The 72,089-nt window shown below is 44.2% G+C and overlaps 1 protein-coding gene across 1 annotated transcript; it reads right to left on the reverse strand.

The window, feature by feature from the left end:
* Window positions 1–23,819: 23,819 nt before the first annotated feature.
* On the reverse strand, window positions 23,820–24,059 carry LOC133042354 (cytochrome b-c1 complex subunit 7-like). The gene has a single exon (XM_061122861.1). It carries the CDS (start codon window positions 24,057–24,059, stop codon window positions 23,820–23,822), a length of 240 nt encoding a protein of 79 aa, XP_060978844.1.
* Between the last annotated feature and the right edge of the window lie 48,030 nt (window positions 24,060–72,089).

Genomic DNA, 72,089 nt, shown 5'->3' on the forward strand with positions numbered 1-72,089 from the left:
CACCAATGGACCACAGAGACTTTATCTGCCCTGTGTAGCTTCCAGGAAAAATAGATATCACCATGTATCACATGTACTTCCTGCCAGATCTCCGCATGTCCTCCTTGAATCACAGAGTTGAAGAACTTGGAAATACCTAGTTCAGTGCATGTCCGTTCCAGGTGAGAGAAGAAAGTGCCAGAGAGCTAAGTGATTTGCTCAAAGCCACTCTGATGGTATGTGGGGGCTGGGCTGGTACACGGATTCTTTGAGAGCTAGTTTTGTGCTCTGGTGGCGACCCTAGAGACTGAGAAAATCCAGGGTTTTCTTTCTTTTTTTTTTTTTTCTCTTAACTTCTGAGATAACAAGAGCTTTGTAGCAAATACACTTTCTTGATGTTGATTATCCCCCTAATTGATGCTCTGTGCGATTCAGCAGTTTAGCTGGGCTGGTGCCTGTACACGCTAGAGGATCAGAAGTGATCTGGGCTGTGTAGAAGCTGATGAGACTAGCAACGGTGACCCAGGGCGCTATATTGTTCAAAAACCCTAGCTTTCAGGGTTGGGGTGCCAACCTGAGAGTACTCTGGAGCCAGCTGGGATAGGCATGGAGCTCTGGGAATGAGCTGGGATGCCCCCGGGGTGGGCCAAGGAAGCAAACAGAATACAGAGTCTGCTATCTGAAGAGGGACCTGAGTGCAGAGATTTGGTGTAAAGCGCTCTGTTACAGGTTGAATTGTGTCCCTCAAGAATGTGTTGAAGTTACAAGCCCCCACCCCTGTGAATGGAGCCTTGTTTGGTAATAGAGTCTTTTTTTTTGGCTGCTTCCCCCCGCCCAGTTTTATTGAGAAATAATTGACATATAACATTGTGTAAATTTAAGGTGTACAACAAACACAGACACTTTGCCGACAAAGGTCCATCTAGTCAAAGCTATGGTTTTTCCAGTAGTCATGTACAGATGTGAGAGTTGGACCACAAAGAAGACTGAGCGCCAAAGAACTGATGCTTTTGAACTGTGGTGCTAGAGAAGACTCTTGAGAGGCCCTTGGACAGCAAGGAGATCCACCCAGTCCATCCTAAAGGAAATCAGTCCTGAATATTCATTGGAAGGACTGATGCTGAAGTGGAAGCTCCAATACTTTGGCCACCTGCTGTGAAGAGCTGATTCATTGGAAATGATGCTGGGAAAGATTGAAGGCAGGAAGGATGAGGTGGTTGGATGGCATCACTGATACAGTGGACATGAGTTTGAGCAAGCCCTGAGAGATGGTGTTAGACAGGGAAGCCTGGTGTGCCGCAGTCCACGGGGTCACAGAGAGTTGGACACGATTGAGCGACTGAACAACACCAAGGTGTACAATGTGTTGATTTGATAGATTTCTATATTGCAAACTGAGGTAATAAGACATTTTTGACCCTTATTTGTACAATTATTTGGAAATAGAATCATCAAATGGATAATCAAGATGCATTCATTGGAGGACACCCAATATGACTGGTTTCCTTATAAAAAGGGGAAATCTGGGTATGGAGAAAGACCCACTTCCACAGAGAACACCAGGTGAAATAAAGGTAGATATAGGATGGCATGGGAAATGCCCAAGAGATGCCAAAGAGTGCCAGCAAACCACCCCCAACAAGGAGAGCATCCTGGAACAGAGCCTCCCTCAGAATCCTCAGACAGAGCCACCTCCCTGACACCTCGATCATGGACTACTAGCCTCCAGAACTGAGGCAATAGACCTCTGTCATTTAAGTCACCCAGATTGTGGTACAGCTGACCCTTGAACAACACAGGTTTGAACTAGGTGGGATCCCTTTTACGTGGATTTGTTTGAAGAGCAAATATGGTATGAAACGATCCCCGTTGGTTGATCCTTGGATACAAAATGGCATGTACAGGAAGTTGACTATAAGATTTTGGATCCTGGAACCAATCTCCTCTGGGAACTGAGGCTCGACTATATTTGTTACATCAACCCTGCAAACTGGTGCAGGCTCCAGCGGGAAGTGGCCAAGGGGGAGCAGATTAGAGTGAGGGCTGCACGCTGCTTGAGAAATACCCAGCGTCCTAGAGGCGTCCCTGGGTGTTCACACATAAATAAAGAACATTGCGAGGGAAGGGGTGGAGGGATAAATTGGGAGATTGGGACTGACACGTACACACAACTATATATAAAATAAATAACTAATAAGGACCTACTGTATAGCACAGGGAACTCTTCTCAATATTCTACATTGACCAGTATGCGAAAACAACCTAAAAAAGAGGGGATATATGTATATGCATAACTGATTCACTTCACTGTACTGCAGAAACTAACACAATATTGTAAATCAAATATTCTCCAATTTAAAAAAAAAAATCAGTGGGCAAGCTCATGATTCTAGCCAAGTTCTCCTGCTGCTTCCAGATCTGGTCAGGGAGAGTCCCAGACCCTTTGAAAACCTGGATCTCCTCACCATCTCTGCCCACAGGGGCCCTGAACATCTCTGAAAATCAGAGATGTCTCCACTTTATTGGATTCGGAATCAATTCAAATTGCTGTCAGCTTGTCTTCCAGCTGTTAACTCCAGCCAGAGCATCATATATTTCCCATCAATAATTCAATTATATCAGCGATGGAGGCTCCAGGGTGTCCCTGGAGCCAGCGAGCACCATTCATTATTAAGTTCCAGCCTGGATGCCTTCTCCCTGACTCCTTCTCCCTTCCTCTCTCAGCCCTTCCTTTTTTTTTTTTAATATAAATTTTTTATTTTAATTGGAGGCTAATTACTTTACAATATTGTAGTGGTTTTGCCATACATTGACATGAATCCACCACGGGTGTACATGTGTCCCCCATCCCATCCCTCTGGGTCATCCCAGTGCACCAGTCCTGAGCACCCTGTCTCATGCATCAAACCTGTCAGCCCTTCCTTTTCATCTTCTTTTTCTGCTCCTTTCTCTGAGGCTGGTCCCCATCATCTGGTGTGGATACCTTTCAGATTTTTAACAGTTTCCCACATCTACATGCGGTCATGCAACACAAGCAGGGATGCAAAAGTCTAAGAGGAAAGATGTAGTTAAGAATTCTTTCAATTCTTCATCCCACTTAAAAAGGGTTTTGATTGTGTGTAGGAAAATTTATAAGCGTTTGCTCATTTGTTGCTCTTCCCCCCACCCAAGATCCTGGTGAATTGTTCAAACAGGGCATCTTGGCAGGGAAGCTGGGAAAAAGGACCACGGGGTTCCTTACGATGGCTCCTTCGCACCCACTTATTGCCTGGGAGCCACTGGTTTGGGGAGTGGTGGAGGAGAAGAGCGAGTCAGGTGAGTGGGCTGTGTAGCAGCCAGGGGAGAGGAGCAGAGTCAGGAGAAAGGGACCAGTTGAGGACTAGCTGCTTCCCGCCTGGCTCCTTGAGCAGGACAGAGCCTTTGTTAGGGGGTGAGGAGAAGCAGTGAAGCAACTGGCTTCAGCAGAGACGGTGAGGTTCTGGGCTCACCTCACACCAGATTAGTGGCTGAGACAAGCCCTGGGACAGCGTCTGTGACAAGGCCAGTCAGCAGTGGCAATGGTGAGACAGCTCTCAGTGGCAATGAACAAAAGTGAGAGGGATTTGGAACCTAAGGGGAGTAACACTGCACAGTTCATGGTGACTGCCACCAGCAGACAGTCTGGTCTGCGGGCACATATGGGCCCCTAGTAGAGAAGGGAATGGCAACCCACTCCAGTATCCTTGCCTGGAGAATCCCCACGGATAGAGGAGCCTGGTGGGCTACAGTCCATGGGTTTGAAAGAGTTGGACACAGCTATGTGACTAACACACCCCCCACACACACACACCCCCCCACACACACCCCACCCCCCACACACACCACACACACACAAACACACCTGAGCTCCTAGAAGTAACCGGGAGAGTGAAGCAGAGTGAGGGTCAGGGCAAGGCCTGTGGGTTTTCAGTCAGGCAGCTGGTGGTTCAGGGCCACTGCATTTTGGAGATGGATGTTAATCTGATCTCTTTGGAATTCACAGTCTGTGAAAGCCTGCAACGTGCAACTTAGAGCCTAAATATAGAGTGATAAAAAAAAATTGTTGGTCACTTTCAAATATTTATTATTCAGTGTTTGAATGATGAGACTAGGAAACAAAATGACCCAGGCTTTAATGGCTTAAAGCAACCGTGTTTATTTTGCTCATGATCTTGCAGGTCAGGAGTTTGAGGGAGGGTTCACGATCTCTGTTCTGCACAATGTTGTCTGGGGCAGCTGGAGGACCCAGTCCCGAGAGAGCTTTTCACTCTTGTGTCTGGCCCATTCGGTGCCCCTTGGTCTCTCTCTCCCCATGTAATGTCTCATCTTCCGGGTCCTGTGCACACAGCTTGACCTTACACCTTGGGCATCTCAGGGTAGCAGCATTTCTTACAGGGAGACTGGTTTCCATTCCATCTTCCAATGTAGAAGATGCCAAGCCAGTTAAGGGCTACAACAAGGACTGGCACCAGGTCATTTCCACTGTGTGGCCTTGATCAAAACAGGCACAGAGTCTTTCCAGGCAAAAGGAGTGGAGAAATAGACTCCACCATGTGATCAAGGACAGCAGGTTCTCATTGAAGAATAGCATGTGGAATAATCTGGCCGTTTTTGGAAAATTCAACATCCCACAATAACTATGTTATGTGTGAACATATAGTTAAAATTAATTTGAGAAAAATCATAGCTATCTCTATAATCAATATGCACATCTCGTGTCACATAGTATGCATCAATTCAACAGTCTTATTCACCCCAGACACCTTGGAGCAAGTCACCATCAGTGGTGAAAAGTGGTGGAAAGGACAGCTGGGATGCATTCTTTCATTTTCTAGAGGCCATGAGGAAGAGGGTCACAGCTATGACGTTCCTGATTGGCACCGCTAGGGGCAAGTGAGCTCTCTGGGTTCTCTTTACTAAGCCACTAATCTCATTTGTGAGGGCTCCACCCTTACTACCTAATGACCTCCCAAGGCTCTACCTCCTAATACCATCACCTTGGGGGTTAGGACTTCAACATATGAATTTTTGAGAGGACACAAACATTCAGACTCTTAAAGAGTCAAGACCCATAAGTCAAAAGTTTGGGGAGTGCAAAAATTTTGTCTGTGTGAAATGAGTAAACATAATGACTTTGGAAAACTCATGAAATCTATCAAAGACTCTCCCCCCTTCCAACTGCAACCCCCAAAGCAAAACAATAACCCCCCAAAAAACACTGTTCTCTAGTGGGTAACACTAATAGTCACTCATACAAGGCTCTTTCCTAGTGTTTAGGGTCTTTGCACTGGCTGTCACCTGACTTTGATTTTCCCTAGGAAGGATGTCAGTTGGGACGAAGGCAGAGTCCCATCACATTAAGTTCTTAGGGTCCTAGAAAGCTTGTTTTGGAAACATGGAGAGGTTGTTTTCTACTCATGCTCCCCTTGGAGAGATTTTAAACTACTCATTATTTTCCAGGCCTGCATGACCTAATGGGGAGATAGCTGTGTACAATTTTAAAATGTCTTCAGTGTTCTTAGGAAAGGCTACTTAATAATTATCCAACTACTTATTTTCCCTTTAATCTCTGTAATTACCTTTTTATACCAGAGGCAGCAGGAGGGCTGGTAGCCAAACAAGCCCAACAGGTGGAATAAATATAAGGATAAGAAGAAAAAATTAGCCAGTCAAAATGAGGCGGAGAGACAGGGTCAACACAGGGAGCTAAAAGCTGCCCCAGTCCGCAGAGGGAGGGGCCAGAAGGAAACATCAGGGAGCAGAGAGGTTAAGAAGGAATCTGACCCTTTTAGCAAAAAGTTCTCCAGAAAATGTGTACTTTCCTGTCTTAGTATGTGAACAGCACCGAAAATAATGGAATCACTGATGGTTGACTCATTCTTAGAAAACCTACACCAACCTGCAATTATACTCTCATTTGTGAACTCATTGGAAAAATGGCTTCCACCTCCACTGGTCTGAATATTGCATGAGACAAAATCTGGGTTAGGTTTGCTCACCATGGTAACCCCCGAGGCTAGCAAGATGCTCGGCACATGAAGCTCTTAGAATAGCTCCTGGTAAGTACCAATGAGTATAAAAATGTTGGCTATCGTAATTATTATTGCTCATAGAAGCTAGAAAATGGTTTTGGATAAATCTTTGATCTGAGTTTGCGATGCTTTGCTCTTTTTAAAAGAATTTAGCCTAAACTAACCAATAGTTTCTGAAAGTCATGCCGTTTTTAAAAAAAAAAAAAAAAAAAAAAACTTTTTACTTTGTGTTGAGGTATAGCTGATTAATGATGTTGTGATAGTTTCAGGTGAACAACAAAGGGACTCAGCCATACATATGCGTGCATCTCTTCTCCCCCAAACTCCCCTTCTATCCAAGTTGCCACTAACATTGATCAGAGTTCCCTGTGCTATACACTACATATTTATCCATTTTAAATATAGCAATGTCCATCCCAGACTCCCTAATTATCCCTTCCCCTATCCTTCCCCCTCTCCCTGGCAATCATAAATTCGTTCTCTAAGTCTGTGAGTCTCTTTCTGTTTCATAAGTTCATTTGTGCCCTTTCTTTTTAGATTCCACATATAAGGGATGTCATACAATATTTCTCCTTCTTTGTGAAAGTCTTGAGGCTTTAAATGCAATGAAATTATGACGCATAATTGCTGGCAGGGTCCAGCTTATCCTCACCCTTCCTACATCTGACATTGACACTGCCTGCTGACGAATAGCATCTGCAGGCTCAACCCCAGACACAGAGGTAACAGCCTCCCATGGACTTCTCGACCAGCCACGTGTGGATCCTCCAACCACATACCTGGCTCCCCAGGTTCCCTGAAAGCACTGACTTGTCCATTCATGCCAGATCAGCTTTGGCTGATTTTCCAGCCCTTCCTTTTAAACCTGCCTTTCTCAGTTTCTTCCACAATTGTGTAAGGTCTTATTCATATAACAAACCTGATTTTGTACCCACAGGGGTTCTGATTCCCTGATCAAATTCTGTTATGGTTATGGTAGGTAGCTGGTCTCCAGACCTGACCCCCAGTTAGCCACCGAGAACTCTGTGAAGTCTGGCTGGCCCTGTGGCTCTCTTAAATCAACAGAGACCACAGTGGAAGCAGCAAATAATCTCTTCTGGCCCTAGGATTCAAGAAGGCCTGGAGACTTTCACTTTGGCACTCACAGGACTGCCCCCCCCAGTCACATGTAAGAAGTCCTGCAGGACAGACCACGTGGGACAGCCTGGGGTGGGAGAAGCCCTGAGGCGATACGAGAGGGCGGCCCCCTATCTCAACATCCCTCTAGTCCAGACTCCCGGTCACCCTCACCAAAACCGGGGATGAGAGAGGGAGATGTGAGTGGCACCATCTTGGATATTCCTGCCCCAGCCAACATCTGACTCTAGAGGCAAGAGAACCTGAGTAAGACCAGCAGAAGAACTGACCATCTGAGCCCAACAAGCCACAGAAACAGGAAGAACAAGCAAATCATTGTTATAAAACTCTTTCTATTTTGACATAATTACAGACCTACAGATAAGATATGAAAACAGTATCAAAAAATCCCATATACCGTTCACCCAAATTGCCCAAATGTTAACATTCCATCTCCCTACCCTCCACCACTCTCAGCTGTTTGAAAGTAAAACGTGGTAACTCCCTGGGCTTGTGTTTAGTCGCTGTTGCGTCTGACTGTTTGTGACTGCATGGACTGTAGCCCACCAGGCCCCTTCATCCGTGGGGATTACCCAGGCAAGAATACTGGAGTGAGTTGCCATTTCCATCTCCATGGTAACTCTTTATCCCTGTGTAATTCAATGTGCATGTCTCTGAAAACGAGAAAATTCCTCTTTCATAAACAAGTTTAATTATTAAAACTGGAACATTGTATTTTATAACGCTATCTTGTAATCTACAGACCTGGCTCAAATTTTTCCAATTGTCCAAAACATGTCATTTATGGTAAAAGAAAATCTTGGATCACATATGGTATTCATTTGTCACATCTCTATAATCCCCTTTAACTTGTACCAGTTCCTGTGGCTTTCTTTGCCTTCCATGGTATTGACACTTTTGAAGAGTACTAGCCAGTTAGCTTGTAGGCTATCCTTCCATATGGGTTTCTGCTGTTTCCTCATGATTAGATTTAGCTTATACATTTTTGACAGGAAATACTCCGGAAGAGATGTTGTCTCTTTTTCATTGCTTCAGATCAGGAGATATTCCTTGTTGACTTGCCTCATTACCAGTGATGTTGAATTTGAACTTGGTTATGATGGTGTCTGACAGTTTTCTCAAAGTTACAGTTTTTTTTTCTTTGTTATTAATAGGTGTCTTATGTAGAGATTCTTTGAGACCATGTGAATATCCTGTTTCTCATGACACTTTAATCCACTAGCTTTAGTATCCATTGATGAGTCAATTGATGAATCAGTTATTACCATTATGATTGTCAAATGATAATTTTCTATCTTCATCATTCCTTCTGCGTTTGATGTATTCCATCGTAAGAGAGCTCTTCTCTCCCATTTATTTATTTTTATCAGTTTTTACTAATTTATTTGTATTTGGTTTAGTGGGTTATCATTTGCTCCTATCACGATTTATTCCAATGCTTGAGTTGTCCAAGATTTGGCCTTTAGGGGGCTCTTCGACTGGTTCTATATCCTTTCATATTTTCCATCATTCTTTGAATACTTCTATACTTTTTTGGCATAAGATGTTCCAGACTCACTTTGTCCTATCCCTGCCCCAGCCTTGAAATCAACCGTTTTCCTAAGAAGCCCTCTTGCTTTTTAGTGGGAAAGATTTAGAAACCAAGATCTGGATGCTAGACATGCTTGCTGCTACTGAAGTGCCATTGCTCTTTGTCCTTCTTAGTGGAAAGAAGTAAGAAATATATATATGTGTGTGTGAAAGTGAAAGTTGCTCAGTTGTCTCTGACTCTTTGTGACCCCATGGACTGTAGCCTGCCAGGCTCCTCTGTCCATGGAATTCTCTAGGCAAGAATGGGGAGTGATTCCCTTCTCCAAGGGATCTTCCTGACCCAGGGATCGAACCCAGGTCTCCTGCTTTGCAGGTGGATTCTTTACCATCTGAGCCACTAAGGAAGCCCATATATATGTATACACATGCACAAATACATATATATATGTGTATATATATATATGTGTATATGTGTATATATATATGAAGCTATATATATATATATAGCTTCACACTTTATATATCTACATCTATATTAAGTAAGTGAAGTTGCTCAGTCGTGTCCGACTCTTTGTGACGCTGTGGACTGTAGCCCACCAGGCTCCTCCATCCATGGGATTCTCCAGGCAAGAATACTGGAGTGGGTTGCCATTTCCTTCTCCAGGGGATCTTCCCGACCCAGGGATAGAACCCAGGTCTGCATTGCAGGCAGATGCTTTAACCTCTGAGCCACCTGGGAAGCCAATTCAAACCATGATCTCATATTATTGAGATACCTCTGATCCTTGCTGATATCTCTCATCCTTGCACTTTCTATATTGATAATTTCTTTTTCCAACAGTGAAAATCTGGACCCTATTATCCATGACATACTGACTTATCTTCATAACCCTACAATATATAAAAAGTCATTTCAAAACTGTTAAACCACACCTCCTCCCAGCTTTGCTTGGGAACCCCTTCCAAACCTCTGTTAATCTTCCCAGGCTCTCAGTTGTGGGTCCTTGACAATTATTTTGATCCCTGGTTGGGGAACTAAGATCCCATATGATGTGCTGCATGGCCCAAAAAATAGAAATAAAAAAACAAAATATGCTGAAGAATGATGCTGGCCTTGCTGCCATCCCCGCAGGTGGGACATCAGTGACTTCTCAAATTAAGGAGTTTGAAGAAAACTCCTTATTGCTGACTTGCTCGGGGGCGTGGAGCGCTGTAACCACCACGGCAGCAGCCCCACCGGCTGGTGAGTGGGCTTCAGAAAGATTGATCACAGACCCAGTAACCATTTCTCAGCATTTCAGACATTATTTAGGGAAGGAGGTGCTTATAATAAGAACAGAGTTTCCATCATAATCAAGATGAGGGCTGAGTCATTTTATTTGAATTTTCAAAGAGATGCAACCTTATTCGGTACTCCAGACTGGCTAGGCAGGGCATAACTCCTTACATAACGCCATGTCCGGTGAGAAACGGGGCCTGCCCATCCAAATTGGCCTCTGTAGCTAATTTCACAAGTGTCTCATGGGCAGAGCATGATGAGTGGGCATAATGAATTTCAATATTACAGAGAGATTTCCATGAAGTTACATTACAAATTAATAAGCTGAGACTGAATTTGAAGGGAATGATTATTAAAGTGCCTGCCTGGTCTATCTTCTGTGGCAGAGCTTTTTAACCTGAGGTTCAGGGATGCATTTCAGGGGATCCATGTTGCCCCAGATTTATGGTATTTTTATTTAGAGTTGTGCTTGTGCATTTCAAAACTATTTATCTATTTTTGGCTGCCTCAGGTCTTCGCTGGGGCACACAGGCTTCTCTCTAGTTGTGGCTCGAGGGTTCAGTGGTTGTGGCATAGGGGTTTAGTTGCCCTGCAGCACGTGGGATCTTGCTTCCCTGACCAGGGATCGAACCCATGTCCCCTTCACTGGAAGGTGGATTCTTAACCACTGGACCACCAGGGAAGTCCCTTTTTAAAAAGAGAATATTTATTTATATATAGGGTTGTGCTTGCGCATTTTTATGAGGAAAGAGTCTACAGTTTTCTTTAGATTCTCAGGGAGGCCCTTGATCCTCAAAGGTTAAGATTCTTGATCTCTTTCCACATCTCTGAGACTGGGCTTCCTGAGACAAGCCCTGTAGGAGCCCTCCAGCTGAAGGATGCCCTCCCATCGCGTGTTCAGATTTTAACATCCCCCCACCTCCTCCTGGAGAAGGCAATGGCACCCCACTCCAGTACTCTTGCCTGGAAAATCCCATGGATGGAGGAGCCTGGTGGGCTGCAGTCCATGGGGTCGCTAAGAGTCAGACACGACTGAGCGACTTCACTTTCACTTTTCACTTTCATGCATTGGAGAAGGAAATGGCAACCCACTCCAGGGTTCTTGCCTGGACAATCCCAGGGACGGGGGAGCCTGGTGGGCTGCCATCTACGGGGTCACACAGAGTCGGACACAACTGAAGTGACTTAGCAGCAGCAGCAGCCACCTCCTCCTCCCCAAATTCTGACAGGAAGCAGGACACTACCTGGCTGGAAAGTGCTATAACTATCCGAGCTCCCTCAATAGAAGTCTCTTTCCTCCTCACAAGGGAATATTTGAATGCAAGCAAGGGTGTATGAGGAGCTAAATGCCCTAATTTATTTCAAAGAGGAAATTAGTCCCAAATGAAATTATTTCCAACATTCCTCACACTTGGTTATGACAGACTTGAGAATCAATGCTCAGCTAAACAGTGAGATGTTCTTTGGAAGAACAATAAAAAATAAGAGTTTGAATTATGCAGTATTTGTGACCTGATGAGCCTGTGAGCCCCTGGGGCAGATTTCCTGGGAGCCAATTTTGGCTCTACTGCATTCCAGCAGGTACAGTCTTGGAAGATTACTTTACCTCCCTAGGTCTCAGTTTCCTCATCTGTAAAATGGGGATGATAATAATAGCACTGAATTTGTAGGGTTGTTTGTGAAGATTTAATAAGTTTATAGTTTCCAAATCCTTAGAACAGTATTCAACATGCAATAAAGAGCCCATAGACAACTACGGTTCTTATCTTCACCATCAGTTTGAGCACTGATGCCTTTTGATGCTCTTAATAGTCAAATTTATCAGCTAGAGTCAGTTGATTGCTTGTGTAGACCCAAACTTTGCATCTACTTTGCTTTCAATTGCTGTGTTAGAGTTTCATTAAATGGTCGATAGGTTTGATGAATCATTTCAGGAAGCATTTACGGCAGGGAGTGGATGGGCTTGCTTCTTTGGGAAACCCAGTTTAGTCCTGAAACTGTGCATTTCTGTGTGTGTGTGCTCAGTTATGGCAGATCTTTGTGACCCTACGAACTGTAGCCTGCCAGGCTCCTCTCTCCATGGAATTTTCCAGACAAGTAATACTGTAGTGCATTGCCATTTCCTTCTCCAGGAGATCGTTCCAACCCAGGGATTGAACCTATGTCTCTTGCGTCTCCTGCATTGGCAGAGGGACTCTTTACCACTTGCACCACCTGGGAAGCCCTAGAGTATTTCTGCCTGCCTGCAAAAATCCAGATCACATGATGGTGAAAAACAGTAATGATCCTGGTGACCGCTTACTAAGGGCTTTCTATTTTGTAAGGACTCTACAGATATTATTACACTTATTTTTCATCATAATTCTATATGATCAGCCTGATGTACCATTTTACAGATGAGAAAATTGAGACTCAGAAAGGTTGAATGCTTTTCACAAGGTCACACAGCTGATGGATACACAAATGGACTGACTTCAAAGCCCACACTCTCCCTTCTAGATTTGGCTTCCTCCTGTTTTCACAATTACCAATCAACGAGATGAGAATAATTTCATGATGCCTCCTAATGCTCTTTTATTAGCAATGCAGCTTGCTTCAAGGGGGTCTGTCTGGGAAAAGGCCCAGCAGATGTGACCCATCGATTTCTTCATCCGGGCACCTCTCAAATTCAGTGTGTGTAAGCCTAGCCTTACTTCCCCACACTCCTTGTTCTATGCATGTCCGTCCTAATTCCTCCACCTTCTGTAGCCTTGGTCCTACTGACTAGCTCACTCTCTTCCTTGTCCCACTGGCAGGAAAGCAAGGAACCTCTCAGCTCCTTTGTCCCCAGCCTCCACTTCTGATCAATCACCAAAGCCTATTGTTTCAATCCTTAAAATGCTTCTCCATTCTCATCACTTTTTCTTAATTTGGGCCTTGTTGTTTTGTGGCCTGATTATTTCAACACTTTCCCAAGCCTTGAGTTTCTCCCCCTTATAATCCACTTCCATGTTGTCTACAACATTTCTAAAGCCAAATGTGATCTTTTTCATTCCTCTCAGTCTCTCCAATTGCCCACAGGATAAAGTCCAAACCACTTATCGTGGCTTCCAAGGCCACAGGTGAGAATTTCTTGGGTATCCACCCAGTCCACGAGTCACAGGTCCCCTTTCTCTGGGAATTGTTCCTTCTCCCATCCAGGGTTGGGCTACCAGGCACCATATTCACAAAAATGTGACCTCAGCCTTTAGCAATAGCTGATTGAACTAGGGGCAGTCCCATGATGGGAGCTGTACCAACCAGAAACGTCACATCAAGAACTGGCACTGGGACCACAGAATTGTTTTCTCCAGGTGTCTGCATCTGTTCCGTGCAAACTCTAGTGTTGTGAACAGGATAGGTGTCACAGCGACTGGATTGACCAGAATTCCTGTCTGAAAAGAGAAAGAAGGAAACATTTCTGTCTGCAGAGAGAAGAGTTAAAAATTGAAGTGTGAACACTGCCTGGGCTCACCATGACCTGCATCCAAGTTTTAGTCCTTCTTGGCTCCGTGATGTGGTCTTGTCTTTGCGCTCTGAGAAATTTCCTATTTCTTAAGCAAATCCATCTTTTCAACCTCAGGCAGCTTCAGTGGGTTTTTACATAGCACCCATACATGCATGCTAAGTCACTTCAGTCGTGTCTGACTCTTTGCGACCCTGTGGACTATAGCCCACCAGGCTCCTCACAGGCAAGAATACTGGAGTGGGGTTGCCATGCCCTCCTCCAGGGATCTTCTCAACCCAGGGATCGAACCCTTGTCTCCTGTGGCTCCTACACTGGAGGTGGATGGATTCTTTACTGCTGAGCCACTAGGGAAGCTCGCATACCATCAAAGCCCAGGCTAATTTGATCCCTGCTTTTCTTCCTTACATTTCCTACTAACTCTTTCACCTTTCCTCTGTTCTTCCTGTGCCCTCATATTTCACGTCAGCCATGAAACCATCCTCACCATCTTCCTTACCGTCTCCTCCACTCTCATCATTCTAGGCCTTAGGTCACTCTGTTCTTTCTGCCTGGAATCCTCTTCCCTCCCTCGTGGTTCAGTGAGACACTAACCCTTTAGGACACTATTCATGTACCACTTCCCTTCTGAAGCTTTACATTAGTCCTTCCTTTGTGGCCTCAGAACTTCCCTTCTGTACTGTTGTAGAATTTACCCTCCTGATTCTGTTTGTTTTTGTGTCATCTCAATGGATACTGAAGAGGCATTTGACAAAATTCAACAACCTTTCATGATAAAAACTCTCAACAAACTAGGATTATGAGGAAATTGCCTAAAAATAATAAGGAAAATATAGCATTGCCGAAGAATTTATGCTTTTGAACTGTGGTGTTGGAGAAGACTCTTGAGAGTCCCTTGGACTGCAAGGAGATCCAACCAGTCCATCCTAAAGGAGATCAGTCCTGTGTGTTCATTGGAAGGACTGATGTTGAAGCTGAAACTCCAATACTTTGGCCACCTGATGCAAAGAGCTGACTCATTGGAAAAGACCCTGCTGTTGGGAAGATTGAAGGCAGGAGGAGAAGGGGACGACAGAGGATGAGATGGTTGGATGGCACCACTGAATCAATGGACATGAGTTTGGGTGAACTCTGGGAGTTGGTGATGGACAGGGAGGCCTGGCATGCTGCGGTTCATGGGGTCACAAAGAGTTGGACATGACTGAGCAACTGAACTGAACCGATAGAATCTGCATTTCTAACAAGTTACCAGGTGATGCTAATGCTGTTGGTCCAGGGACTACACTTTGGGAACCACTGATTCAGAGCCATGGTTCTCAACCTAGGTTGTGCATTAGAACTTTTTAAACACCCAATTCCTGAGTTGCACCCTGTGGAAATAAATGAAAAAGACCCAAAGCAAATAAAAAACTATTTATTCACAGTTTGCTCTAGCAAGAGAAACAGCCACCATCACCAGCATTTGGTAGACTCAGAGGCAGGCAAAAGAGTAAGAAAGCTTTAGGGTGGAAAAAAAGGGAAGGCTCCAGGGGTGCCCTGATTGTGGTTGCTGCATGGGGAAACTGAAGTGGGAAAACGAGAAGAAGGGTTTCCTATGTAGTTGGTTAGGGGTGCATATTTGACTTTTCTTCGTTCTTCCTAAATTGGAAGCAGGAGCCAAAATTAGGGAAGCTGGCAGATATAGATTAAGTACTGTGTGTTTGGGGCCAATTGCTAAAGAGGTTGTAGTTTGGTTTACTGGGCTGGTTGCTGCAGACGGTGGGTCAGAGTTCTATTGTCATATGTGGTTTGGCTATTGTCAGTTTGTATATTCAAGTCTCTCAATCCAGAACAAATAAGTCAGAGTTGGCAGATCCAGGGGTTTGGGCTTAAATATTTTAAAAATAAACTCTCCAAATGATTCCCACAAGAGCCAAGGTTAAGAACTGCATTTTGAGACAGACTGAGTTCTCTTCTGGGGGAGGTGGAGAGCCAGGAGGTACAAGGGAAGGGTTCTTCCTCTGCGCTCTTCCCCCAGGAACAAATGGCCTGGGTGCGGTGACCAGCTTTCCATCAAGCTGGTTAGCAATCAGCTATCAGCTTATACCTTGAGGTACCTTTAGAGGAGGGGTCCCTAACCCCAGTGCAGAAACTTACGGAAAATATGACAGTGGGCAGGAATTGTCCTTTGTTTTAGCATCTCTTATAGATTTTTATTGAAATTAGCATAAAAATCCAAATTCACCAGGACTACAAAGCATTAGTTGCTCAGTCATGTCCAACTCTTTGTGAGCCTATGGACTGTAGCCCACCAGGCTCCTCCATCCATGGAATTCTCCAGGCAAGAATACTGGAGTGGGTAGCCATTTCCTTCTCCAGTGGATCTTCTTGACCCAGGGATCAAACTGGGGTTTCCTCCCCCCATGCAGGCAGATTCTTTACCATCTGAACCACCAGGAAGCTATAGGACCTACAAAGTCCCTGCCAATTCTCTGGTCCAGCTTCTGTCCCTGTCTCTCCCAGTCTCCACACTCCCACTTTGCCATCCCCAGCTCAGCCTGGTCCTAAGGCAGGGCCTGTGGTCTTCTCCATCCACCGTGCTCTCTCCTCAGACCTTCCCATGATTTGCATTTATCATTCAGGATTTAGAAGAAACTCACATCTCGGGGAAGCCTTCCCAAGCCCCCTTGCTAGGGCACTTCTCTCCTCTTCCAATCCTTTTTTTGTCCTATTGGTCTATTTTATTTTCCTTATAGAACTTACCTATCTGAAATTAATCAGTTTATATATTTATTGCTCCTCTCCCCCAGCAGCAGTGTAAGCTTCCTGAAGGTAGAGACTTTTGTCTGTTAGCAAGACACAGCTGTATTCTTAGTGCTTGAAATATAATAGATGCTAATAATAAATCTTTATTGAGTGAATGAAGGGGGGTCAGGACTTTGCTCTCAATTGATCCCTCTGTCATTTACTAACTGTGACTTTGGGTCAGTCACTTCAGCCTCTCTGAACCTCAAATTTTTCATCTGTAAGTGGAAAAAATGATACCCTCCTAGATGATCTTCCAGTGCTGCTGTCATGGTCCAGTCATATTTTGTCAGATTTAGGTTAAATGTGGTCTTGCAATCATCACATCTGCATTTCAATAGGGCCTTCAACCAACATAATGGCTTAAATGTCCAAGAGCAAGTCTAGTGAAAGTGGGGATATTTTGAGGAGACTGGGCACTTCCAGGGTCCTCAAATTCTGCCACCTAAGCAACTATCATCTCTGACTATACCCAGAGCCAGCCAATGGGCTACCTTCCAACACAGTCTGTATCACTCATGATGGGGGTGTTGCAATTCTTGGGGTCTTCGGGTGAAATCTATATCAGTTGGTTCAAGGGTGGAGGTGGCAGTCAAGGAGGTGGTCCCCTCCCATCTCCTTTCAAGAGGACCTGCAGGAAGCAGAGGTAACTGACAACTTCCAGTTGTATGCCCTTTTCTCCGCCATGGCATTCACACCAAGACCATGCTTTCCTGGAAGCTACTTCCAGCTAATGTGTGAGCACAGTAGAGATTCTCGAGCTGGGCATTCCTGCCCAATGTGGGATCTCCCAATGGGCACCCTTTGGTTGGAGACTCTGCACTGTCCAGCTAAGACTTTCTCAAGCTGCACCACAGTCAGAAGTTAGTCCTCTCTGGGGCTCCTCCTTCCCACTCTCCTTGCACAGGTGTCAGACCTGCGATATGAACCGAAGCCTCCCCCTGCTTACTCCTGAGTCCTCCATTTTATTCTTTGCTGTATTTCCCTCAGTCTCTCTCTGGCACATCTAATCCCATTTTGGTATCTGTGTCTCAGAAGACTTGAACTAACATAGAAGAGTTGGAGACAACTCTCTTTTCTCCCCGTAGCCATAACCTCCTCATTTTGATCTATGCCCAGTAACAACTTGCTAGGTATAAAATTTTAATAAGCATCATCGATTAGGAAACACCCTGTCTCCTCCTCCTTTAATGGAGTCTGGAGCAAGCTTATCTGATGGAGAAGACATCGTTTTCCTAGCTCAGGGCTGAGTGAAGCAGCCCAAGGGCCCTGGTAGAGAAGAGTCATGGAAATCACAGGAATGCATACTTTGGGAAGTCCTCTCTTTTCTAGAATCCCCAGTGGACATGTGCTTCATTGCCCTCAAGTCCAGCTCATCCTATAAGGAAAGGAGAGCTGGGAAAAGAGCTTTGGAAATTAGGACAAACCTGCCAAGAAGAACTAATCAATGATAAGATGCAAAGGAAGTCAGGGAGGAGGAAGCAGCAATGCACTTAGGGAGATGTGCCTGGTGGACAAGATCCAGGAACAATTCCCGCTCATCATGTGAATGCATTCAGTAAGCCCCTAGTGCCGAAAGTACTGCTTGAGATCTTGTCCAGGGTAAATGAGAGGCAGGACCACAGGACTTCAGAGCAGGGGTGCTGAGGGAACATCTTCCAGCCCAGTGCATTTCAAACAAGTCCCCAGGTATTACCTCTGACATTTTCTGGAAGGGTACATGGGGATACCTAAGGATGAGTCTTGTCTTTTCACTGCAATCAAAACACTTGAACCACGAGGGTTCTGTCTCTCAAAACCAAGCCTGGAAACCATTAAGGTCATCTCACTCTTTCCTGTTATGTGCAGAATAATGGAAGCCCAGAGAGGCTGTATGATTGCTCAACGTCACACAGCCAATTAACAGTGACGGTGAGGATTAGAACTTGGGACCTTTGACCTTAGTTCTTCCTGCTCTCTTTCTGTTTCATAATGCCACTCCTCTGAGGAATTATAATTTATATGTCAACTTGGACATAGTCCATCAAACTGAATTGACACATTAAGCACATCGAGCAGATGTTCAGGCTGCATTGGGCAGATATGTCAATCTTCTGTTCAGAGAAGATCAGTCCAAAGGGATTTCCCTGCTTTTCCCTCAAGGTGTCATTTATACATGTGTTACTTGGATTTACTCATGGATATTTAAATCCATCATTTGACAAATGTTCTACTACAGAGGCAATGTAGAGAGGCAGCAACTGACAAGCCTGAGAGCTGAGCAAGTCTAGGGTTGAGCCCTGACTCCTACACCAGGACCTCAGAGAAGTTATGCCATCTTTTGGAGCCTCAGTTCTTCACCTGTAAACTGTTGAGGGCACTTACTCTCCAGGTTTCTTTGAAGATTAGAAATGATGTAAGTGAAGCACCTAGGGAGCCCTGGTCACTCAAACAGTAACGAATCTGCCTGCAATGCAGGAGACCTGGGTTTGATCCCTGGATGGGGAGAAACCCCTGGAGAAGGGAATGGCAACCCACTCCAGTATTCTTGCCTGGGAAATTCCGTGGACAGAGGAGCCTGGTGAGCTACAGTTCATGGGGTTGCCAAAATTTGGACACGATGGAGCAAATAATAAGTGAAGCACCTAGCCATGCCTGGCACATAGTAGATGCTCTGTAACTGGCGTAGAGTGTAATAGAAAGATTAGACACATGTCCTGAAGACCCGTGCAGAGTCCCAATGTTGTGGGGAAAACAAGGCTGGGGGAATGAAGGAACAATGAACTGCTCATTATCTCTGCTGATGGTAAGGGATTCAGAGGTGGGAGAAGTAGGAGAATACTTCCCAGAGATGATTTAGAGAAGGAACACGACTTGAAGCTTAAGGGTTGGGGAGGCAGAAGGTATTTGAGAAGAGCCTAATAACATGAGCAAAGCGCAGAGGAAGAAATCAGAGTCAGGGCCATGGAGCTCCTGGGAGTGGACTCGGCGAGCAGCAGCCGAATCACTGGAGGGCCAGGAGAAGCTCTGGAAACCCATGTCAGCAGGTAGATTCTTACTGCTCCAATAGGAAGGAGAATTCTGTGACGTTTCAGTCAGTGAGTTCTGGAAAGGGTTAACAGTTCCCAATGTGAATTCTGCTTTGGTTTAGGAGCTGAAGAAGGCATAAACCCTTGGTGTTCTCCTTTTCATGACTCTGAGCCCTTATCCCAGTTTTCCAGAGGTGAGGAAACTGAGAACCAAATGACCAAGTACCTTCCTCAAAGTCACCCAGCTGGGAAGTGGCAGAGCTGGAGCTGGAGCCCAGACCTTCTGCCTCTCCAGGTCCATGGCCCCCTCCAGCTTCACAATTCGTTGGTTTCTCTGTGGTGTCAAACACAGGACTGGGCAGCTAGATAAATACTTGGGGGGGCGGGAAGCGATAAACCTTGACTGCAAGTTCAAATAAATTGCAAGCCTTACAGCAGTGCTCTTCAACTCTTAAATGCACATTGGAATCATCCAGGGAACTTTAAAAAAGAGAAATGCTGACCCCCTAGGCTCTGAGGCACCACTCACAGCCAAACCTCAGGGGCGGGGCCTGGACATCAGCATGTTTTAAGACCCTCAGGTGCTTCTGGTGGGCAGCCAGGACCGTGAGTCATCGAGCTGCTCTGTTTAACACGCCTGGGCCAACCTACGCTGGCGTGTCTCAGCAGAGCTCTTGAATGACACGCCATCTGTGTGCTCCTCGGGCCCTTCTGTGCTCGCCTCATCCTCAGGCAAGGATCTCCCTCCCTCTCTGGTTCTCTGCCACGCTGCCTCTGGATTGGGTCTTCATACTTGCGGTGGTGACTAATTAATCTTCCCAGAACAATCAAAGAGGACCTCGTCGTGGGTGAGCCATCTGGAGATGCCTTGGGTTGACTTGGACTTCAGGGAGGCTGAGGGGAAGAAAATGGGAGATGATTCATCCGTGAGATGAAACACAAAAATTGCACTTATTCAAGGAAGGTTGTGGTGCTTGGAGTGGTAACTTTTCCTCCTGCTTGTCAGTGGTTCCAGATGGTCCATTTCCCCCTTCCACACCCCAGAGTCCACACTCATCACCGTATACAGGGACAGTGTGCAAGCCCTGCTCGTATCCCCTTGCCTGGGTCAGGGTGCTCACCCTTCAACTGCCACGCACGGTGGCTGCAGACGGCTCCCAGCTGCCACCTCTCTGAAGTGGTCTTGGCCGTTAGGTGCCCCCTGGCCCCATCCAGGAAACCATGCCCATAGCCCATGACTGCCCAACAGGGAGTACAGGATGCAAACCCTTTGCCTCAAATTGGGTGTGGTTTATGGTCCTCAAATCATGGCTCTCGTAGATGTGAGCCACAGCCTTGCATAGCATTTTCCCTTCTCTATTCCCAGCTTCCCCTAATCACTTACAAGACTCCCCTCAGGCCACTGCCTCCAAATGCCACAGACTCTGAGATCCATTCTCAGAATCCCTTCCAGGAAACTGTGCAGAGACAGGAAGTTCTCTAGGCGATGTGAAGAGCTGCAAAGACGTTTAAGTTGTAGTTGCTTAGTTGCTAACTTGTGTCCAGTTCCTTTGCCACCCCTGGACTGTAGCCCGCCAGGCTCCTCTGGTCCCTGGGATTCCCCAGGCAAGAACACTGGAGTGGGTTGCCATTCCCTTCTCCAGGGGATCTTCCTGACCCAGGGATTGAACCTGGTTCTCCTGCACTGCAGGCAGATTCTTTACCACTGAGCCACCTGGGAAGCCCAAAAGATGTTTAAAACCCAGTTCTTATTTATAAAATGCTTCTTGGTCCATTACAGAGGCAACACATTAATGTGCAAAAAGTTAAAGAAGTTAACAACAATGAAGCTACTTTGGGACATGTCACAAGGTACTAGACCATATTCAAACAAACTTTAGAGGTTGAATGGCTCAAAGGAGGGTGGCAGAGACCCATGAGAGGCATGCCGGAGGAGGAAATAGGATGAACAAAAATATTAAGGAAAACCAAGGTGCAGGAGGCCCCACTGCAGTGCAGGGTTCCCGAACCTTTGCGTGCAGCAGAATTGCCAGCAGGGACTGGGAAAACGTGGATTACCTGCCCCATGCAGTTTCTGATTCCATAGATGTATGTTAGGGTGCAAGAATTTGACCTTCTAACAATGCTGGTGCTGCTGGCCTGGGACCAAACTTTGCAAACCACTGCTATCATGAGATGGGCTTCCCGGGTGGTGCTAGTGGGAAAGAATCCTCCTACCAGTGCAGGAGATGTAGGAGATGCTGGTTCAATCCCTGGGTCAGGAAGATCCTCCTGGAGGAGGGCATGGAAACCCACTCCAGTGTTCGTGCCTTGAGAATCCCATGAACAGAAGACCCTAGCAGGCTACAGTCCATAGGGTTACAGAGTTGGATATGACTGAAGTGACTTTGCACAAATACACACGCTATCATGAGATAAAGTTTGAGATATCAAGAATTTTCTTTCTCCTATGCATTATTCCAGGGTCCCCCCTGCTACCACTCAGGTAGCAGATTTCAGGGGAGAGAGGGTAGAACCTTAAAAAACAGATTGTCAAGTTCCTGGTTTCTGACCTTTCAGGAGACTTTCCTAAATCACAGGCAGAGAAGCAAGGACCTTAAAAGCCGTGATTTTCTAATGCAAGAACCAGGGCTCAGAGAGAAAAGGGTCTTGTGGGTTTTAAAAACCTGGCTCTGAGTATCAAAAGCTAAAGTTGCCAAGACTGAGATCACAGAGTGTATACTATGAATCCAGGATCAGCAAACAGGGCCTGTCACCTGTTTTTGTGAATAAAGCTTTATTGGCACACAGTCACACCCTTTCATCCACATATTGAATAGGTGCTTTCCTGCTGCAGTGGCAGAGTTGAGTTATCACCACAGAGACAGAATGTTCCACAGAACCAACAATATTTAATAAATGAAAAAGTTTGCCAGCCTCTGCCATCAACACAGAGTAAGGAAAATGGGGGAAGAAGAGTTTGATGATGGGAGAGCAGTTTTCCCATCTCTGAGAAAGAAGATAAACCTGTTACTAGCTGAAGGGAAAGCAAGAAATCATTCTGGTTATGATGAATTTCTCTCTGAGCCCCCAAATGAGGTTACAAGCAAAGTTAAATTCAGTTATAGGAAAAAATCTTCCATTTTTGTATTTCTGAATGATCTATAAAATTCCTATCTGCATAGGAGTAACTTAGTAGGATCAGAATAGGAAGACAGGGAGAAAATGAGAGAAAGGTACATGTGGGTCAAACTATAGAGCGCCCCTACGCTTGGAGAATGAGGACTGGGTGTCCAGCTCTGGCACAGAGCGGGGTCGCTGGCTGTGAAGAGCTGTAGAACCACCATCGTTCCAAACTGTCCTCCCCCCACTCCTCCGAGGCCACACCTCATGCCTGGCAAGCTGCTTTCAGGCCCGTCACCTCAACCTGGCCTCACATCACCTCTAGGGGGCACTTCCTGTCCCATCTTAGAGCAGAGGCACTGGAAGCTCTGAAAGTCTCCGGAACTTGTCTTGGGATCAGAACCCAGGTTTCCAACTCCTTCTTCAGGGCTCCCCCAGTTCTGCCCAAGGAAGGGAGGGCTGGCCCATACCTCAGGAAGGCAACTGCCAGAACTTCTTCCTGAGCTGGGTACCTGGGTGTGAGAGAGCATAGGGCACACAAGGAGGCTGAGAAGGATGGTTCTGTTTATAACAAAGGGAATACAATCACTCATTCATCCACTCACTCATTCATCCACTCACTCATTCATTTTCTTGTTTCAGAGGGCCTGTCCCTCTTGACTTCTGAAGAGAACGCATTTTGACCTCTGACCTTTAAAAATAAATCCTGAAGACCTGTTGATCATCCTTCATGGTTGGCCAATCACACTGGTTTTATAAAGCAGCTTGGCAGCTGAAAAAAAAGGGGGTGGGGGTAGGCATAAGGCTGTATAGTCAGGTAACTTTAGGTTTACATTCCAGCCTTATCCATTTACCTGCCAAGTGACTAAGCATCTGTGCCTCAGTTACCCAGTCTGTAAGTCAGGTTAATAAGACCTGCCTTCAAGCCCGCAGGGTAACAGCATTATGTGAAAAGAGACAGGATTTTCTGCTGAGTGACCAGGTGTGAACTCCAGGTTGCTGGGCGCTGAGCTGACTGAGACGGGGGCTCCCCCTCCTCCAAGAGGAGGGCTGTGCTCACCCCCCTGAGGGGTTCCTGGCTGCTATCAGCATCAGTGTGCACCTCCAAGAAGCCTTTCTCTGCCGTCCAGACCACTCTCAGGATTGCAGAAGCCTACATTGTCATATGCTTACCTGGTGCTATTCTGTCCCCACCTAGAGTCCCTAAAAAAAAAAAAGGAAAGCACAGGGGCTGGGGTCCCTCTCCTGGAGTACAACCCGTGTACTGTTCAGCCAAGCTCAGACAGTGCCAAGCCAGGTGGGCCCCTTGGCCCCCCCCCCCCTTTTTTCCCAGCAACAAATAAAATATTTATTTAAAGCAATACATTTACAGCCCAAATAGTTCTACATTGTACATTTCAGGTTTAACCAACTTCATAAAAAAAAATACTTGAGAACAGTTGTATCCACAGATTTAGACTACTAAATTATTTCTTTGCCCATTCTTCTCTCTCTTTTCTTTCCTGAATAACCTCTTTCAGATATAGCTCAAGGTAGAATTTATCCTCCTCATGCTCTGTCCACTGCTCTTTAGGCAGGATCTGCTGCCTCACGCCCGGGTCCAGTGGTCTCTTAATGGGAAACACTCTGTCGTTACAAAGGTTCCCCGAAAGCCTTCTTATGGCTTCTTTTACACCGTCATTCTCATATATTGCATCATCTCGCATTAAGCCCAGTTTATTGAACCTGTGCTGCACCAGGGGTTGGGATGAATTCCAACATCCACATGGCATGGATTAAAGAACATGTTCTATAGGCGAAAGCGGAAATTTGTAGAGGCCAGTGTAGAACCAGAGAAGAGAAGGAATCTTCCCTGGTCCAGTGCAGAACCAGAGAAGAGTAATCTCCCTGCATTCTCCTTTCAGCCATAGAGAATTGTGCCCGGGGCTCAGACTCTGCTGACTGGCAGTTTGATCTGTGTTCCATGACCAGACCCTCCCCCTTGGGCCTCCCTTTGTCTAGGGTAATTTTAGGACAGCAGCTTTGCCGTGGAGACTATTTAGGCAGCTTGGACCAGTGGTCTGGATCAGGGGCAGTGGGAAACGGAACGGTTAGGCATGATGCAAAGAATGTTTCCTAGCCTGAGCAGCCACAGCAGCTCCAGGCTAGCCCCTCCCCTTCCTCCAGGCTAGCCCCACCCCTTCCTCCAGACTAGCCCCTCCCCTTCCTCCAGGCTAGCCCCGCCCCTTCCTCCAGGCTTGGGGAGCCTAGGAAGGGAAGGGGACTTTGCATCTGGTCACGCTGCACAAAAACCACCCACAGGACGTCTTGAACACTTGGGCCTGGACCCCAGCCTGTCTTCCCAAGTCAAGCTGACAACAATGCTTACAACCAAGCTTAGGGCTTCTGGAAACTCAACAATTCACAAAGCAGAGCTGGCTTTTAGCAGAATCATGAGATTCATTTGGGGATCAAATAGTATCTCCCTCCCTGGGAAGTGAATTGAATCAGAAATGCTCTATTTTGACTCAGTGACAGAGAGGCAAGTCTGGGTGAGACCAGATGACTAAAGGATGGCTCACAGAAGGGTTCTTATTTAATCCTATTCTTCCTACAGAGCAGAGGGTCCGTGCAGGCACTGGGCATTGATGCCACTGACAACCTTCCAGGAGAAGGGATGAATAATGCCAGCTGATGAGTCAGGCTGGCTGCAGGCACTGTGGTGAGCACCCACAAGTCCTGGGGCGAGTTGAGGTAAACTGTTGTATTCACTTTGGAATAAAATGACTAAACAGTAAGATCCAAGCCTTGTTTTGAAAGGAACAATTTGTTTAAAAATAAACTTTCCCCAGGAAACTAAAGAAAAGCAATTTTTTCACGTTTCCAGCAACACTTTCTACATAAAAACCTGTGTTCTCAGTGGAGGCTGGAGACACAGAATGGGCTGGGTGGGGAGGTGGTGGGGTCTCCTGCCTGGGAAGCCAGGAGTGTTAGGCTGAATTCTCACTGGCCTGAGATGATTTAAGTGTTGTTCTGCCTAAAAGCAAGTAACCGAACCACCAAAGAGAAAGCCTGTGTGGCAAATGACGGTGTCTTTAGCTGAGTATCTTGTTTGAGAAACCATTTATTAAGCACCAATATCCTCCTGATTAATCCTAGTAATAACTCCATGAGGTAGACATTAATATGATTGTCATTATTTTACAGGTTAAAAAAATTGTGGCAATGTCCTGCAAAAGGTGAATGGATCACCTATCACGTAGCCAGATGACTTAATATTAAAAAGAAATGAGCTATCAAGCCACAAAAAGACATGGAACTTAAATGCATTTTACTAAGTGAAAGCCAATCTGAAAAGACTACATACATGCTGCATGATTCCAACTATAGGACATTCTGGAAAAGGCAAAACTCTGGAGATGATAACAAGTCAGGGGTTATGGAAGAGTGAAGGATGAATAGGTAGAGCTAGTATACTCTTTCTGACGTTATACAAGTGAATATACATCATTATGCATTTGTCAAAACCCATAGAATGTACAACACAAAGAATAAATTCCAATGTGAACTATCGATTTTGGTTGATTGGAAAAACAAAACAAGCAAGGGAGGGATAAATTGGAAATCGGGGGTTAACAGGTATGCACTACTGTACATAAAATAAACAATAAGGACCTACTTGTAGCACAGGGAACTATTAATATCTTGTAATAACCTATAATGTGAAAGAATCTGAAAGAGAATATATAAATATAACTGAATCACTTCGCTGTATACCTGCTGCTGCTGCTAAGTCGCTTCAGTCGTGTCCGACTCTGTGCGACCACATAGACGGCAGCCCACCAGGCTCCACTGTCCCTGGGATTCTCCAGGCAAGAATACTGGAGTAGATTGCCATTTCCTTCTCCAGTCGCTGTATACCTGAAACACTGTAAATCAACTACAATAAAAAACAAAAACATACTGTACAACATCAGGAAATATAAAATATAATAATTATAAATGGAATGTAACCTTTAAAAGTTGGTTACAATCACTGTATTGTATGCCTGAAACTTATAAATATTATAATGCCAGCTACCCTTTAATAAAAAATAAATTAAAAACAGAACAAAACTGTGGTAGGTACTTACCCACCATTCATGTTCCCTGTGCCACGCCTCCACCATCCTTCATGCTGTGCCCAGCATGCAGTGCTCAATAACTGTTTGTCAGATGAACAACTGAATAAGTGCCTGCTAACAGACCCAAGTGTATTCAGTTAGCAGGTGGACATTTCTCTTATCACTGGGAATGAATCAAGATTACTTCAAATCAGTTGTGGCAACATGGCTTCCTTGTGCAGTGATTGGTCTAGGAGTGGGTGTACACCCAGTCTGGTCAATAAGACAGAGCAGAACTGATGTTTAATGGGAGCATGTCAGAATAGTGGTACTAGTTATTAAAATAGTGAAATACTTCTGTACCAGGTGGTAAATACTGTTCCCCTGATCTTCTCTTCCCTTGCATCTCTTCATCATCCAGCATCTACAAGGTTACTTCTGGCATTGAAGGGGCTTCCAAGACTTTGCTCCAGGGCTACATCCAGCATTTGATCTGTTCTGATTATCCAAGGAAAGTTTCTAAGGAAAATTTCCCCTTGAATAAAAAAGCAAAGGCTCATATCTTTTTGCTCATATCCTTTCTTTCTGCTGTATCACTGTTGTTGGCACCATGGCAGCCATCTTGTAACCATGAGGCAATAAGATAATGATAAGACAAACAAGGCCTGAGTTCTTAACGATGCTGGCAAGCCACACTGCATCAAACCTGGAGCTGTCCTCCCTCTAGATGTGTTATTATGTGAAACAAATATCTTTCATAGAAGGTTTAAGTTGTTCTGTTATTATTCTAAACAATACAGACTCAGGCTCAAAGGGTTAAGTAATAATCATGTTGACACTGAGTGCTAACTATGTGTCAAGTGCTATGCTAAGCTACTTGTGCCCATCATCTCCTTTGCTCTTCTCAGTAAATTTTGAGAGGTACTATTGTTATCCTCACTTTTCAGATAAGGAAACTAAGGCTTGGGAGATTTAAAAACTTCCTGGAGCTCGTTAAACCAGCAAACTAGAACTTGCACCCAGCTCTGGGCTGTACTAGAATACAAATTGTCTTTGTATTCATTTTGACTGCACACAAAGAAGACCTTGTGGGGAGATTGTTGGGGGCAGGAAGCATTCGCTTTGGGAGGGCCACTGGCCCTCAGATGGGTCCCTGGCATGTGGCAGCTCCATGGCCTAGTCCCATATCCCAAGTCTGGCCCCTGATGTGCAGGTTAAGAAATTCAATTGTCAGTTACCCCAGGCTGAGTGGGTACCAGTTACCTGCCACACAAAAAACACGAGTAAGTGGGTGAAAAGAAGAGCTATCAAGCAGATCAGGTGCAGGTGAGCACTCGCTGGCATCTTCTCTTCCTTGAGGCTTGAAGATGCAAGCACATGGAAAATTAGATTACAACCAGGAAGCTGCCTGCTAGACATGGGATCCGAGATGATAGAAAGCTAGTGATCCTCACTGCAGATGTTCCCAGGCTCTGCAGCCCCTGCAGACAGATGGGGAACTCGCTGTGTGGTCCAAGGCACCCACCTGCAGACACTTACATCATTGGGCTTGCTTGGATTTTGCACATTTTTCACTTGGATGTGTGAATGCCTTCAGGCAGCTTGCCCCTGGCTTCCCAGCTGAAACCAAGTCATTCTCCTTCAGGGTGATTCTGCCTGGTTTGTATGCAGCCATTACAATCTTGCTTCATCATTAAACTCCCTGGAGGCAATCTTGTTTCTGACTCCTCCTTAGTCCAATACTCTACCTTAGGTCTGTGTTTTGGTCCTACATTGGAGTTTCATTCAAAAAAGCACCCTCTGACTGTGATAGTAATTTAAAGAAATTCTGATCTTTACTTGGGTGGCTCAGGAACACTCAAGGGAATAATCCATAGCAATCCTGGGTTAGGATGATCCCCTGGAGGAGGGCATGGCAATCCACTCCAGTATTCTTGCCTGGAAAATCCCCATGGACAGAGGAGCCTGGCAAGCTACAGTCCATGGGGTTGCAGAAGAGTCGGATATGATTTAGTGACTAAACAACAATAACAAATGTGTCTCTGAGTTCCTCTGTTCCCTGGCTCTCATGGTCCCACACTTGCTCCAGAGTCTCCAGCAACTGCAACAAGACTCAAGCACAGGTGGCTTTTTTCTTCTTTTTCTGCTTCTTACTTTGCAGCTCTTTGTTCTATAAATTGACTCAGCCACTCTGCTAAGACCTTTGCTCTCTTCTTCCAGCTTGTCCTCTCTCTCCTGCTTCTGCATCACAAAAGCTACCCCGTTAGGGGATGGGCAGGAATAGGTGTTAATAGGTTTGCATCCATCGAAATCTCCCCCAGCAGACACCAACCTGGACACTGACGACAAGATGGTGCCCATGGCAGGGTTCTGGCCTCCTCGGAGCTTCCAAGTTCTTGAAAGATACAGGTCGAGGCAACCTAGCCCAACTTGAGGGAGCTCTGATGGACAGGCGGGTGTGTGTATAGAGACAGAGGTTGGGTGCATACTGAGGACCGTGTGGACCTACTGCATGGAAAATTATTGGCTGTATTGCTGCACCATCATTGGGAATTATGGCTGAGAATGTGGAGTCAGTGGAGAGAAAACCTCAAAGAGGAAAAGGGGCTATGTCTTGCCTTAAGAGAAGTTGAAGTGCTTTAGTGGAAGGAAAGCGGCCTTGCCCTGGTCAGAGAGAGATAGGCAAGATTATGCATCCTCCTTCCTGTCACACCAACAAAGGAAAGGGATCAGGGCAACAGAGAGGCCACCGCTACTGGCCACAAGGACAAACTGGAGAAGTTAGTTACCTGTGCCTCTCTGTCCTGTGGGGGTGGAATAAAGGAATGGAGAGATGTGGGCGCAGCCTGGAGGAAGGGTAGGTGCAAGCTCCCAGGGGCTGACCTGTGCAGTGATGCCCCAGGATTTGTTCTGCTTCATCCATTCTCACCTCCCAGCCTCCCAAGGTTTTTTCTATTGCAAATAATGTGGCTATAAACATCCTTGGACTTTAGCCTAGGTGCTTTAGCTTCTATGGGGTAGATTCGCAGGAATGAAATTGCTGAGTCAAAGCTTTGATTCTTTTTTTTTTAAATTGTAATGGATGTTGTCAGATTGCTTTCCTAAATGCCTATAACTATTTGCCATTCCACAAACAATGCAAGAGAGTTCCTTTTTCTCTGCATGGTTCAGTCACTCAGTTGTGTCCGACTCTTGCCACCCCATGGACTGTATGTAGCCCACCAGCCTCCTCTGTCCGTGGGATTCTCCAGGGAAGAATACTGGAGTAGGTTGTCATTTCCTTCTCCAGTGGATCTTCCTGACCCAGGAATTGAACCCGGTCTCCTGCATTTTAGGGAGATTCTTTACTGACTGAGCTACGAGGGAAGCCCAATTTCTCTGCATCACTGCCATCAAAGGTGTTCCAGCTATTTTCATTTTTTCCAGTGTGGTGGATATAAAATTACTTTAATCTGCATATCCCTGGTGAGTTTTGGGCATCTTTTCAGATGTTTGTTGCTACTGAGATCTGCTTTCTCTGAGTTGTTAATTTTTCTTTCTTTTCTTTCCTTTATTTCTTTTCTCTTATTTTTTGGTACGTTCTTTTCAATTGTATATTACTTGTATATTATAAATACATATGTATGTTATACATTAAATATTTCTTATTACAAATGTAATATTTATTATAAGTTTGTATATGCTATATATATGTATATTTGCATAAGTACAAATAAATATTAATATTATAAATATTTCACTCTGAAGATCTATGCCCTTCAGCTTGAGAAAATTATTTTCTGCTATTTGATGATTTTCCACTCTTATTTTCCATGTTCACTGTTTCTGGAACTCATGAATCAGCTTGAAGTCCTGCGGGCAGGCAGTTGGGAAAGGAAGATGGGGGTGAAGTGGGAAGAGCAGGGACAAGGTGGAACCACAAGCACGAGTTGAGCCCCACGGTGAGGACAGAGTGGCACCAGTGCCTGTTGTTGTCACCTTGACCCTTTGCTGTGACTTTGGGTGTCTGCCAAACACACACCTGGCCCCCAGGAGCCAGAGAGGCTAAAAGTGGAGCAGGAGCTGCTCATCAGATGAAAGTGAAAGTGAAGTCGCTTAGTCGTGTCCAACTCATTGCGCTCCTTGGACTGTAGCCCACCAGGCTCCTCTGTCCATGGGATTATCCAAGCAAGAATACTGGAGTGGGTTGCCATTTCCTTCTCCAGGGTATCTTTTTGACCCAGGGATCGAACCCAGGTCTCCCACATTGCAGGCAGATGCTTTAACCTCTGAGCCACCAGGGAAGCCCACTCATCAGATAAGCGCACAGATAACTCAAGCTACAAATTGGTGGCCACTTCACTTCCACCCTCCAAATCACTCCAATCTCTCTTGTGGCCAACCCCAACCAAATATACAGGGAAGGGAATTCTGGGAAATGTAGTTCAGTCGAGCCAAGTGGGTTAGTCACAAAGCCACCACAGCTTTCTTTGAAATCTTACTTAACACTCATATACCACACTATAACTATATGCCAACTACTGTGCTAAACATTGTGTGTATATTAACTCATTTACTTTTTATAATGCTCCTAACAAGTGGCTATTGTTATAAATATTCCCATTTTGCAGAGGGAGAAACTGAAAATAGAAAGGCTAAGTAAGCTGCCTAAGGCACACAGCAGGTAAGTGGGAGAGCTGGGCTATAAACCCAGAAAGTCTGACTCCAGGGTTTGCACACTATGCCACAGCACAAAGGCAGCATTGTGCCCTGGCCAAGTAGATATTTAAAGGTGAAAATTGGTGAGCTGTAGAGCTTTATATGGGGAGTTATTTGATTGGTTGTGTTTTTATTTTGGACTCTCCCACAAATTTGTTGAATTTTGTGTGTATTTACGCTAAGGAATGTATGTTCCAGTAAACAGAGGGTCAAGATGAAATAGACTGCTCAAAAAAATCTGCATTTTGTCCTCTCTCGATTCCTGTGCCCTCACCTCTCGAGTGCAGGCAATGCCAGCAGAAGGATGAGGTGGGCTCTCAGGGGGCCACCTCAAGGCCCCTCCTGTCTCTCTGCAGACTCCAGGTTCCCAGGACTGAGATCGCCCCAGAGGTGCCTCTGCATCCTGAGCCTCTCTCTGTGAAGTAGAAAGGTGAGCTAACAGAGCCCACTTTGCCCCGGGTGCTATTCCCCTGGCATGGAGGAGAAAGCACAGGGTGCCTCTATGTTTAGGCATAGCCTGGTCTTCAACAAGGAACCTGAATCCCGCACAGAATGGCAAGCTACCTCCCCATGCCTTTTGCCTGGTGACTCAGCAGTAAAAAGTCCTCCTGAAATGCAGGAGAGGAGGGTTTGATCACTGGGTTGGAAGATCCCCTGGAGGAGGAAATCGCAACCCACTCCAGTATTCTTGTCTGGGAAATCTCAAGGACAGAAGAGCATGGCGGGCTACAGTCCATGGGGTCGCAGGAATCGGACACAACTTAGCGACTAAACCACCACCACCACCAAGTAGGTCATTAGAAGGGGTGGGGGTAGCAACCTTGGTTTCCGACATTTTATAACGGTGGCCTCCTGCTCTGAAGCTCCTCACCCATGTGTACATAACCCTGGTGTCCCCAGGGGTGAAGGTTGAGTGTGGGGTCACCTGGCGCCCTCAGCCCCGCTCAGGAGCCAGGGACCAGACCTCTCTCCGGGAACAAAACCTTCACTCCCGGGTCCTACCTGGGGCTGCTGTGGGCAGTGCAGGAGGTCACAGAGAACCTCCGGCCTGGCTTCCCCGCGCTGATACCCAAGCCTGAATTCAGGGGTGGATGCTGGAATGGATGTTGGGACTGGATGACTGGACCCTTGTCTGCTCAGTAGCTGCCCCGCCCCCTCCCCTGAGCCCCCACAGGGGGTGTGAGAAGGCAGATTAGTGTGTGACGCAGTGATCCTCAAACTTGAGTACACAGCAGGATCCCCTGGAGGGTTTAGGCCACTGCCCCGCCCCCAGAGCGTCCGAGGCTTGCGACTGTGCATTTCTTACAAGTTCCCAGTCGCTGCAGCTACCTCTGCCAGGAGGATTCCGCTTGGAGAACCACTTCTGTGGAACACAACATTGTCCTCTGAGGCATGACGCCCTTCCAATTCGCACTGCTAAACCGCTGCTGCCAACCCAGCCCGGGGTTAGCGGGGGTGGGACGGGGGATCAGCCTGGAGGCCGGCCTTCCCTGCCCACTGGCTCCCAGCACGGAGTTGCACTGCATCAGCAAAAGCTGCCAGGGAGGCCCTGGCCCTCAGTTGAGCCAATCGCCTACACAAAGCGTCCTCTGTGGTGCAGACTTGCTGACAAGCACCACCCTGTGTTTTGGGGATGAACCAAATCTTCATGACATTAGACCAGTGGATTCCTGGCTCTGAAAACTGACACGAAAAGTCCCCCTGCTCTGCCAGCCCGCTCACCCGGGGCCGCCTCTGCAGGCCGGAAATGGAGTCTGGCCGGCCGGAAGTCTAAGAGTTACTTCCGGTGCCCCTGACACCGCCACCCCAGTCCAGCTGAGGTGAGAATACTGTACTTCACAGTCCCTTCGGCCTCTGCCACTTTGGCCTTAAAGGGCCTGTGGCCGGACCCAGTGCTCAGAACCAGAGTCAGGGGCCGGGCTGGCAGCTGGGAGCCGCTCAGACCCGTCAAGGATGTCAGCTTTGCAGACAATCATGGAAGCGCAGGGCAGCCCCACTTGACTTAAGTGTCCCTCTCAGAGCTTCCGTGGACGCCTAATTGTTTCTTCCACTTTGGCTTTCAGAGTCTCAAGTCTCCTGACCTCTCTTCATTTTCCCATCACAATGAACTTCAGGTGAAGGGCGAGGTATTCGTGCCTACAAAGATCTACTAACGACCTTCTTGGTGTTTAAACGCAGACTGTCTGGTCCACGTGTCTTAACCTGCGCCCTGAACCCAAATACGGACAACGAGGTGAGTAGGTCAGCAGGTGCTGATATGTTGTTCATCTATCACGAGCCCCCAAGTGGAACTGGAGGGTTGGGAAAGATGGTTCCTGCTTCTGCAGGCAACACTTGCCTGACTAGAAACACTTCAACCGCCCTTGGTCTCAGACTCCAAAGAAAAAACAGAACATTCCTCAGTGGGGTTCTTTCTGTTGAGTGTTTTTGCATGGTGCCCAATCAGCAGACATTTGCAGTCGGTAGAATAAATAACAGAGTTGTGCTGGCTATCAGAAGTCATTTATTTCACTAACTTTCAAGGGAATTTAAGAAGTTCAGAAAACTGCATGTATGTGAGTAAATTCTAAACTCAAGCACAAAGAGGAGCAGTACTTTTATTAATATAAAATTTGTTTCTCTCTGCTACTGCTAATAAATATTAAATAAATGTTTGTTAAAAATGGATTTGAAGGGGATGCAAAATTATAACTTGTCACAGATCTCAGTATGACTCTGTGTAGGTATTACTGAATTAAGTCCTATGGCCCCTGCTCAGGCCCTAGGCTGACCAAGGCTCTCTGCCTTAGGTTTAAGTAGGCTAATAACCAAGATTGAGGCAGTACAAGCTTTATTCGGTGGCCAAAGAAAGGAGAAGCAGGAACTAAGTTTATAGCTCAACTTCTTGCCCATCTGGAAAAAGATAAAGGGAGGAGGAATGAGGCTAGTGATGGGAAGGCAGGTGCATTAGTCTACTGGGAAAGCGACGAGGCATCTTCCCTTGTCGCTTCCCTCGTCCCTCGTCGCAGGCAGTGGATGTCCTCTTTTTATCCCTTTTGGTCTTTACTGTCAGTCCTGGTCACTAATAGGTGTGCCATTTGTTTACTAATGAAGTGAAATGAATGAAGCGTATAATGAGACTCAGCATCTTTTGAAGGTCAGATTCCTGCCATCTTGGTCCTGGCTGGTTCCATTTGGTTTCTTTCTTTCTTTCTTTTTTTTTTTTTTGGCCACACCATGTAGCACGCAGGATCTTAGTTTCCCAACCAGGTATCAGGGGACCCTGTGCATCCCCTGTTTTGGAAGTACAGCGTCTTAACCACTGGACTGCTAAGAAAGTCTCCATCTGATTATTGTTTGTTTGTAGCTTTCTTTCTAATATCTGGACCCTTTGACTTAAGATTTATGTTAATTCCTGCTAAAGGTGGGGTTGCAGGTTTTGAGCAAAGATCTAGAGCAGCTCTGGTAGCATAAAGTCTATGAAATGTAAGCTTGTCCAGTTTTCCCAGTGAGTATTCATAGCTTTTGTTGTATCACTAAAAGCATCACGAACAATATCACCAGCTGGAGAAGGACAGGAACCAATGGCTTAGATAAAGCTCACAAGCCACTCCCGACTACTCTCCCCAACCCCTCCTTCCCTCTGCCCGGATGTCTCCAATCCTGGCTTCCCCCTGTCGACCTGATGAGGCACTAGTTTGGAGTCACACGTTTCACGAATCACCACCCAACTGTGGGTTAAAGTGAGCTGAAGGGCTTTTATAAACCGAATGAAATAATATGTATAGAAATACTTTACAAAATTATCCAAAAGTAAGGAGTTGAAGAAAAGGTAGGGAGTTGCCAGTATTGTGTTAGTGCAATGACCAATTCCCCATCTCCTGACCACCTATCCACGAGTGTTTACTTAATGCTGTAAGTGCTGAAGGGTACTGATGACCGCAGCTAAGGTGTGCTGGTAGCTTCCTGTTCCACTTATTCCCCACACTAATCCTATGGGGCAAGCAGTGTTATTATCACCACTTTACAGATGAAGAAACCAAGGCCTAAGACAGTTTAGGTAACCTGCCCGAGTTACTGGAGGATATTTGAACTGAAGGCATTCTTGCTTTGGCCCTTAGCTAGTAACCTCCTCTGAGCAGCTGCTGTTTACCAGGAGCTGTGCTAACCATGCTATGAGTATTAACCTCCGGAGTCTTTACAGTAAACCTATGAAATGAGTGCTATTAGTATTTCCATTTTACAGAAGCCCAAGCTGAGCTAGAGATTGCCTGTCTTTGGCCACAAGGTCCAAAACTAAAAATACCAGAGCTGACATTACTCCAATCTTACTCCAGAGTTCACACTCTTAACCCTCACACTGAAATTCTAGGCTTTAAAAAGCTGCTTAAACCAGCCTGCAAATAACTATGGGGTGGGGAATGGGTGGGGAGGTGCATTCTTTAAAGGCTATTTCTGTTTTTGGAGGATTTGAGCTATTAAGATTCAAAATCTCAGGAGTAAAGAATAATTTCATCAGTCTTCTCCCACCTCCATGATCCCACTCTGTATACCTACTGTGTAGAAGCACTGGGTGCAGGGTGTAGGGGCTGCAAAGTTGAAGAAGAGTGGTTCTCACTGGCTGGGGGTACTTGTCTAGTCTGACAGATGCGACCATGTAAACACCACAGAAAGCAGACTGATGAGATGGCCTGACAAAGTACTAGGGAATTTGGGGAGCATTCTGGGGCTTTTGCTGACCCTTGGGTTCCCTGGTTGGGGGCTGGAGTGGGTGGGTGGGGGCTTAGCTGTGACAGGTGTCAGGGTTTTAAGAGGTGCCTACAGGCAGAGGAGACACACAGGGCTGAGATGCTACTCAGCCCACTAGCTCCTCTGCTGGTTCCAAACTGTAGGAAAAAGGAGGATTTGGCCTCGTCATCCATCTGGTCACATGCCTCAGCTGCTCTTTATTTCTGCTGCCCAATTTCTCTGTCTATGCCCAACACAGAGACACATTTCAGGGTTGTGGGGTTCTGTGTGGTCACACAGAAACAGACCCATCTCTCAACACTTCTGGCCTTGTGTTGGGGACATGGAGCCCTTGAGGCCCCCCCGCCCCGCCCCTGCCTGTTTCCTAACTGATGATTAACTGTAGCTGACAACCTTGCATTACATAAGAGGATTATGAAACTCTGTAACAGAGAGGTAGGTGATCCATGTGTATAAATAGACAAAAGCCTCATGACTGTGCTACTTTAAGACTCAGAGACATCTAGTGGCAGAAAATTGTATCTGCAGCCCTAGCAAATCTCCAAATAAGTGACTTGAAAAAGTTCTAATTTGTACCGAAACTAGGAAACTTTAGGTTAAATTACTTTGAAAGAGAAGAAATGTACTGGTTTTCCACTTGTTAGGAGTACAGTATTGTCTTTTTTTAAAAAAAAAAATTGAAATATAGTTGATTTGCAGTGTTTCAGGTGTACATCAAAGTGATTCAGATTATATTCAGATACTTTTCCATTAGGGTTATTACAAAATAATGAGTAGAGTTCCCTGTGCTATACAACAGGTCCTTATTATTTATTTTATATATAGTAGTGTTGGCATGCTAAGTCGCTTCAGTCATGTCTGACTCTGTGCAACCGTATGGACTATAGCCCGCCAGGCTCCTCATTCTTTGGGATTCTCCAGGCAAGAATACTGCAGTGGGTTGCCATGCCCTCCTCCAGGGGATCTTCCTGACCCAGGGATCGAACCTGCCTCTCTTATGTCTCCTGCATTGACAGGCAGGTTCTTTGCCACAAGCACCACCTGGGTCGCCCCACATGTATTCCTTAATCCCAAATTCCTAATTTATCCCTCCCCACCCTTTCCCTTTTGATAACTGTAAGTTTGTTTTCTATGTCTGTGAATCTGTTTCTGTTTTGTAAACAAGTTCATTTGTATCATATTTTTAGGTTCCACATGGGATATCGCACTTATTTTCACACCCTTTCCAGCTTTTATTATCTGTAGGCTTTTTGATGATGGCCATCCTGACTGGTGTGAGGTGATACTCACTGCAGTTTTCATTTGAATTTCTCTGATAGTTAGTAGTGTTGAGCATCTTTCTTATGGTATTGTCTTTAACAAAAAGTACCATAAGTCTGGGGCTTCCCAGGTGGCACTAGTGGTAAAGAATCCACCTGCCAATGTAGGAGACACAAGAGACGTGGGTTCCATCCCTGGGTCAAGAAGATCCCCTGGAGAAGGAGATGGCAAACCACTCCAGTACTCTTGCCTGGATAATTCCATGGACAGAGGAGCCTGGAAGTCTACAGTCCATGGGGTCGCAAAGAGTCGGACATGAGTGAGCGACTGAGCACATATGCCATACGTCTACTTTAAGCCTGTTCTTCCCAAAGTTTTAAATGCACACAATTGAATGGTGTGTGAAAGAGAAAATCAGAATATAAGAAATGACTCTATTAACCACCTCTATATACTCACCTGTCATGATACTGAACTTTTTTTTAATGTGATTAGGTTTTGCACCAACTTCATAATTATCACTATCAAATTGGCCTTATAGGTGAACATACACAGATTGAGTGACTACTAAATGAAATATTTAGGAGAATATATGATGAGAAAGCTTCCCCACAGTCAGACTAGAAAATATGTTTCCCCGACTGGGGAGAAACAGAAGAGCTGCAGGGGGAACAATTTAAGGATGGGACCGGTGGGTCATAGAGACCGAGGCCCTGTAGCCTGAACCACAGGCTGGGACCCAGGAAGATGGTAAGCTACACCGTGGAAGGACAGAGTGAGAGCAGCGGTGGGACATGTGCCATGTGTCCCTGTCTGAGCCCTAAGGGACCGGCTAGATCTAGAGAAGCAGTGGCTATGATGTGATGGTGGGACTTGGGCAGCCTCCCGGTTTCTGATACCCCAGAATATCAGAGGAATAGCAGAACAATACCTGCATGCCTGTGGGCAGCATAGAAAGAGGAGAAGAAAACACTGAAGTTCTTGAATTGTTCATTGAGGACAGAAGAGCAATGGGGTGTCCAAGTGGTAACATCCAATGTCATCCCACTTGCCAATGCCTCGACACCAGGAGAGTGCCCATCGAAGGCACAAAACCAGGGAAGAGTACGTGGAGGAGTAAGTCCTGAACCGAGTGAAGTGTTGCCACTCCATTGAAATGGAGATGCAAAATAAAAATTAAATGGAGCTATAGAAAATGATGAAAGTATTATTTCTTTAGTACCTGTATTTGTGGCCTGAGATATATGCTACCTATCTGCTACATACTCACAGAACAAAGTGGGACTTTTTGATAAGACTATATACAAGATGTTTTGAAGAAAATTACCCCTCTTCATATTATACACACATACACACAACACACACACACAACTTGTGTATTAGGATTCTAGCTGGAAAAAGACAGCACATCCAAAATGGGTAATTTGCAAAGTCATGGGTAGAATTCCCAGAAAGTAACAAGACATCATGCAGTACCCTGGGGTAAGGAAAGCAGGAAAGTTTACCTCCACTAGACAGAGGAGGGGGCCCAAGGGGTTTGCTGTACATGGACAGAGCCTCCAGACAGGAGCTGGGGACTTTGCTAGAAGGATGCAGCCTGCGACATAGGGGAGGAGCGTGGGAAATAAGTGCTGTTCTCAAGGCTCAACTCCATAGTCTCTCTTAGTGCACTTCCATTGGAAATCCCAATCGGAAGCCAAGAGGCAAGGAAATCATCCATGGCATACACCTGGGTCAGCCTCCTCACACAGAGAAGAAGGAAAAGAGGAGTTAGTGGGCAAGTGGAAGATATACAGCCCTGATAGCTTTGTTCAAACTTCATCACCTTAAATATCTACTTCTATCTCACTCTACCACCTCCCTCTCATTGCCTCAGCTCCTGCCACCCATGCATATTCCAGCCACTTCTTCATTTTCAAAAACAGAAATTAAATGGATGGCTCAGTTGGTAAAGAATCCGCCTGCAATGCAGGAGACCCAGGTTCAATCCCTGGGTGGGGGAGATCCCTTGGAGGAAGAAATGGCAGCCCATTCCAGTATTCTTGCCTGGAAAAATCCCATGGACAGAGGAGCCTGGTGGCTACCATCCATGGGGTCACACAAAGAGTTGGACATGACTTAGTGACTAAACCACCATAGAAAATGATGAAAGTATTATTTCTTTAGTACCTGTATTTGTGATCTGAAATGTATGCTACATGTCTGCTATATACTCATTGTAGCCTTTGTTATTCAAGGTACAACCAGATTTTTTTCTGATTATAAAGGTAAGATGAAGATGTCCTTGGTGATCCAGTGGCTAAGACTCCATGCCCCCAAAGCAGGGGCCTAGGTTCGATTCCTAGTGGGGGAGCTAGAACCCACATGCTGCAACTAAGACCCAGTGGAGCCAAATAAAATAAATATTTTAAAAAATTAATATGTATTCATTAAAAAATATATATATATATAAAGGAGTAAAGAAAGTAAAACTCATCTTAATTCCACTACACAGAGATGACCACTGTCAAGGCTTTGATCTATATCCCCTTATATACCTTTTCTATGCATATCCGGATATATATTTAAGAAATGACTCTTACCAACAAAAGATATTTTACAGCATATTCTCACTCAATAAATTGCATAGCTCTTTTAATGTCTGTAGTTACATGTCATCAGTAGTATACAAGCATAGTATCGTATACTATTCATAAACCATAAGTCACTTTTTCGAGGGGCATGTAGGTGGTTTCTAATTTTTTGAAATTATAAGCAATGTTGTGATACACATCCTTGTGTGCTGAGTCTTTGGTTGCTTGTCCAGTTCTTCCCCCAGGACAATGGTTCTCAAAATACATTTCTTGGAGCCCACGGGAATGCCTCAGAGGCTCTTGCAGGGGTGAGGTGAAGGCTGCAGGACCCAGCCCTCACCTTCCTTCATAGGTTACCTTACCAATCATAGGTTCACTTCTCTCTGCTCTATTTGGTGAGAAGAAAGAATTCATCCCTAACTGCAGCTGGAAATCCAGTGCTTTAGAACATAGTCAAGGAAAAATAAAATTGTTATGTCAGAGAGTAGGCATGTTTAAATATCTGATATGTACTGCCAGATGATTCCTGAAAGGGTAAGCTGATTTATATTCCTACCAAAAGCTTATGTGTGCCTGTGTTTCCCACACCAACACCTTTTATTTATACAGATCTAAAGATATTCTTTTAATTTATATTAATATAAATATATATAAATTTATATTTCTTTGATTAGTCATTATATTACTTTCTTATTGCTGCTGTAACTACACATTACTACAAACTTGGTAGCTTAAAACAGCATAAACATATTGGTTATAGACCTGGAAGTTAGAAATCCGGCACAGGTCTTACAGGACTAACACCAGTGTGCCAGCAGGGCTGCATTTCTTTCTAGAAGCTCTAGTGGAGAACCCGTTTCCTTGCCTTTTCCAGCCTCTAGTAGCCCTGCATTCCTTGGCTTGTGGCTCCTTCCTCCATCATTATTCCAATCTCTGCTTCTTTCCTTATGTCTCCTTTTCTGACTCTGACCCTCCTTCTTCTTCCCTCCTTTGGGACCACCCAGATAATCCAGAGTAATATAATAATATTATAAATATTATAATATTTCAGAATAATCTCAAAATCCTTAATCACTTTTTCAAAATCTCTTCTGTTACATGACGTTAACATATTCACAGGTTCTGGGGATTACAACATGACATCTCTGGGGAGCCATTGTCCTACCTGTCACAGTGGTGATATAGAGCATATTTTCTTTTATTAATTGACAATCTGTAGTTCTTTGATAAATTATTTCTCTGTGACCTTTGCTTATTTTGCTATTAAGATATTTGTATTTTCCTGGTTGATTTGTTTAAATATATACATATATTTTGGAATTATAACTGTGTTGCCTATTACATATATTGCAAATCTTTTCCTTCACATTTCTGGCTTCTGAACTCTCTTTAGGTTGTGTCTTTGTCTGCTTGGGTTGCTTTGGGTTGCCGTAACAAGATAGAATATAGTCTTGATACCTTAAACAGCAGAAATATATTTTCTCACAGTTCTGGAGGTTAGAAGTCCAAGATCAAGGTGCCAACATGGTCAATTTCTAGAGAAGAGTTTTCTTTCAAGCTCACCAAAGTCTGCCTTCTTGCTGTGTCCTCACATGGCAGGGAGAGAACAAGCTTTCTGGTGTCTCTTCTTATGAGATCACTAATCCCATCATCAGGACCCCACCTTCTTGACTTCATCTAACCCTAACTACCTTCCAAAGGCATCATCTCCAAATACCATCATGTTGAGGTTAAGGACTTTGACATATGACTTTTATAGGGACACAGACATTCAGTCCATAACAGGAAGAATTCGGATCTTCGTGTGGTCAGATCGATCAGTCATACTTTTGATAATTTTGGCTTCAATGATATGCTTAGCTTAGCAAGGCCACTTTTACCAGAGATTTGTAAACATGTACATATACTTTCTTCTTCAACTTTTATATATTTGCCTTATTTAACATTCAAATTTTAGCCATTCTGTAATATAATTTGGGGTAAGGTCTTACTCTATGTTTTGCCACCTTTGTTTACCATTTTATTCTTCAAATACAGCTTCAAAATAGTTTCTAAGGACATGAGCCTTTAACCAGACAGGAGTCCTGGATTTGCAATCATCTGGATACTGGCCTGCTAAAACCAGTTTTTTTCCTTTGCTTTCTCTGCTAGCTGTAGAACACTATTTTCTGTCTTTCTGGAAAATCCATTCACTCAATAAAAGACCAACAGCTGAAGCCAACTTTTATTTTAAAAGGAAACAATGAGTTTCCTTAATATTTCAGGCTTGAACAGCATTCCATGTAGAACAGTTTACCATCAACTCATCTGAATGTATATTTACAGTTTTCACATTCCTTTGAATCCTAAAGTTATTTGATTCTCAAAACCAATGGAAAAACCTATCCATGGAAGAAAATTATTTAGATATTTGAACTTCAAAAAACTTGGGCTGTATCTGTAGGGGCCATTCAGTGTTCTGCACGAGCCAGCATGAAATGTTTGTGCCTGGGAATCAGTGATTGGGGTAAAGCTTCAGGCTGCAGAAAAGTGAGTTCTAAATTTTATGAAACTGACTGAATAACTTGTAGCCACATGCAATAATTATATATTATACATTAGTAATTGTGAGTCTAAAATAACATGATACAGTAAATAATAATACAAGTATAAAATGATCTCAATGATTAAGTATTCAATTGTATTAAAATTCCCGTTTACTCCAACGCCTTTCCTAAGCTCCTATATGTGTCTTGGCCCTGTGTTTCCAGGGACTAAAAAAATGCATGACAACAAAATAAACATTTGTGATGCAAATAATTTTGAGATACAAACAACAAATACAAATTTGTTATATAGAATATATTAATGTATATAAATTTACATGTTGTATATATGGTGTGATATTGCATGTGATATGGTATCATATTACATGGTACATTTTAAGTAATACAGTAAAAGCAATTTTTCTACTTCATAGTTAGACCTTGAAAATGAATAGTTTCTAATCCACAAATGTGTTGAATTTGAAAAATTTGTTTCTGAATCAGTTGTTCAAAACTCAGAAATTATGTAACTGTAATGATAAGATTCCAAGTGGTGGTGAGAGCCAGCCTGTGGGTGTGTGCATGCTTAGTTGCTCAGTTGTGTCCAGCTCTTTGTGACACCATGGACTGTAGCCCACTAGGCTCCTCTGTTCATGGAATTCTCTAGGCAAGAGTACTGGATTGGGTAACCATTCCCTTCTCCAGGGGACCTTCCCAACCCAGGGATCAAACCTGGGTCTTTTGCATTGAAAGTGGATTGTTTACTACTGAGAGCCAACCTAGTTATAGGTTTTTTATTTGGTTGAAATTATATGCATATTCTATGAGAGGTAGTTGAAATAATATACATTTATTACAAGGAATACTTTTCAGATAGGATACTAGTGATTAAAAGAAAAAAAAGCAATACCACTTAGTAAGACATGTTTTATCTAGAACGATAATCCTTAAGGAAGTTGAAAGCTTAGTGAATGCTTTTTGTGGACTTTTCGGAAAGCGCTGGGATCTTCCTAAGGGGCTAGAGGTCGGTGGCGTGGGTCTAAATTATGTCACAGTTGCCCTTCTCCTTGTTTTTAATACAGTGTCTTGCCCTGCTGTCCTTGCTTATCAGTCATATTCACTGCTCTATTTTAATTAATAAACGGGATGCTGAGAAGCCAGAAGAGCAGTGAGTTAATGAAGGAGAGGGCACAGCATTGTGAGATCCCTTGGAGGGGAAAAGGAAAGGTGGAGAAAAGGACGGTGGAGAAAAGAGTCAGGGGCTCTGTGAATTGGCCCTAAGGCCATTTTGGGGGAATCCTGCTGAAGATGCATAAGCTTCCTCAAATAACAATGATGATCTCTGCGGCTATGACTTCCTCACCCAACCTGGTATTGAACTTTGCCAGAATTAGGACTAAGACTATTGCTTCCTAAGGGAGGGGAGATTTACATAACTCGGGGGAGAATTTGGGGATTGATGATAATTAAAGAAACAAAAACAACAAAGTTAATTATTAATTCAGGAGAAAATAAAAAACCAAGTGGGGAAAAAGAAGTGACTATAGTATACTACATGGTTCAGCTTTCAGTAAGATTTTTACAATTATAAAAGATAACTTGTACCAGTTACCAATTTGTTGCCTTTGGCCCCCAGATTCAAGTTTCATCTCCTGACAAAAATTGATCTCTATCCTCAATTTCTCCTTTGCAGCCGACATGGTGTTAGAAACTATGTCAGTAGAGGGCACTGGAGGGACACTGGAGGAGGAAGGGGCTTCTCTTCCCAGTCTCACTGTTTTCTGTTTCCCTTCTTCTTCCTCCTGCTGTTTGGTTGCCAGCCGTGGATAGGTTGGGAGAGATGTCAGTGGCATTCACCTATATTAAGTTTCAATAGCACCTCATGGAGAGCTTCCTAATGAATTTTCATGGCACTCCAATGAGTAGATTCCCACTGAGTCATGCCAGCACCCCAGTGGTTGGCTTTTCAGTCTTGACCTGTCAGCCCTCCTGAAAAGCTCCTTCTGCTTTCCAGTCTTGGCCATGGTTTGCTACCCACCTGGACCCTGGTGTTTCCTGCTTGTCCAGTGACTGTTGACTAGCTTTGACCTAGAGCAATCAGTACACTTTTCTGCCAACTCAGCGTCAGGAAGGAATGTTTCTTCCTTGAGTAGGCTTACTTGTTTCTAGGGTTATTGTTCAGAGTTATGTTTCTACAATAAGATAGTCCTATATTGCTGTGAATAGTTGTTATACTAAACTTTCCCTTTACAAATTTCTGTGTGGTTTCTGTCTCCTGACTGGACCTTGATTAATTCAACACTGAAAACTAACCACAATTGATTTAACTATTTTGAGAAGATGGGGAGTTGGAAAGCATAAGTGTGTGTGTGAGAGAGACAGAGAGAAAGAGAGAGAGACAGAGACAGAGAGAGAGATAAGGTGGTTAAATCTTCATCTTCCGGGCTTCCTGGTGGCTCAGTGGTAAAGTATCTGCCTGACAATGCAGAGGGCACAGGTTCGACCATGATCCCTGATCCAGGAAGCTCCTACATGCCGTGGAGCCAGCTAAGTTCGTGCACCACACCTATGCTGTGCTCTAGAGCCCGAGAGCCACAACTACTGAGCCCACATGCCCTAGAGCCCATGCTCTGTAGCAAGATAAGCCACTGCAGTGAGAAGCCCATACACTGCAACTAGAGAAAAGCCTGTGCAGCTACAAACACCCAGCATAGCCAAAAATAAACATAAAAAATTTTTAAAAATCTTTATCTTCTATAATAAGAAATTGATAAATAAAATCTAAAACCGAAAATTTATAGAATATAGTATAAGATTGACATTTGGATATTTGAAAGGGGTAATAATAAGAAATAGAATGTGAGGTATCTGCTCTTTTGTAACAAGACTTACATTTGAATCTTTATGATCATAGACAACTTTGATAAGATTTTAAGTGATTAAAAGAAAATCACTGGGGTTGAAACAAACAAAAAAGAGAGGAAGGAAAGAAAGTAACAAAGTTTGTGTAATATCAAAAGATGTGTCACTGGGATAGTTTGGTGTTCTATTTTTTTTTTTCATCAATACATATTCACACAATACATGATCAAACTAATAGTAAAGATAGTAGATCAATCACTTATAAAGCTTGTAGGAAGGTTAAGAGACAAAAGTAGTTAAATCATCTATATCCATAAGTGGTTAAGAGAGGCACATAACAACAAGATGTAAAATATGATGTCAAAACATTAAATGTGGGGTAGTGGTGGTAGTTTAGCTCCTAAGCCAATGGGTCCGACTCTTGCAACCCCAGGGACTGTAGCCTGCCAGTCTGCTCTGTCCATGGGATTCTCCAGGTAAGAATAGTGGAGTAGGTTGCCATTTCCTTCTCCAGGGGAACTTCCCGACCCAGGAATCAAACCTGGGTCTCCTGAATTGCAGGCAGATTCTTTACTGTCTGAGCTATAAGGGAAGCTCTAAATGTAGGGTGGGGAACTAAAAATGCAGGACTGTTTAAAGGTATTCAAGCTTAAAAATAATTACGTATGTAGAGAGGTTGCTGTATATAAACTTCATGGTTACTACAAAACAAAAATCTAAAAAGAGATCCATGCACAGAAAAAGAGAAAGAAATCCAAACATAACCCTGAAGATAGTCATCAAGTCATAAGGGAAGAGAGCAAAAGAAAAAGAAACAAAAAAGGACTCGAAAATCAACCCAAGAAAATTCACAAAATCTATAATATTGTAAAGTAAGTAGCCTCCAACTAATAAAAATAAATGGAAAAAAAAGAAAGAAAATTCACAAAATGACAATAAGTACATACCTACCAAGAATTATTTTAAATGTAAATGATTAAATGCTCCAATCAAAAGACATATAGTGGATGGATAGATACAGAAGCAAGACTCATACATATGTGCTTCCTACAAGAGACTTAATTCAACATCTAAAGACACAGAGACTGAAGGTGAGGAGATGGAAAAAGGTATTGTATGCAAATGGAAATCAAAAGAAAGCCAGGGAGCTTCCCTGTTGATTTAGTGGTAAAGAGTCTGCCTGCCAACGCAGGAGACACAGGTTCGATACCTGACATGGGAAGATCCCACATGTCACAGAGCAGCTAAGCCTGTGTGTCTCAACTACTGAGCCTGTGCTCTAGAGCCTGGGAGCGGCAACTGCTGAGCCCATGTGCCACAACTGCTGAAGCCCACACACCCTAGAGCCTGTGTTGCACAAGAGAAGCCGCTGCGATGAGAAGCCTGTGCACCACAACTAGAGAGTAGCCTCCACTCGCTGCAATAGAGAAAAGCCAGTGCAGCAACAAAGACCTGGCACAGCCACAAATAAACAAATAGATAAAATTATATTTTAAAAAAGGAAGCCAGGGTAGCAATATTTACGTCAGGCAAAACAGACTTTAAAATAAAGACTGTTAGAAGAGACAAAGAAGGATATGACCTAATGATAAAGGGATCAATCCAAGACAAAGATATAACCATGGTAAATATATACACCTAAATACACAAAGCAAATATTAATACACAGAAAGGAAGAAACTGGCAATAATGTGATACTAGTAATGGACATTAACACCCCATTTACATCAATGGACAGATCATCTAGAAAGAAAATCCACTGGGGAACACTGATCTTAAATGACACATGAGAATAGATGACTTAATAGATATCAATATAGAATGTTCCATCCAAAAGCAGCAGAACACACATTCTTCTCAAGTTTGCATGGAACATTATCCAGGATAGAGCACATGCTAGCACAGAGAACAAGTTTCAGTAAATTTAAGATTGGAATAATACAAGCATCTTTTCTGTCCACAACCCTATGGGCCTAGAAATCAGCTGTAAGAAAAAAACTACAGAAACACAAACACATGAGGGCTAAACAATATGCTACTAAAAACCCAGTGATTTATTGAAGAAACCAAAGAGGAAATAAAAAAATACCTAAAAACAAATAACAAAAATATAATGATCCAAAATCTATGGGAAAACAAAACAATGTACAGAGAATTTCCCGGTCCAGTGGTTAGGACTCCGTGCTTTCACTGCTGTGGGCCTGGGTTTTAATCCCTGCTCAGGGAACTAAGATCTTACAAGCCATGCAGTGTGGGGACCAAAAAAAAAAAAAAAACCTATGGAATTCAGCAAAAGCAGTTCAAAGAGAGAAGTTCATAGAGGTGCAAACCTACCTCAGGAAACAAGGAAAATCTCAAACAACCTAAATTTACACATAAAGGAAGTATAAAAAGAACAAAGTCAGTAGAAGGAAAGAAATCATAAAGATCAGAGAAGAAATAAATGAAACAGAGGTTTAAAAACAATAGAAAATATCAATGAAACTAAGAGCTGTTTCCTTGAAAAGATAAACAAAACTGATAAATCTTTAGGCAGATTCATTAAAAAAAAGAGGGCCCAAATAAACAAAATCAGAAATGAAAAAGAAGTTACAACCGGCACCACAGAAAAAACAAAAATCATAGCACTATGAACAACTATTGCCAATAAAATGGATAACCTAGAATAAATGGACAAATTCTTAGAAATGTACAATCTCTCAAGACATAATCAGGAAGAAATATAAAATATGAACAGACCAGTTATCAGGAGTAAAATCCAATCAGTAACAAGAACAACAACAAAATTCCCAACAAACAAAAGTCCAGGACCAAATGGCTTCACAGTGAATTTCAGCTTTTAAAGAAGAGTTAACACCTATTCTTCTTAAACTATTCCAAAAAATTGCAGAGGAAATAATACTTCCAAACTCAATCTGTGAGGTTAGCATCACCCTGATACTAAAAGTAGGCAAAGATATGAAGAAAAAAAAAAGACCAATATTACTGATGAACGAAGATACAAAAATCCTCAACAAAACAGTGGCAAACCAAATTCAACAATACATTAAAAAGGTCATACACCATACTCAAGTGGGATATTTCCCAGGCATGCAAGGATGTTTCAATATTTGCAAATCAATCAATGATATATCATGAATAGATCAAAATGATATACCACACCAACAAATTGAAGAATAAAAATCATATCCTAATCTCAATAAATGCAAGAAAAAGCTTTTGACAAAATTCAGCATGCATTCATGATAAAAACTCTCAAAGAAAGTGAGTATAGGGGGACTATACCTCAATATAATAAAGACTATGTACAACAAGCCCACAGCTAAAATATACTTAATGGTAAAACCTTGAAAGCATTTTTTCTAAGATTAGGAACAACATAAGGATGCCCACTCTCATAGGTTTATTCAACATAGCATTGGAAGTCCTGAGTGAGTGAATGAGTGAGTGAAGTCACTCAGTCTTGTCCGACTCTTTGTGACCTCATGGACTGTAGCCTATCAGGCTCCTCCGTCTGTGGGATTTTCCAGGCAAGAGTGCTGGAGTGGATTGCCATTTCCTTCTCCAGGGGATCTTCCCGACCCAGGGATTGAACCCAGGTCTCCCGTGTTGCAGGCAGACGCTTTGCTATCTGAGCCACCAGGGAAGCCCCATTGGAAGTCCTAGCCACAGCAATTAGACACAGTCACAATTCAGATGGTTTCAGACACAGCCCAGGAAGGCAAATGAGTCAAGTGGGGCTGGTGGGGACTGTCGCCCATGAAGACAATCTAGTCAGAAAGCTTTCACTCTTGGCAACTAATGTTGAAGCTGAACTTCTGAGTATGACCTGCTGCAGGGTTGATGTGCTTAGTTGCTCAGTTGTGTCTAACTCTTTTCAACCCCAAGGACTGTAGCCCCAGGCTCCTCTGTCCATGGGGATTCTCCAGGCAAGAACACTGGAGGGGGTTGCCATGCCCTCCTCCAGGGCTGAAAGGAACTGTAGTTAGTAGTCCTCTCCTGTGCAGTGCTCTCAGCAGGGGTCCTCCATGACCCTCTTGGCTCAGGATAATCAGACCTTATCTAAGCCCTCTCCTCCCCATTTTGGGCCCTCATCTTCATTCCCCCTCCCAGGACCCTCTAAAGGCCTAGCTAAGGCAGTTTTTCACACTGCAGTGTTAATGAATTAACAACTCCCTGCTCACAGCGGGTGTCTACCTTTTCAAAGAGAATGCTGGAAAGGGAAATAGATCTGGTTACCAGTGCAGGGATTTTAGGGCCCTTCACACTTCAGAGGAGGGTCTTCCTTGGCTTTTCAGATCACACCAAGAGAGAAGAACAAAACTCGGTCTTTGTAGGAAGCTAGCTGAGTTCCAGCTTCTTCTGGGGCCTGGTTTAAAAGTCTTCAGGGACCCAGTCTTCCCTGCTGTTGAATAGTCAGTTGACTTATTCAATGCCCATTGTCAAGTTAAGAGCCATTTGATATCTACCAGGTATTGGTCAAAAAATACGTCAAAAAAAGGTATACTAAACCAGAGAAGAGAATGATCACTATAAGTTGGTCTAGAATGATCAATCATTGTTTCTAGTTTAAAAGAAAGTATCAGTTTTTTTTTTTTTTTTTGGTTGTAAGTACATTTCCCTTTCTCCATTCAGCCAAAGGATGTCCCCCTGGCTCCTAAAAGCAGGCCTTGCAATTTACATGTGTGGTCACCAGGTGGTGGAAGTGGGCCATGTCCATGGAATCTAATTGGTGGCCCGAGAAGCTGAGTTCACCTTGCCTCAAATTGCCTTAAACCTAGGACGAGCTAGGACTTCTTTGCCTTTCAGCCATATTCAACGTGGAGTTCATCAAAAGATGTTTGCCTTTCTGGCAATTCCTGGCCGAAAATGTCTAGGTAGTAACGTACAGCCCTCTTGCTGAAAGATTTCACCCTTCTGTTCACTTCTGAGAAAGTCAAGAGTTCCTGTACTTAGTGTGGAAGCCTCAGAACCCCCTTTTTCAATCCGTGCGTCCTTGTCATCTGACATTTTCTATTTCCCTTTTCCCTCTTGTTAGGTGGAAGAGCCCCTCCCCTCTCCTTCCATTCTTGGGGAGGACTGCACGCTCTGCTTGGGGGCAAGCCTGGAGGCTTTACTGAGTTGTAGAGGCAGGCAGTAGGCTGGGAGGTACCTGTCCAGGCCGGAGGGGATGGTGGTGATGGAGAAAAGAAGGGCTGAATGTTTCCTCTCCTTCCACTGCCATATCTGACAAGTTGATCAGTAACACCCTTTGGATACTTTGCTTGCTGGAAATGGCCTCACCTAGGCCCCTCTGCTCCTTTACTGGTTTCGCTTCCCCTCCAAGGACGAGAGATTCTCATTATTCATGGTTGTTATGTCCCATAGAGTTGCCACAAATAATCAACCATCACACCTATGAAAACACAACTTTAGGTTTCCATAAGCCTTGAATATTGCCAACCATTGACCAACATCTAATCTTGTTTCATGTATATTTCTATTTAAAGACACCTTACTTATCTCTTGTAGCTCAGTGGGTAAAGATTCTGCCTACAGTGCAGGAGACCCGGGTTTGATTCCTGGGTTGGGAAGATCGCCTGGAGAAGGAAATGGCAAGCCACTCCAGTATTCTTGTCTGGATAATCCCATGGACAGAGGAGCTAGACTTAGCGACTAAACTACTTCTACTACTTAACATATTCATTTACTTTATATGTTATGTTATTTTTATATACTGATTTGATATATTGATATATTTGATATATTGATTAACCTTGAACTTATGGCCAATAGCAGTATAACTCATACCTGAATAAAGCTCATCTAACAGAAGTATTTTCTCCGAAAGGCACGTCACAATATTTCTGTACTTAGGATCACAACTGCACTTAGGGGCCATTTCAACAGTTAAGTTACCAATAAAAGGCATAAAGGTATGATGTGTGATAAAAGGCATAAAGATGTGAAAAACAAGTGGCAGCAAATGGACTGCAAAAAGTTTACAGTATAAAAGCTGAGACAAGAAAGACTTGTCTTGTGTGATCTCAGCTGGGAACAGATACATCAGGCAGCTCAAACTTTTTACTGATATGCATCATGTATTGATTTGGGGTTTACAAGTGAAGTTTAGCAGACCTTATAAATAATAAGGATCAGCTGTACACGTGCTCCTAAAGTTCAGGTCTCAGCTCTCGGAACTTTTCATTTCTCCTTCCAACAAGAGCTCTTCTATTCTCACATTGTCAACTATCATCTCCAGGCAAACTGCTTCAAAACATTCATTCAAAGCCTTTCCAGGGAATTCCCTGGTAGTCCAGTGATTAGGACTTGACGCTTTCACTGCCATGGTCCCAGGTTCAATCCCTGGATGGGGAACACCAGTGAAACTTTCTAGCAGTGTCCCGCCATTTCTTAACCAGACTTTCATTCTTTCCTTGAGGAAGAAGGTGGCGGTGAGGATTTGGTGGCACATGGGAGATGGCTTGCTTCACTCCATATGCCAAATAGTTCTGCATCCCTGTCATAGTTCCGCCAGGACAGACCTTTGCAGGTAAAACAAGTATGAATATATTCTACTCACAAACTTATGTAACTACACAATTCACCCTCCCCTTTTCCTTCTCCCTAGGATTAGTGCTAAATCTCATGGCTTATGCAATAACTTGATATTGGTGTGGAAGGGCTAACACTTTTTGATTTTAGTCTGGCCTATGCTGGCCTCCTTTATGATATGGGAGAATCATACCATCGGGGAAGATCAGCTTCCTCAATGGCTCAGCCTCTCGCCTCTCCCTACATTCTTAGGGAGGACTGCACACTCTGCTTGGGGGCAAGTCTGGAGGCTTTACTGGGTAAAGAACCCACCTTCACAGGAGACACAGGAGACATGGGTTTGATCCCTGAGTCAGGAAGATCCCCTGGAGAAGGGAGAGGCTACCCACTCCATTATTCTTGCCTGGAGAATTCCATGGACAGAAGAGCCTGGCGAGCTACAGTCCGTGGGGTCTCAGAGTCGGACACGACTGAGCAACTAAGCATGCATATGCTGACCTCCTTTATGATGTGAGGGAATAGACTTGGGGAGGGGGTGTGAGGAGTCACCACTATGGTTTCTAGTCCTGTCTCATTAGGGAGTCCCTTCCACAGCCTTTGTTTCCAGAAAGGCCCCCATGGTAGCCAAAGCACATAGATTGCTCCTCTCCTGGGAGCTAGTTACTGATGCTTGATAATAGTGAATGTTTATTGCACTCTTCCAATGGGACAGTCTCCATATTGGAGGCTTTTTAGACTATCTCATTTAATTATCACAAGAATCCTATGAGATAAGTATTGATATTACCTCTACTTTATAGACACAGGCTCAGAGGACAAAAGTAATTTGCCTCAATTAACAGCTAAGTAGCAGAACTGGATCTTGCCCCCAAATCCATTTGAGTCCAGTGTCCATGCACTTAGCTACTCACAATAAAATGCTTCCTCCCCTGGAAGGCTCTGGAGCCCTCCCTACTCTCCACTTTGCTGCAGTGGCTCTTGTGTCCTGGCGCTGGTTGAGGACTATAATTAGGTAGCTGTGTGTGCTCTGCTATACTGCAGTCAGCTGTTTATTCTATAAGCCAGGGTATAGAAGAGAACCAGACCCTGCCCTCCAGAAGCTCACACCAAGCTCTGCCAAGCAGTTTGCTCCAAATGCTGCCTCTGAAACCATTCATCTCTGATTGGAACTTGAACCCATGTGCTGGGACTCAAACCAGGCCAAAACCCTGCTTGGGACTTGAACCCACATGGCCAAGACTGAACCCCAGTCAAACTCCACAGTCTCCCAAATGAGATCACACACCTGGTTTCAGGACCTAACGGAGCTCAAATTCTTGATGTCTCATCACAGAAAGAATTCAGTGAGAGACAAAGTGATAGGCAAGAAGTGGACTTATTTAGAGAGAAACACCCTCCATAGAGTGTGGAACATCTCAGAGGGTGAATGTGGCCTTGAAATGTGGTATGGTTAGCTTTTATGGGCAGGGTCATTTCATAGCTAATGAGTGGGAGGATTATTCTACCTATTTTGGGGAGGGGAGGGAGGTTTCCAGGAATTTGGCCACTATCCACTTTTTTGGTGGGGAGGTGCTTCCCAGGTGGCCCTAGTGGTAAAGAACCCACCTGCCACTGCAAGAGACACAAGAGACACAGGTTCAATCTCTGAGTCAGGAAAATTACCTGGAGAAGAGCTTGGCAACCCGCTCCAGTATTCTTTCCTGGAGAATCCCATGGAGAGAGGAGCCCGTGGGCTACAGTCCGTAGGCTTGCAAAGAGTCAGACATGACTGAAGTGGCCTAGAACCCACTTTCTGGTCTTGGATGATTAGCCTTAGAACCGTCATGGTGCCTGTGGTTGTCATTTAGCTAGCTGATGTGTTACAATGAGCATACACTGAGTATCACGGTCTAGTCAAAGTTGACTTGTCTGCCATTTTGACCCATTTGATTCTAACCAGTTTATGTTGGTGTCCTTGGGCTATGTCATTCCTTCAAAGGTTGTGCCCTGACCTCTTCCCTCCTGTTTTCACTTTTGCCTAACACAAGTCCACGTGTCCAATGCTCAGTGAGGCCAAATATACTGAAACAAAGGTCTAAGAGGCTGAAGTCTTTTCCCCACAAGCAAGAAACACTGGAAAACTTTTATACCCTGGAGGCTCCACAGGGTCCTTCAGGATTGCCAGGGTAGAAGCTGTCCTACTATTAAAAACAAAAACCATCATCTTTGTTGCTTAAGGCCATCATGCCTATTAGTTAGGCCCATGAAGAGCCAAGGAGAAGGGCTAGTTGACTCTGACATGAGGCCTTTGAGGAGTCCTGAGCCTTCCCCAGAGGCATTGCCCTGCAGAGGGAACCTCAGTCAGCCAAAGGTACAGAGAGGCAGAAACAGAGATTGGAAGAGGGAAGATAGCAAGAGGGAGGGGGGACGTGGCAGAGGGCTAGTCACAGACAAGACGCCTGATGTTCTCAAGGAATGCGTTCCAGGATGCTGCCTCACAAAGACTTGTTCTGTGCTGAAAATGTCATCCAGCAGGGAATCCTGTCTCCTGCCATTTTGTACCAACTTCACCCAAAGGTCACCTATTGTCAGAGGGAGCCCAGGTAGAAAGTAAGACGAGAAAGGGTCCAGTAGGCTGATATCATTCTGATTTTGATGATTTCTGTTTTTGTTTTTTAATTGAAGTGTGGTTGATTGTTGACTAAGAAGGTGCACAATGTGAGAGTTGCGAGCTAAGTTTCATTTGGGGCAAAATGAGGACTGCAGCCCGGGAGACAGCACCTCAGATAGCTCTGAGAGACTGCTCCAAAGAGGCAGTGGGGTAAGATCAATATATAAGATTTTGGTGAAGGGGGAGTTCAGCGCAATCAAGCGCTTACTTTACAAAAAGTTTTCTTCTAGTCACAAGGAGCTGATGTCACCATGAAGGGATTTAGTGCTTTTCTAGATAGGAGATGCAAGGATGCAAGGATTATGAAATCAGTTTCTGAAAATATCTCACTATCTAAAGACCTGTTCTACCAGTTGCCCTGGAGCACAGAGTCCTTCACTCTCCACCCTGAATTCCTTTCAGGGAGTGCTGAAGGTCAGAAGCTGCAGCAGCTTCTGTGTGCGGGCTCCATCGCTTCAGTGGTGTCTAACTGCCTGACCCCATGGACTGTAGCCCGCCAGGTTCCTCTGTCCCTGGGCTTCTCCGGGCAATATTACTGGAGTGGATTGCCGTGCCCTCCTCCCGGGGATCTTCCCCACCCAGGGATCAAACCTATGTCTCTTATGTCTATGTGCATTGGCAAGTGGGTTCTTTACCCCTAGAGCCACGTGGGAAGCCCACAGACAGATGGCAAATGCCCTTGTTGTTGCTGGTCAGTCACTGGCAAATGCTCTTGGCAAGTGTCAATTTGTAGTTGACATGATTTACAATGTTTCAGGTGTACAACGAAGTGATTCACTTGTACATTATATGTATAAATCTGTATTTTTTAAAATTCTTTTCCATTGTAAGTTATCACAAGATACTGAATATAGTTCCCTGTGCTCCACAGTAGGTCCTTGCTGTTTATTTTACATATAGTAGTGTGCATCTGTTAATCCCAAATTCCTAATTTATCCCCCTCTTTCCCCTTTTGGTAACCATACATTTATTTCCTATGTCTGTGAATCTATTTCTGTTTTGTTAAAAAGTCCATTTGTATCATTCTTTTAGATTCCACATAGAAGTGATATTGTCTGTCTTTTCCTGAGGTACTTTACTTAGTATGATAATCCTAGGTAGCTGGTTTCTGTGTAAGTAAATTAATAGGGGTAGAGTTCCAACTGGTTCCCAAATGGCAGTGAACTGTACCCTGTCACCCCAAAGTGATAGCTGATTTTAATATAAACAGGATTGTTCCACATTTTCTGAAGGCAATGGTGATCCAGGGAAGCAAAGACGGATGCCCAGTCACCTAGAGAAGCTTGGAGAAAGCAGCATTCAGAGAACAACTATCTGGTGGCCAAGGTTGAAGGTCCACACTGGTCCATGTGGCAGCAGAAGAGTCTTGGATAAACCACAAGAAAAAGACAGAAAAAGTTCTCAAATAATTGCAAGCACTTGTATTACTCAGGGCACTTGGGTTGCAAACAACAGAAATAAATTCTGGATAACTGAAGGCAAAAAGAAGAGTATTTCTTTAAAACTTTTTATTTTGTATTGGAGTATAGACAATTAACAGTGTTGTGGTGGTTTCAGATGGACAGCTAAGGGACTCGGCCACACATACACTTGGATCCATTCTCCCCCAAACTCCCTTCCCACCCAGGCTGCCACACAACATTGACCAGAGTTCCATGTGCTATATAGTAGGTCCCTGTTGGTTATCCACTTTTAATATAACAGTATATACATGTGGATTCCAAACTCCTTAATGATCCCTCTTCCCCGGTGACAAGCTTGTTCTCTAAGTCTGTGAGTCTGTTTTGTAAATAAGGCAATTCGCATCATTTCTTTTTAGATTCCACAAATAAGGGATGTCATATGATATTTCTCTTTCTCTGTCTGACTTACTTCACTCGGTGTGACAATCTCTAGATCCAGCCATGTTGCTGCAAATGGCATTATTTCATTCCAACAGAAGAATTTGGGCAGCCCAGAGAACTGAGAAAAGGCCTCAATAGGGGCAGAAACTAGGGCAGCTCAGAGATCCAGGAAGCAGAAGTGATGGGCAACCCTGCTCTCGGGGATGAACCTGTTTTGCCATTTGGGGTCCTTGTGTTCCGAGGCCCAGGGTCTAATTTTTACAGGACCAGAGTCCCGTTTGCTTAGTTTGGAACATGTGCTCACATTTGGTTGGAAGTGGGGCATCTTGCAGGACAGCCCCACCAGGCCTGTGTGCTGTGGATGGAACAATGTCTGGATGGGAAATAGAGACACAAGGACCATGCAAGGAATGTGCCCCTGTGTATTTACTCACCTGGGATTTCCCTGGAGACAAGCAGGTGGGCTTTCATTGGAGTGAATTTTAAAGCAGCTCTGCTGGATAGAATTGAGGTTGGAAATCATAGAAACAGCAATAGGGAAAGTACTATAGGAGGAAAGAAACAGGAGGCAATCTCAGAAAAGAGCACCATTCAGGGATGTATGTGAAGAGAGGTGGGACACTTCTCTTCCGGTTCCCCTCTCTTCAGAGCTGCCATGTACAGTTTGGGGAAAACGCCCCATTAGCTGTGCCTGCGGGAAGGCACTAATGCTAACCACAGATAGAAGACAAATATGGAAGAAAGAAAAGGAAACAAAATTCACAAACTTTGAACCAAAGCATAAGGGCTAGCCTACGTTCGGGTATCTAAAGACACAATAAGTAAATGTCTTCAGTCAACATAGTCCCTCTTAGACTTCTCTAGTGGTCCAGTAGTTAAGAATCTGCTTGCCAATGCAGCAGGGGACATGGGTTCTATCCTTGGTCCAGAGACACAGACAAGCCTAGAAGACTAAAAGGACTATGCTTAGAGAACACTTGAAGTCAAGACCAAAGGCCTACTGAGCAACAGACACAAGTATGTCCTTGAATAGAAGGCTGAGCGGCCTCTCTCTTGCTTCATTTACTCAACAAATGGATACTGGGCTTTGTTTGAGGTGCTGTGCCATGCCTTGAAAAGATACCACCACTGACTCAAGGGATCTGTATTTACTACCACCTTACTCTCTCCTACTGAAATTCTGCTTTAAAGACCTAGTGACAAAAATAGGGCAATATAGGGACTTCCCTGACTTCTAGCAGTTAAGAATCTGCCTTGAAATGTGAGGGATGCGGGTTCAATCCCAAATTAGGGAACTAAGATCCCACATGCTGCAGGGGAACTAAGCCCTTGCGCCGCAGCTACTGAGCACACGAGCTATGACTAGAGAGAAGCCCACAGAACCAAAGTGAAGATCCTGAGTGTTGCAACTAAGACCCCATGCAACCAAAAATAAATAAATTTAAAAAATTTAAAATAGGGCAATATAATGGTCATCAAGCTTTACCATTTCACTTCTGTATATCTTCTTGAGGATTTCCCTGGTAGCTCAACTGGTAAAGAATCTGCCACAATGCAGGAGACCCTGGTTCAATTCCTGGATCAGGAAGATCCCCTGGAGAAGGGATAAGCTACCCACTCCTGTATTCTTGGTCTTTCTTGGTGGTTCAGAGGGTAAAGAATCCAGCTGCAATGCAGAAGACTTGGTTTCAATCCCTGGATCCAGAAAATAGCCTGGAGGAAGGCGTGGCAACCCACTCAGTATTCTTGCCTGGAGAATCCCCGTGGACAGAGGAGCCTGGTGGACTACAGTCCATGGGGCGCAAACAGTCAGACATGACTGAGCAACTAAGCACACACATAGCTGCTTGAATCCATCATTTGAAAAAAGAAGCACAAAAATGGCAAATACAGTATGGAGCTTCAAATCAAATTTTGTATCAGTTTTCAAAATTTTTCTAATTAAAAAAGAAACCCTTGAAGCTAACCAACTCATTTTGTTGTTCTTTGAAAAGCAAAGATAGAATCTTCGTTTAAAAGGTCATGCCTCTATTATAATACTAAAATAGCTTTTTAAAAAAATTATTTAACATATTACTCTACTCAGTTGGAAAAATACAGCAAAACATGAAGCAGGTTCAGAACTGAGAAAGATCTAGTCTAGTCTTGTGGGTTGTTTTTGGAGAGAAGAAATAGGGTAACAAAGTTTTTGGATTTTGTCCAGGTCAGATCCAGTTCAAACTTCAAAGAGGGAACAATATTGTTATTTGAGTTCAGTTTCAATTCAAATTAAAATATCACTTTCCTACTTTGGGTTTAGTTCAACTCCCTGCTCAGAGCTGAGAATGCCATTTAGTGGAAGGGAAGACCCTAGGGCAATTATTTTTTAACTCATTTTGTTGCTCCTGAAGGTAGTGAAAGTGTTAGTTGCTCAGTCGTGTCTGACTCCCATCCCATGGACTGTAGCCTGTTAGTCTCCTCTGTCCATGGGATTGCCCAGGCAAGAATACTGGAGTGGGTAGCCTTTCTCTTCTCCAGGGGATCTTCCTGACCCAGGGATCAAACCCCAATCTCCTGCATCGCAGGCAGATTCTTTACCATCAGAGCCACCAAGGAAGCCCTGATTACCTGTTACTCCACTGTAAATTGAGTATACCCTGAACCTTTCAGATCCACAGAGGACAGTGGAAATCCTTCAGTGCACAGAGTTCCTTGGGTTCTGGGATCCATATGGCCAGAGAGCCTTTTTGAGCTCATGCCCTACTCTGAGGTGAGGCAGGAGGGAGGCCAGGGTCTGATGGGTCCCTTGTGTTTGGGGGACCAGGGCTGAGGAAGTGGGAGGTAGACTCTGGGGAAGCTGGCACTTGGCATCGAGACGGAAAGCAGAGGTATGCAGTGAACCCCATCAGACACCAGGAGAAATGTCAAGATAGGTGCAAAGATACCTGTTTTCTGCTCTTCATACATTCCTAGAGACCCAGAGAGGGAAAAGTGAAGAATAGGGGAAGGCGATGATTCAATTCCATTAGAAATGAATTGCATTTATCGATTTATTTGAGGGAAAATTGACATCTATACAATAACAAATTTCATTCAGCAGCTAGAATGCCTTTCTACTCTTTTGGTCGTTTTTTAATGTCCTTCAGTAAACTTATGACTTTACTCCTATCTTGCACATTTCTTTTTTTTTTTGGCTATGCTGGGTCTTCATTGCAAGGCATGGGTTTTCTCTAGTTGTGGCTTGTGGAGCACAGACTCTAGAGCATGCAGGCTCAGTAATCGCAGTGTGCTCAGGCTTGGTTGCCCTGCAGCACATGGGATCCTAGTTCCCTGATCAGGGCTCAAACCTGCATCCCCTGCACTGGAAGGCAGATTCTTAATCACTGCACTACCAGGGAAGCCCCAGTATCTTGCATGTTTCTGATCATATTTTTGCCTCAATATTTTAGTATTTTTGTGTGTATGGCAATAATAAATAGAATCCTGGTGTGTTGCTTTTGTATTCTTCTTATTACTCTCCTGTTATCTCATTTGACTATCTTGCATTTTCTGACTAGACAATGATATCGTTGACAAATAGTGACAATTGAATTCTCTCCTTAATTTTTTAAAAATGTATTTATTTGCTTATTTTTGGCTGTTCTGGGTCTTCATTGCTGCTCGAGGGCTTCCTCTCACTGAAGCAAGTGGGGGCTACTGTTCGTTGTTCATGGCATGAACTTGTTCGTGGCATGTTCATGGCACTACTGTTCGTAGTGCTCATGGCATGTGGGATCTTCCCAGACCAGGGATCGAACCCGTGTCCCCTACATTGGCAGGTGGTTCTTAACCACTGGGCTACCAGGGACGTCCCCCTCCTTTTTTTTCAGTTGAGGTATAGTTGATTTGTAGTATCATGTTAGTTTCAGGCATGCAGCACACTGATTCATTCATACATACGTATATGAAAATATATATATGCTTTTTCAGATTCTTTTCCCTTAGAGGTTTTTACAAAATATTGAGTAAAGTTCCCTGTGCTATGTAGTAGGTCCTTGTTAGTTATCTATTTTATATATAGTCGGCCATATATGTTAATCCTAACCTCCTAATTCATCCCTCCTCCCACCCACCTTTCCCCTTTGGTAACCCTAAGTTTATTTTTCATGTCTGTGAGTCTCTTCTGTTTTGGAAACAAGTTCATTCGTACCTTTTTTTTTTAAGATTCCACACATAAGGTGATATCATATGATATTTGTCTTTCTCTGGCTTTCTTCACTTAGTATGATAATTTCCTTTCAATCTTTATACTACTTTGAAAAAAAAATTTTATTTTTCATTTTATTTATTTTTTTGCCACACCATGAGGCTTCTGGAATATTAGTTCCCCGACCAGGGGTTGAACCCAGGAGTCTTAACTGCTGGATGGCCAGGAAATTTCCTTTATACTACTTTTCTTGTACTTATTTTATTGATTTAGTAAGACTTTTGGTAGATTCCAGTGAATAGTAGTAGATGTAGAAAATAATATTGTCATTTCCCTGGTTTTGTGGAAATACTGTATTTGCATCCGTAGGTATTGTGTTTATCGTGTGGTCCTAGTAGCTAAGTTTCCATCTAGTTTATCGTGTTGTTGTTTAGTTGCTGAGTCATGTCCAACTCCTTTGCAACCTCATGGACTGTAGCCCACCAGGCTTCTCTGTCCATAGGACCATGTTAGTTTCAGGTATACAGCCCAGTGACTCATGTATACATGTGTATATATATATATATATATATATATATACACTTTATCAGGTTCTTTTCCATTATAGGTTATTACAGAATATCGAGTAGAGTTCTCAGGGAAGAATACTGGAGTGGGTTGCCATGTCCTTCTCCATGGAATTTTCCTGACCCAGGGATCAAACCCACATCTCCTTTTTGGCAGGTGGAATTTTTTACCACTGAACCATCTGGAAAGCCCTCTGTTCCACCTACTGAGAGTTTTAATAGCAATACGTATTGAATTTAATGAAAAGTTTTTTGATATCTCTGAGATGTTCAATTGATTTTCCTCCTTCAATCTATTAACATAGTGAATTACGTTAATAGAGTTCCTGATATTGAACTGCTTTTGCAGCCCTAAAATTGAACTGCCTTGGTCATAGTGCATTACTTAAAAGTTTTTTGTTTAGTATTTTTGCATCTATGTTCTATGAGAATAGGGCTTTAATTTTGAAGACTCTTGAATACCAGGCTAGGGGATCTGGATTTCTTTGCTGGAAACAATGAAGGTTTGATTAATATTTTTACCACCTTCAAACATCATTTTGTGATCAGTCCAGTGATAAGAATTTATCTTCAGTTAATTGTCTGGGTCTCTTCTCTGCACTCTGTTGTTGAATGTTTGTGACTCTTTTTCCAGACAGCATTATTTAGTGACTGTTGCAGAGACATGACTATTAAATCCTTCCTCTTTGTATTGGAAGGGATGGATTCTATATACTGATTTGTAAGCATTTTAACTGGAAAGCAATATATTTTAGGCAAGCATTGTTTCTTTCATGCAACTACTCTTCAATAAAAATTAAAACAAACAAACAAACTGCACTTCCCTGGTGGTATGATAGATAGGGATCCGCCTGTGAGTGTAGGGGACACGGGTGCAGTCCCTGGTCCAGGAAGATCCCACATACCTTGGAGCAATGAAGCGCGTGTGCCACAACTACTGAGCTTGTGCTGTAGAGCCTGGGAGCTGCAACTACTGAAGCCCGCAGGCCTGGAACCCATGGTCCAAAACAAGAGAAGCCACCGCAATGAGAAGCCTGTACACTGCAACTAGAGCGTACCCAGCTAGCCACAACTAGACAAAAGCCCTGTACAGCAACAAAGACTTTGCACAGCCAAAAATAAATCAATCAATAAAATTATTAAAAAGGAAAAAAGACCCAGGGGGCCACGCCTTTTAACCTCTTCCTGTACTTAGAGACATGCCTGCTGTGTGCATGTCGGTGAGACACAGGCCCCACTTGCCAGGAAGCCCTAAAGGCCTGTTGTTACTCACACAGGGAGAGAACAAAGCTTAGCCCACAGGTACGCCTGCCAGCTCAGATGTAGGAGGCCTGGAGATGCCAGGGCAGTTTAATATCAGTTGGAGGGATGAGTAATAATACTACAGTAGTTAAACATGTATTAATTCAAAACATAAAGAGTGGGAAATTAAGTAGCATTGTTATAGCAGATACAATCAGACATAATGAAATAAAATTCAGGGGAAAAATTTAAATCATAAACACAAGGGAACATTCTAATATCAAGCTAACTAGATAATTACAAAATATTTTAAGATTTCCAGCAGGGCTTCTGCTTCTCTGCAAGGCAAATTAAGCAACATACTTTTAACTTTAAATTGCAACAAGCTAACTTAAATGTTGGTTAAAGCTCAGGGAGTCTGACTCCTTGGGCTGGACACAGTGGCAAAAACCTCCAAGGAGAAATTATATTCAGAGGCACCAGCTGAAAATATAAATAAATGAAGCAAACCTGAAAATCAATGAAACAAGTGAACTTTAAAAATAAATGTTCTTTTCAACAAATGGTGCTGGAACAACTGTATATCCATATTACAAAGATGAATCTAGACACAGATCCTAACACCCTTCACAAAAGTTGGATCATAGACCTTATTGTAAAGTGCAAAACTATAAAATTCCTAGAATAGAGAAAACCTAGATGATTTGGGGTATAGTGATGTCTTTTGTAGATACAACACCAAAGGCACAATTCATGAAATAAATAATTGACAAGCTGGATTTCATTAAAATAAAAAACAGAGGATTTCTGGGGACTCCCCTGGTGGTCCAGTGGTTAACACTCTGCTCTGCCAATGCGGGGGGCTTAGGTTCGATTCCTGGTCAGGGAACTAAGATCCCACAGCACAGCCAAAAGATTTAGAAAAAAGAGAGGGGGGGGGGATTTTTGGAAACTATAGTGGTGGACACGTGTCTTCATACATTTGTCCAAGCTCATAGAATACTCATCGTCAAGAATGAGCCCTAAGGTAAGCCATGGACTTCGGGTAATGATTATGTGTCACTATATGTTCATCAGTTGCCACAAATGTCCCACTCTGGTGGCGGATGTTGGTAATGGGGGAGGCTAGGCATGGGATGGGGGAGGAGGTATATGGGACATCTCTGTACCTTCCTCTTATGGTTTCTGTAAACCTAAAGGGGCTTAAAAAAATGAAACAAACAAAACTTTTTAAAAAGGAATGTAAAGAACTAAAATGATTAGGACCAGGAATTCTTAGAAAACTAATTTAACTGAAAGGGCAGGAGACGAGGACTCAAAGAATATGTGTTCTCCAGGCCCACAAATCTTTCGGAGTCTTTGTAGCACTTAGCAAGACCTGCCGTTTTCTTATTCATTTGTTCCCATGTTTATTCTGTCTCATAGCACTGTGCACATAGGGATGGACTCTGTCTGCTTCTCACTGTAGAGACCCAGCACCTTAAGCACACAGGCCAGATGCTCAGCATAGATTTGTGGTGGGCTGATCCCCTTCCCCTTTCTTTGGGACATATCAGAACCTCAGTTCTGCTCATTTCCCTGCCGACTTTCTCACCCTCTACTCTCTAAGTGGAGGAGTCCTCACTAGATCTGAGATGTGTTGGAGGGGGGCTGGGGAGCCTTGCCTCATATCATTGCCCACAGTTCTCCCAGATCTGGCTTTGCCAGAGTGCTTCCTTTGCCCCATAGGCCCAAATTATTGAATTGATGAAAGGCCATCAAAGACCCCGTTGCCTCTGAGCCCCTCCCTTCCTAAGACAGTGAGCCAAGGACCACCAGGCTGAGACGCCAGAGTCACCTATAGCAGCGCCAACCAATAAAAAGTTCATCTGAGCCACTGATGCAAGTCACATATCTCTGTAATTTTTTATTTTCTAGTAGTCTTATTAAAAAATATTAAAAGAACATGAAAACTAATTTTATTACTACTGCCCTAGTTTACTTAACTCAATATATCCAAAACATTATCATGTCACTATGCAATCAGTATGAGTTATTAATGAGATAATTTCCCTTTTATTGTACTGTCTTTGAATTTCCATGTATATTTTATAATCACAGCACTACCGTAGGTTTGCACTAACCACATTTCTTTTTTTTTAATTTCTAAAGAATATTTTCTGTAAACTGTTATTGGAATACAACACGAGTAGAAAAGTGCACAAATCTCATGTATACAGCCTGATGAGTTCACTTGATGACAAGTGAACACCAAACATTTTAAAGTGTTTGTTATATCTATATGTAATCCCTAAGAGGATTCCAGATAATACATTTTATTCTTGAAAAGGACATTGGTGAAGAGGATTCCCTTTCAACAAGGACCTTTTTCTTTTTTTTAGTTTACTTATTTTAATTGGAGAATAACTACTTTACAATATTGCGGTGGATTCTGCCATACATCAACCTGAACTGGCCCAGGTATACACGTGTCCCGCCCCATTCTGAACCCGCTCCCACCTCCCTCCCCACCTTATCCCTCTAGGTTGTCCCAGAGCACCTGCTTCGTGTACCCTGCTTCATGCATCCAGCTTGCACAGGTCTAATGTTTTACATATGGTAATGTACGTGTTTCAGTGCTGTTCTCCTAAGTCTGTTCTTTACCCGTCTGTGTCTCCTTGCTGCCCTGCATGTAGGATCGTAGGTACCGTCTTTCTCAATTCAATATGTGTGCATTAATATAGGGTATTTGTCTTTCTGAACCACATTTCAAGTGTTCAGTGACCACACGTGGTAGGTGGCTTCGCAGTTTGGAGCAAGGAAAAAAGGGGAGGAAAAAACCTCCATCGGTATTTTAAGATGTCCCCTCCGACCCTCGCGGTGGCATCTCCAGTATACACCGTGCGTCCAAGGGAAGGGGAAGGAAGTGGGGGATGGGTGGCAGGGGCGGGGCAGGGCGGAAGGAATTGGCCACGCCCCCTGTCTTGGATCCCCTGACCGCCTCTAAGACACTTGCTCCCTCGGGGTGTCTGGTAGGCTGCTTGGGCTGTGCTGGGGAGTTGGAAGCGAGGTGTCAATCCCCACGAAAGCTCACAAAGAGTCAAGCGGAGGCGACCCCCTCCGTGGTTCCACTTGGTCCTGGCCCAGGTGGTATGGAGGGCTGGCCGTGCAGAGTGGCAGGCGCAACTCCAGGCTTCTAGTGGGCTTCCCCTGTGTCTCGAGGTGTTAACAGCACTACTGCCAAACGCTAGCACCCTCGTGCTATTCTGTCCGCGTTCCAAATAAGTGCTTTTACAGCGTCTCGGCGCCAATTAGCCAAAAGCCTAATTGCCCTATTGTGAAGCCCGGCCTTCCTTTAGAACTTGCCTTCAAAGGTCTCCGGGGCTCCCTACCAAGTACTCGTGAGCTTCTTCCCCGTTTTTTACTGGAGGCGAAGCGGCCTGAGAAGCCAGCAGCTGCCTATAAACAGCCGGTGAGTCAGGCAGGAAGCCAACGCCTCGCCTCTCCATCCGCAGGAGGCGGAAGCCCGGGAAGCCTGCCTTGTTGAGCGAGGTCACTGTCCACCTAAGGAATGTTTCACATGCTTGCAGCTCACCCTTGTAACCACCTTTTGACCGATAACCTAAAAGGGATTACGTACGGAGGATAATGGACATGGTCTAACTTTTTCTTAGTGAATCATGCTCATGGTCAGGACCAGTAATTCTTAAATTAAGCTTCAGCAAATAGCTTTTGTCTCTTCTCTAGCTGTCACTTCTGTTATGTGAGCCCTGCTTGCCTCAATCGCTCTTTTTCAAATGGTCGGTGAAAGTCAGACACTATGCCCCGTAGGAACGTGTGCAAACTAAGAGATAGTTAGAAGCCCTGAAAAAGGATCGAGGGGGTCTCCCTCTTAGTGGTACTTAAGTGCTTGGGCTTTATCACAGCTATTTTAACTGTCAGAAGTTTGTTTTTTCTGAATGTGGTTTTCTTCCCCCCCAAAGTTACACTTATCTACAGAAAATTGAGAAATTCTTTGATTTGTTTGTAAACCTTACTTTCCCAGGTTGTACCAAGTTTTATTTCATGTAGTCTTAAGATATTGGAGAAAATGATTCTAGCTTAGGATCCAAGTTTAGAGAACTTCCGGGAGAGCACACAAAGCTGGCATTATTTGCTATATTGAATGTTCTTATTTTTCACTAACTTCTGGGCACATTTACAAATATTCTTAAAGAAGGCATTCATAGCTTATTATCTATCCAAGAAAAAAAATGGAACCGAACCTGCTTTCACTAACACCTACCTTTCAAAAACACATTCACACAGTTTCTTATTATGCAAAGGGAAAAGAATGATTGCCAGTTGGCAACAGATGAGGTTTGTTTTGGAATCTAGTGTCATGGTTGTTTTGATGGAATCAGAGTTCACTCTGTTTTTTTTTAATCCTTGGGAGCATTTCTTCTTCGCTCCTAACACAATCAACCCTAATCTGTGAAATCTTGATAGGTGTAAGTTTCATTGTAAGGTAAGTCTCATTTGGTAGAGGAAGAAATGCCATTGCTGCGAATTCTCCCTTCACAGAGTGAAGAGCTTCCCTGGGAAAGAGACCAGACGTGGAGCTGGTGGCAACGTAGAAAGTGGAGGGGCAGAAAGTTTAGCTCATCTTCATGGAAATGGGATCATATAACAGCAGGTGAAACAGATGGCCCCACCATCCCAAAGAGTTTTGTTCCTACACACTGGGGTAGGATTTGGGGCGGGGAAAGCAATGTGACCCCAGAGGATTTCTAAGTGGTAATTTGCTAAGGAATTGCTGAAAGGTATTGCGACACATCACAATAGGAGGAGGCGGGATTCTGAGGACTGCAGATAAACCTGCACAGGGAAACTGGTGTTGACCAAGGGGGCCCTCTGCTTCTCATTTCCTTCTCAGGGACACAGCCTCCTCCGACCCGGGAAACGTTTAAAAGCCCACAGCAATGCTTATTTGCCAGAGAAGCCATGAAGAAGCTACCCCTTTCCAGGAAGTCTGTGACAACACGGGCTAAGCATAGGTGAGCAAGAAGGTGTAACCAGCCCAGCCGGCTCCATGTCTGACTCACATTTTGACTATGCTTTTCTGACTTCCCTGTGCCTCAACTCCTCTGCCTGTCAAATGGGAGGAGGAGGGTGTGGGATTGTTTGGTAAAATTCTCTGAAATCTTTTGCTAAAAGGTTCTTCAAAAGGGCAAGATAGTATAATTACCCCTTAGCTATCCGGTGTGAAGTTGCTATAAATAGGGTCTGGAATACGGTCACAATGTCATAGGTTTGTTTACAACAATATAAATGGGGCCATATAATGATCTACGGGAATCTTAGCAGAATTTTTTGATAGTACATGCATTCAGGAAAGCTGAGACTCAGTCCTCCCCAGGACCAAATATCCCCTGTGCATGGGCTTTCAGCAAAGATTTTCCTTCCTCCCAGAGCCCTGCTTCTCAGTGTGACCAGCCCAAGGCAGCTGTAGGGGAAGATGGGTTCTGGTTGATCTAGGAGGCCGGTCCAAAATCTAATTTATACTGAAGTGATATGCAGGCGAGTGTGCACGTGTGTGCACATCTTGGCATCTTCTTCCAAATCTGAATATACCTTTAAAAATACAAAAATAAGGGGACTTCCCTGGTGGTCCAGTTGTTAAAGATCCACCTTGCAATGCAAGGGATGCAGGTTCAATCCCTGGTAAGGGAACTAAAATCCCACATGCTGTAGAGCAACTAAACCTCCATACCACAGCTAGAGAGTCTGTGCACCACAATGAAGTATCCCACATGACTCAGTGAAGATCCTGCGTGCCACAACTGAGACCCAATGCAGCTGAGTTAATTAATTAAAAAAAAGTTTTTCAGTAAGTGTAAACATGTAGCCTAGACAACCCTGCTAAGTCAGTTCTAGGATGACGCCTGTCTCTGTGTTATAAACATGGTGGTGGCCAGCCTTTAGTTCTACTCGACTGAGGTGGGAAGCATTGAGCACAGAAACTGTGGCATATTCTGAAAGGATGGCTCAAGGAACCCCTTCAGTTTGGGAAGAAGCAGGAGCAGAAACGTTGGCTGGGGCAGCATTTCAGTATTGTTAATATCCTCCTAACATAAGAGATGACTGGGGCGTGGCAAACACTGAAATGGGGTGTGTGACCCCATTTTCTGTTATCACAGGACACTTTGATAGACATATATGGGACTCACTGATGCATGGGGAAGCCAGATGTTCAGCTTTAGCCAAGTAAAATGGTAAGGTTTCCATTCTACTTTCGCCTGGAGTGCAGAACTAAGGAAGGCGCTTCTTAAAAGAGATTTAATTATGGGCATGAGCATAAGAAACATATCTGAACTCGCTTTCGCCCTCCCCCACTCCCTTAAACCTCTTATTTCCTCACATTTTTGTTGACCTAGGTGATTAAATTTATTGTTTTAGACGCCTGGTACAGAGTAGTTGTCCAACTGATATTCAATGATTGAACGAAAAATAGCATTTAAATTTTTCAGAAATAGACAGTGAAGCAGCCCGGTGAGGTTCATTCAGTCCATGACTGATCAGCAGATGGAAGGCAGTGGGGAGAGGTTCTACAGAGCAGAGACTCCCTGCCTGCCTGCCTTTCTGTCTCTGCTCTTTCATTTGGGCCTCACTCCGCCTGCCTCACCTGCCTGGAGCCTCTAACTTCTTGGAAAATGGATGTTGGTACTACACAACTGGTAATTATCCTGGACCCTGATGCCCTGGAAGGGCCAAAGCTAAATTTCCCAAGTCACTCCATGCCTGCCTGGAGTAACAGGGGGGACACTGAAGACTCAATGTCACATAGGAAGGACAGCCTGATGATGTATCCCCATGTCCCTGGTAGATCCCAAGTGAACTTCCCAGACAGCCAAGTGAGGTGGTTTGGAGCTTGGGTTTGTATCCCAGCTCTTCCACTAGCTGTGTGTTCTTGTAAATGGGTTTAATTATTGCACTGACCTGTGTGATCAGGCCACCCAAGATGCCTGTTCTCTTGCTCTCTTATGTCCCCTACTCAATCAGGCCCTCTTTTATTTATTTATTTATATTTTTTGCTGCACTGGGTCTTCATTGCTTTGCATGGACTTTCTCTAGTTGCAGTGATCAGGGTCTGCTCTTCATTGCAGTGCACAGGCTTTTCATTGCTATGGCTCCTCTCGCTTCTGATCACAGGCTCTAGGCACGTGGGCTTCAGTGGCTGTAGCACACAGGCTCGAGAGCTGTGGCTCTCGGACTCTAGAGCACCGGCTCAGTAGTTGTGGCACATGGGCTTAGTTGCTCCACGGCATGTGGAATCTTCCTGGACCAGGGATCAAACCCATGTCCCCTGCCTTGGCAGGTGGATCCTTATCCACTGTGCCACCAGGGAAGTCCTATCAGTCCTTTCTTTACCTACACCTGCTCACATAGCTGACCTTCCCTCTTAATCACAGAGCTCCCAGCCCCAGCTAGTGATTGTTTTAATCTTTATATCAGAATGTCTCTACTACCATAGCTTATCAAAGGGGCTGTGAGGGGCATGCTCCTCTCCTGGTTTCCCTGGTAACTAGTGAGCCAGCTGATGTCCGTTCTCCCTATAACTGGTAATCTCCACCTACCCCCAGAGCAAAGACTACTTCCATGGTCTGCCTGCCATCTGCTGCACACAGTGGACTGTCACCCAGGACCTTGCTTCAGACATGTAAGATCCTCTATCCACTAAGCCACTGAGGTCCCTATCACTGATGCTGGGTTCTTTCTTCCAGCTGGAGGCTGGGCAGGTACAGGGCCTGCAGGCCTGTGGGATGCAGCCCAACCAAACTTATCAAGCCGTTGTGAGAACTAGGGAAGAAAATCCATGTAAAGCCTCTTAGTGCAATGCCTGGAACATAGTAAGTATTCAACAATGGTTAGATTATTGTATTCCATGATTCCTGCCAAATGGTCTCCTACCCATGCTTCTGAGCCTCCATCACAGGTACATTGATTCAACCACCCATTCTTTCAGTAACCATTCCTGAGGATCTATAGTTTGTTAAGTAAGGTGTTAGGCACAAACCACAGGATACACATGTGAATCTGAATCTGACCTGAGTCCTGCTTTCAGACAACTTATACTAGGAGTGACCAAAGTGTAAGAAACAGAAAGTGTCTTAAAAGAGATAGGAATAAAGTGTGATATGGACACTCAGAAGAGAGAGCACAATGGGGACTCCCCTGGTGGTCCAGTGGTTAAGATTCCACACTCCCAGTGCAGGGGTGCAGGTTTGATCCCTGGTCGGGAAACTTAAGATCCCAAAACTAAGATTTTTAGGGGTGGCCAAAAAAAAGAGAAGAAAGAATGCAGTGGCTTCCAGGGGGGAAAAGAATCTTCAGTTGGGCCTTGACAGTTGGGCAGCTTTTGGAAACGGTTGGAGGTAGGAGTGGGTTGAGAGCATTTAGGGTAGAAGGCAGAAGGGGAGAATCCACAGAATGGAGAAAGCAGCAGAAGCCGTGCTTGGCTTCAAGTGTAGTGAAAATGGTTTGGAACGGGGTTGGAGCCAGTTAAGGGGCATGGGCCTCATGTGTTTACTCAGCCTCCTATCCAGAGCCTCTTCTAAGCCCCCAGGTCTGTTTTTTGGGACCAGGATACAAAGATATAGGTGAGGGTGTTGGGGTAGGCACCAGACCCAAATACAGGCAATAGACTGGCTAGTAATCTGTAGAACAAAATCAACCAGGCTAAGACTTCTTTCTCAAGAACCTCAATAAAAATGGTCCTGGTTACTATTGCTACATCACAGGTTATCCCAAAATACAGCTACTTTTGCTCTGCCAGGGCAGCACTGGGCCATCATCCATACAAGTGTTGTGCTCAGACTCTTTGTGACCCCATGGACTGTAGTCCTCCAGGCTCCTCTATCCATGGGATTTCCCAGGCAAGAATACTAGAGTGGGTTGCCATGTCCTTCTCCACAGGATCTTCCCAACCCAGAGTTAGAACCCGAGTATTCTGTGGTTCTGCATTGCAGGCAGATTCTTTACCTGCTGAGTCTCCTGGGAAGCCCTCCCTTCTCCAGGGGATCTTCCCGACCCAGGGATCGAACCCGGGTCTCCGACATTGCAGGCAGATTCTTTACTGTTGAGCCACCAGGGAAGCCCTGAGCCATCATAACACAAACCAAATAGCCCTCAAAGCGATACTTATCATCACCGAGCTTTTTGGAGAAAGTTTACCAGCTGCGCTCTAGGAAAACCAGTCCAGGAGCTGTGTGTAGGATGGGCTGGCAACAAAGAGAGTGGAGGCGAGGAGATACATTGAAGGCCACTGTCAGGACCTGGTAGTGGGAGGTGGAGAGGGAGTGAAAAGAAGAAAGGGTGTGTCAAAGGTTAACCAACAGGTCTGGATGCTACTTGTGCAAGGAGAACCCGAGAACCTGAAGCCTGCATTTCCAGATGGCTGTTCATTGTGTTCTTCACTGATATCTAGCAACAGGAAAAGCAGAAACCACCTGTCTTCATATTTCCCACCAGACCCAGGGGAAGGTAGGTATAAATGGATATGCAGCCATGACCCAGGACGCTGTTTTCTGAACTGATTCTGGGATCACGTAATAGCCAGTAACAAAAATGAGAAAACAGCCCATGCAAGTGAAGCTAATTTCAAAATTTTTCAGATCCTTTTCTTTCTTTAATTGAAATACAGTTGATTTATAGTGTTGTGCTAGTTTAAGGCATACAGCCAAGTAATTCAGTTATTTATATTCTTTTTCAGATTCTTTTCCATTATAGGTTATTATAAGATATTAAATATACTTTGCAATACAGTAAGTCCTTGTGTATCTATTTTATACATAGTAGCTTGTATCTGCTAACCCCAATCTCTTAATTTATCCCTCCCCTACTCCTTTTCCCTTTGATAACAGTAAGTTTTTTGTCTATGTCTGTGAGTCTGTTTCTGTTTTATAAATAAGCTCATCTGTACCCAGATTTCTCAAATGCCATGAAAGAGGGATAGGTGCCTGCTGTCCCCACCCACACCCCTGCTCTTG

This window comes from Dama dama, chromosome 21 (genome assembly GCF_033118175.1).
Source record: "Dama dama isolate Ldn47 chromosome 21, ASM3311817v1, whole genome shotgun sequence".
In the NCBI taxonomy this organism is placed as follows: Eukaryota; Metazoa; Chordata; class Mammalia; order Artiodactyla; family Cervidae; genus Dama; species Dama dama.

Excerpts from the sequence above, each read along its gene's own strand:
- LOC133042354 (XM_061122861.1), bottom strand. The coding sequence starts at position 24,059 with ATGCGAGATGATGCAATATATGAGAATGACGGTGTAAAAGAAGCCATA.